This window comes from Lacerta agilis, chromosome 14 (genome assembly GCF_009819535.1).
Source record: "Lacerta agilis isolate rLacAgi1 chromosome 14, rLacAgi1.pri, whole genome shotgun sequence".
Classification (NCBI taxonomy): Eukaryota; Metazoa; Chordata; class Lepidosauria; order Squamata; family Lacertidae; genus Lacerta; species Lacerta agilis.
In genome coordinates, this window is record NC_046325.1 from 11,059,179 (window position 1) to 11,112,329 (window position 53,151).

Below are 53,151 nucleotides of genomic sequence, written 5' to 3' on the forward strand. Positions count from 1 at the left end.
GTATGTTACTGCAACTTCTTCCAGCATCTTCTCATCCCCTAGCAGTTAATCCCAGCTAGCTCACAGATTGCCTGATGAGCAGTTTTCACAACCTGCTAAGTCAAGAAGTTAAAGCTGCCCTGGATTGTACCATGTCAGATGGTTATGTGCAAGACAAATGATATTCTTTTTTTAAAGACATTTTTGCACATTATAAAATATTGTCAAGACTACTAGGAGGACTATGAGGATGGGTCCTGGAGCCACAAAGATGGAGAAAGCTCCAGTGAACTCCTAGGCACTTAGAGACTCCCCCCTTCCTTTCCATAGGATTGGTTCCTTCCTGCTTTTCTGCCCTCCGTTCTCTGGGTTTGGGGCAACCCTAAACCCTTAAAAATTATAATCCCCAATCTATAAATGGAATTTAAATGGGTGAGCTTTCCTTGAGCAAAAGGCCCACAGTATTAGCAACTTAAACAAAAGGCATAGTTCCTCTGGTATGTCTGGACCATGACATTTTGCTGCCTAAGGCAAAGAACATGATGGTGTCTCTTCTCTGCCATGTACTGAAATCAACTAGTCCAGTGGTTGAATCCCATTTTGACATTAGTGATGGGACAGAAATGCAAGGGTGCACGAGACACACAGCTGTTCTCCAGCACCTCACCACTGTTGCTTGCTCCCCAGCATCTGTGGCCCATTGTCGCCCCACCTAATGATAGGGATGGACCTCCCTCCCTCTCACGCACACCAATCTCAATTCCAAATGGCTGAACAGGACTTTACCTTCATGCTTCTCTCTGATTTTCCTCCTCAAGAAAGTGGGCTTCACTTCTCTTTCTAAAGCAGGATACTGAACAGTAAAGCTGCTTTTACTGGTAACTATGCGGGGAGACCTGTGCCATTTTTTCCCAAACGGGCACCAATGATGGAGGTCAGTGAACTCTGTTCTGCTTCCAAAAGATGGCTTGTGGCAGGATCTTGGCAGCCTTGTGCCTAGTGGTTTCCTCCTTCAGCACAGAAATGGGAAGTATCTGCAGCTTCCTACTGAAGACCCACTGGAATTAATTATGGAGATGGGCTGCAGGCTGTTTTTATTTTCTCTCTGACCTTCTTATTGTATGAAGTTTTAGGATTCAGTAAGATAATGAAAGGCAGGGGACCTATGCCATGGGGACTGTTCCAACCCCCTTTGGTGCTTTCCTTTTCATCATTATCAACCTGCTGTTGTTGTTGCCTCTTGTCTCAGGGGGGTCAATGAACACAAAAGAAGGGGGAGAGCAAGCAGAGGTTGCCAGAGCTCTCTTCATCCTGAGCTGCCCAGAAGCAAGGTGCACCCCAGGGTGCTGTACTGGAGGGGAAATATATGGGGATACACCTTTGGGGCTTTCTTCTTCCAGAGCAGGAATGATGATGCATCTAGAGGCATACTGAATCTGATAGCTTCCATCAACCCTAGGCAGCATGGTCATTAAGTCAGGGATCATGGAAGTTGTAGTCCAACATCATACAGAGTGGAAAAAATGGTTACCTGTATATGAAATAGGAATTTCAATCAATGTGTATCTGTTGATCAAAGGAATTTCCCCCCAAACTATAACACAAACAGATTTCTTCTTCTTCAGATTCCTAGTTTTATTATTAACATACATATAAAACCAGAAGCTCTAACATCATTAACACAATTTTAAAAATTCCTAAACCAAAAGGGTAGAGAGAGAAAAGGATTAATTTTTGAAGTGTACATTATATTGCTAAGTGGCAATTTAGAGATTTATGGAGCCTCTTAAAAAGATATAGGAATGGGATATTGGCACAAAGATTTTCCCCAAGGATTGGAATAAAATCTTGGAAACTTGACCCTTACAATCTGCTTCCAGTTTTCTTAGGGAAAATACTCATAAGTGATAGAAGTGGGATTTAAAAAGAGAAACACATAGTAAACAGCAGCTTAATTCATATAATTCAAGAAGTTGAAACTCAACATGAGCACAAAGAAATTCGAATAGTGTATCAAAAACCTTTAAGAAAGTGAGCAGAACTCAGATCTCTTGAGTATCCTCAGATACGTAACACACTCAAATGGGGCTCTACAAATTAATTGATTTTTTAAAATAATCACAAACCTCTTACTATTTCAGAAATTAACTTTATATTGACTGCAATACCCTGTATCTGGCTATAGATATAGTACCAGGTCATGCATGTTCTAAACCAACCAAGTTGGTTATGCAAGTTATTCAATAAATTAATTAATTATGCAAGTTATTCAAGCATTCTGCCTTAATAAGAAAACGAATTGCATTCAAAAATTATATAAAGGGAGGGGGAGGTTCTGCAGTAATCTTCTTAGCTGCTGTGTATGTGTTTTTATGTTTATTTTGAGGTGGCCAAGGAGCATTGAACATATATTTTCTTCCATTTGCATTACATTTACATTTTATTGAGGGAAGAAAAATGCAAAAGTAAAATAGTTCTCATTTCTGATTAAACTATGGCATGATGACTATCAATTGAATGGGATAATACCAAAATGGTTGGAAATACCACATTCCTTTATCACAACTACAGTGGTACCTCGACTTAAGAAATTAATCCGTTCCGAAGGCGCGCTGATAAGTCGAAATCTTCGTAAGTTGAAGGCGCCATCTCGGAATGGGGGAAAAATCCGTATGTTGAAAAAAACCGCATCCAAAACTTCGTAAGTCGAGGTATCGTGCCGCCGCTTTCCCTTCATAAGTCGAAAATTTTGGAAGCGGTGGCCATTTTTTCCCTTCCGGAGGTCATTGGGAAGTCGAAAAATACGGAAGTCGAGTAGCTCGTAAGTCGAGGTACCACTGTAACTTAAGATGGATATGGGCTACAGAATGTGAGATTTGTCAATCCTTTCTTCTTAGTTGCTCCCTACTGTTCAGCTGAGGTCTCATCAGAATAACAAAACATTTTGGGGAAAATATACAACCTAGTAAACCAGCACTGGAGGCTAAGATAGAGAAGATCTCCACAGCCACCATATATTTTCCTCTCGTGCTCAGATAGGTGGGAACAAAGGACAGCCACACACTGCAAAATACCAGCATGCTGAAGGTGATGAACTTGGCTTCATTAAAACTGTCAGGTAACTTCCTGGCTAGGAAGGCTATAGTGAAGCTGGCAATGGCCAGCAAGCCCATAAAGCCCAAGACACAGTAGAACATGGTGACTGAGCCTTCATTACATTCCAAAACAATTTCTTTAGTCACAGAGTGCATATCAATATCTGGAAATGGGGGAGATGTTGCCAGCCATACAGTACAAAGAGCAGCTTGAATCAAGGAACAGGAAAGAACAATGGAGGTGGCCTGTTGTTTCCCCACCCATCTCCTCATCCTGGAACCTGGTTTGGTGACCCTGAAAGCAAGAACCACAATCACTGTCTTGGCCAACACACAAGAAACTGACATAGAAAAGATGATGGCAAAAGCTGTTTGTCGAAGGAGACACGTCACTTTCTCTGGTTGACCAATAAATAGCAAAGCACAAAGGAAGGCAAGAAGGAGGGAGCTGAGGAGAGTGTAGGTGAGGTTCCGGTTGTTGGCTTTGACTATGGGAGTTTCCCGGTGCTTAATGAAGACCCAAAGCACCAAAGCTGTGATGAAAGAAAGGGAAAGAGCTAAAGCAGTCAAAGCGATTCCCAAAGGTTCTCCATAAGACAAGAAACTAATGTCCTTTGGCATGCATGAATCCTGTTCCATGTTTGGGTATTGATCTTGTGGGCACTGAAGGCATTCATCCATGTCTGAAAAAGAAAATTCAAGCTTCTATGCATTGCAGCACAATTTGTTTTCTACTAAAATAATCAAAATTAAAATGACAAAATATTAAATATGAGTTGAAAGGTATAAACCAAAATATTCTTCTGATTCAGTAATGATTTGCTCGCTTCTCACCTCACCCTCCTCAATGCAAGATTTTTGGATGACACTCAGTTTTGGAAACTACGTGTTATCTCTTAACATGAAAATTCTTGAGAATTTTACTTGCTCTTTACTTCTATATAAGTCAGATTTTCATTGACTAGAATTAACTGATTCATTGATCACTAAAAATAATTGTGGAATATGTTGTTTTTCTGTCGAAAAGCGTAATTTGATAGGTATAAACTGGTGAGTACTGTGTTCCATATTCAGAGTAGTGAAGAATTCTACAGTATATTGAGTTATGCTCCCACCCACACATGATTCCAACCACTTCTTTTACTATACAGTACCAATTTGAAAACATCAACTTGACTTCTCACAAGATCATTCTCTGACCACTGAACCTGCTCAGTGCTCTTTAAAAGGGAAGGACCATTATACCTCTAGCTATCTCCAAAAAGTTGTTTTTGTAACTCTGCAATCTTCAGTTTCTCCTTCAAACAAAAATGTAATCTTCTTCTGAGTGATAGTTTTTTCTTTCCTTTTTGGTGCAGATAATAATCTCAATGACTTGGGACTGCTATGGTTAAGTATATCAGACTTTACCTCATATTAAGAACCACATGACTGGGTCATGCTTAGCAATTCAGAAATATTAGACACAGAGGGTTGGAACAACAGATATGGCTGGCATGCCTATTTGGTTTATAACAAAGTAGCAGTCCATAAAGAATTTCTAAACCACATGATAAGAAAACCACTGTATAAAACTTGTCAGCATTGCATTCCGAAAATGACTTGAGCTTTTTCGTTATATGGACCCCCTTGAAATCCTCCTTTAGATCTGTGGATATGCGAAGAATTTTACTGCAGAAGGAATATAAGTTAATTTTTGAATTAAATACCTTACACCCTAAAGGCCTTAACACTGAGTTTGATTTACAATGCTATATTTAAAATGCTGTACCTTTAAGAGCTAATTGATATCTTGGTCTGTTTGTTCTATTTAAGTCTCCATTGTGTTAGTCTCTCCAAGCTGTGCCTACATCATTTGTATGTTTGATTAATCACATATACTTGAAGGTATGTTCAATATTTTGATAATATATGCCATTATATAATTTGTACAGTCTGTTATGATTGTTTATTGTATTGTAATTGACCCATTATCTACACAGAACTGATGAAGCTTCCTTTGCGAAACCTGTTGTAATACGGAAGGCAGGTCTTCTTCCTTCTTCTCAAGTGCCCCTCTGTGAAAGAATTCAAGATGACTACATCCCACTACCGACAGCTTTGTTTTTCTGTCCCAGTGAACTTTTGAAAACTTATGTTGGCACTCAGCTGTTTGAATACATCTCAAGCTGAATGGTTCTCTTGTATTGATTTTGGTCATATACGTTACATGTATATAAGTGTATTTGGTTCCATTGTTTGATTTTTCATTACAGTATCTTTGGTATTATTATTATCATTTTTGTCATTATTATTTCAGCCGATGTGCAGTGGTTTTATTGTTACTTTTGAAATAAAATGGCCTACATATTCCGAGTTAACTGTTATAGAGGGGAATGATATTAAGTTAAAATCATATGAGGAATAAAAAAATGTATGTACCACCTGGATTCAATACCATCAATTGACTTCGAGATTCAGGCAAGATAAAAAGGAAGGCTTTGAATTAGGAACATGTAAACTGCAAACAGTACTAATAATGCCTACAAAACAGACTATCTCCAAAACATACGATCTCCTACTGGAATGGGAGTTAAAAGAGGAAACAACAAAAGAGGTCATGATTAAGTGGGCAAGAGAACTAGGCCAGGTTATTGAACTAGAGAAGTGGGAAAATCTGTGGAGGAGTGCTATGAACTTTACCGCATGCTCCACGATTAATCAGAATATGATCAAAATGTTTTACCGCTGGTATATGACACCCGAGAAGTTATCCAAGATTTATAAGAATCAAACAAAAATATGCTGGAGATATGTAAAAGAGATAGGTACTTTTCTTCATGAATGGTGGGACTGTAAAAGAATAAAGTCCTTCTGGAACGAAATATATGAATGCTTAAAGAAAATTCTAAGAATACATTTTGATAAAAAACCAGATCTGTTTTTGCTGGGATTAATACCAAAGAGTATTCCTAAAAATAAGACAAATATATTATTATATGCAACAGCAGCAGCAAGATTGCTGATTGCTAAGAATTGGAAAGGTAAAAATTTACCGACATTACCAGAATGGAGGGGTAAATTATTAGAGTTTGTTGAAATAGCAAAAAGAACAGCCAATATTAGAGGTCATACAAACAAAGATTTAATTAAAGAATGGGAAGGACTAAAAGAATACATGGAGAAGTACTGTCCAAATTATGAATTATTAATAGACTGAGTGGAGAGAATCGTACTGGAAAACGGATGATAAGAAAATAATTCAATTATAGATAGATAAAGGAAATAAGCTATAGGAAACTAACGCAACTGGAAACGATAGATGAAACTGAAATTAATGGTACACGATCACTCATGGGGGAGGGGAAGTTGAGGTGGTGGGGGGGAGAGAGAGAGGGTAAACAGGATATGTTAAATTAAACTGTTCTGTTCTGTATTGTTTTGAACTGGAATTTGATGGATTTAATGTAAATGTAGAAATCTAAATACGATAAATAAAGCAAAAAAAAAAAAAAAAAGAACCACATTTTTCACTGAATTCTCAACTATTATCTCAACATAATGGAAATGAATGTGTTAATACCTGAGTGAAAGTACATTTGATAGGCTCTAGGCATGATATGTGTTACCTGTTTGGTTGGAAAACATCCCTTTTGGACACAGAATGCAATCATAGCAGCAAAATGGCTCCCCTTCCTTATTTGCTTTATGGTAACCCAAAGGGCATTTATCATTACAAACAGAAAGGGGCTGCACCTGTCCACAAATGAAAGAAGAGAAGGTTTTCTCTTTTGCAAGCTTGTATATCAACATTGGGAACTGTGAATAACTCTGGAAGTAATGGATATGGTTCAAACTATGAATGGACCTCACCTGGTTAAAACTGCTGGGCCACACAAAGGCTTCTTCCCAAATCCTCAACACTTCTTCTTGGGGAGCCATGGATTCTATCTTCCCAACTTTGATTCTCTGAAAGGACTGATTTGGAAATGTGATCCAGTTTATAATATCAAATCCAGCTTCTATCTCTCCATTTTCATTGAAGGAAACCTTTTCCCCTACAGTATTATTAAATACTATTCTCTTAACAAAGTGGTTAAGCTAAAGAAAGCGGGGATGAAGAAAAAACAATCAATGGATATGTCAAAAGCTGTGGATCATTCCCACTTTATTCCAAAACTCTTGAAAAGCTTTATGCCTGGTAATCTTAGATATAGAGAATGGAAGATGTGCATTTGCCACATTGAGTTAGTACTTAATAAAGCAATCCTAACCCTGGCAAGGCAGCAGCAGAATATGACAGGGAGGAATAGCCACCATTGCATCCACAGCTGTGTCACTCACACCTGGTGTGGTGGAAGGCATTGACAGCAAAACCCTACTCCGTGCTCATCATTATGCCCCTTTGAAATTTACAAAGATTATCAATTATTTTTATAATCATTTGAATCTGGTGAGACCTGGGGCTTTGACAAATTCATGGAGGAAGCAGGAAATCTATTGCTAGTATCCAATGCTGCTATATTCATTCTCTGAAAAATAAATACACCATGCCTCTGAAAACCAGGCATTAGGGAAGAACGATGGGAGAAGACTATTGCCAGAATGTCCTGCTTGAAGGTTTCCGAAAGCTGGTAGGCTGCTGCAGGAAGGCCTTGGACTGAGCCAGCAGGATTCCTCCTTTGTTCTTAGTGTATTCGGGACATTACCTTCCACAACTCTTGATTCTGAAGTTTTTCTCCTTCATCCACTATCACTCTGCCTTTGTATCTAGAGGAATGCATGGCCTGCAATGCATGTGCTACAGCAAAGGCAGCTGTGTAGACACTGTAGCTGTGGCCGGTCATGCTCATCTCAATAACAGATGCAGGAAGAGTCCCCAACTTCTCTTCTCCACTGCAGATGTCTTTATCCTGTAGGTCTGCCATAGAGTTGGGGAACTGACACCCAAATGCCTGTTCCCAGAAAACCCTAAGGAAGCCATCTTCTTTCTCTGAAGAAGGGTTTCTCAACAGAAGAAATTTCTGGAATCCTACAACCTCACTGGAGCGAACAGCAAAGTCTATAGCACCATGGAGGAAGCCTATATCCCAATCTCTTTGTAAAGGAAAGGAAGTGAACTCCATCTGGGCTGTCATAATCCAAACTTTACCATTTCTCTTTGTTGAGGGAAGCTCATGCGCTAAAACATGGGAGAATGTCCTCAGGATGAGCATGGTTTCGATTTCACCATGCATGACCAATGCATTGACAGTGCTTCTCATAATGCTTTCTTTCATTTCAAATCCCTCTTCCACCATGTCAACAATATCACTGGTAAAAGACATTTTGGGAATTCTTGCTATGAAATCAAAGCAGATACCTCTCTGGGCAAACTTGTGGATCACATTCTGTTCAAATTTCTCTCCATTGTCATCCTGCCCAGAAATTACTCCAATCCATGTCCACTTGAAATATAGCAGTATGCGGACAATTGCCTCATATTGATGCTCCAAATTTGGGAACATTTGGTGATAGAAAGCAGCTTGGGTTTTCTTATCTATCACTGCCGGAGAGCCATATATGATCTAATGGAAAATTTAGAAGTTATGTGAGGAGAAAAAGACCAATCAGGTGTGTTCAGAGATTCTGTGGTGTTTTGGAAAGGCAAGTAGGAGTGATGGTGGAGAAGTGAGGTCTGTGTAGTGCAAATACACTCTTGATGTTAATATGACAGTCCCAGTATGGCATATGTACCAGGCTGACTTATCTGACACTCCTGCCTCCGGGCAGCCTCCCCATCCAAAACACTGCAATGACACCAGTTCAGGGAGGTTAGGTAAGCACCCCTATCTGACCCTGCTGTTACTGGTTGGTGTTCCACCAGCCCACAGAGCGTGAAAGATATTTTAGAAGATATTTTAAAATTTTCATTTTTATATTAACACTTTCCTTCCAGCTTTTTAAGATCTATTTTGAGGAGTGCATGGTGGTTGGCAGGAAGCAATCAGGTCGGAAGTGGAGCCAGGTCCTAAACTTTCGGGGAGAAGCCATAGCAGGTTGGTTGCATCTGTCACGAGCTCTTGACAGATGTCATAAAGTGGTGCGTAATGATAGAAGCGGGTGGCGCTGTGGGTTAAACCACAGAGCCTAGGGCTTGCTGATCAGAAGGTCGGCAGTTCGAATCCCCGTGATGGGGTGAGCTCCCGTTACTTGGTCCCAGTTCCTGCCCACCTAGCAATTTGAAAACACGTCAAAGTGCAAGTCGATAAATAGGTACCTCTCCGGCGGGAAGGTAAATGGCGTTTCCGTGCACTGCTCTGGTTCGCCAGAAGCGGCTTTGTCATGCTGGCCACATGACCTGGAAGCTTTTCACTGGCTCCCTTGGCCAGTAACATGAGATGAGCGCCGCAACCCCAGAGTCGGATACAACTGGACCTAATGGTCAGGGGTCCCTTTATCTTTAATGATAGAGCAGTGAAGGGAAACTGAGGGTTTGCCTCCTTCACCCCAAAATCTTAGGCTTCAAAAAGCGAGAAAGTATTGCAGACCTGAAATTAAGAGCCAGCATGAACCTCTTGCCTAATTTAGAAAAAGATGGAAAGTTTTATTGTTAGATATCAATTGTCTATTTGATGTATCAATGAGCACTGGCGTCTGTTTACTGTACTGACCAACATTTGTTGTCTTATCTTTGTCGGCAAGGTCCATATAGTTAAAGCTATGGTTTTCCCAGTAGTAATGTAAGGAAGTGAGAGCTGGACCATAAAGAAGACTGATCGCCAAAGAATTGATGCTTTTGAATTATGGTGCTGGAGGAGACTCTTGAGAGTCCCATAGACTGCAAAAAGATCAAACTTATCTATCCTTAATGAAATCAGCCCTGAGTGCTCACTGGAAGGACAGGTCCTGAAGTTGAGGCTCCAGTACTTTGGCCACCTCATGAGAAGAGAAGACTCCCTAGAAAAGATGTTGGGAAAGATGGAGGGCACAAGGAGAAGGGGGCGGCAGAAGATGAGATGGTTGGACAGTGTTCTCGAAGTGACTAGCATGAGTTTGGGCAAACTGCGGGAGGCAGTGAAAAATAGGGGTGCCTGGCGTGCTCTGGTCCATGGGGTCACAAAGAGTCGGACACGACTGAACGACTGAACAACAACAACAACAGCTTTTGGCTAAGCAGCTCTGACCTTTGTCTTTATAACAGATTTGATCAAATTAAACGGAACTTCTGATTCTAAGGATTTATTTGTTCTTGCAAACAGATGCATCAGACAAACTAACTATGCATCTCCTCCTCCTGATTTGCTGTAATCTTACACAGAGAAATAGAGTAAGAGCAATGAACACAGAATGACCATCAACGGAGAGAAATATGAACACAAGAGAGGTCACTTCTGCAACAGCGATGAAGGAAGCAGTTAATGACGAAGCACAAAATCCACACTCCTCCTTATATACATTTGAGGGAAAGCCTTTGACAGTATTAAAAATCACCTGGAGAAAAACAAAAATGAAGCTACGATACTGAGTATGAAAAAGAAAAGAAAATCCTTCTACAAATTAACAAAGAGTTAACTGACCTCCTTGATCACTAAGAAAATAGGAGGAGACATTGGATTTAATATCCTAAGACACTACAGCAGATAAAGCAGGAGATTAAAAAAGATATTAATAACCTGATGAGCAACATAAACTCCAGAAGTCCTCATTACAGTAACAAAAAAAGTGCAATGTTTTCCCATGATATTGTTTTTTGCTTTGACAAATTTCTCATTACAAGCAAACTTATGAAAACTATCAGACTGAAAGGGTGGTTAGTGTATAATTTTAAAAAAGGAAAAGGTGTTGCAAGATCTTAATAGAGAGACACTGAGACAAGGGAAAAATCATAGGCACCTCAAGTACATTATTATTGGGGTTTCCCATTTCATGTCTGAATAAATGGATGGTACTACTTATTCTTCCACCATTACTCAATTTGGAAACACTATGGGATCTGAAAGAGGAGGAGGAGGAGGAGGAGGAGGAGGAGGAGGAGGAGGAGGAGGAGGAGGAGGAGAAGAAGAAGAAGAAGAAGAATTGTTGATCCATTCAGTGTTGCATGTTGAAAGTCTCTTCTAAGAAATGTAAAATAGAAAAGACCCCAGAAATATCATACCATTGCATTAAAACTCATTCTCCTCAGCACTATGTGTTTCCTTATATCTCATCAATCAAAATATTACCTTTGTTAAATTCAGAATCCTAGCAAAGTAAGTGTTCTTCACAACTCTTAGTTAGCAACTTCTGGTTGATTATAGGTTATTTATAACAAAATGTTATTTATATAATACAGTTAATTCATTCTGCAATCCATAGAAATAATATTATTTACTTCCACTATGCAGAGGAGGGCAGTTTCAAATGTTTCATCTATTATTGGCTTTCTCACCTTCAGTTTACTGTTGTTAGGGTTACGGGATTCAATAATTACATTGGAATTCTGCTGAAGATCCTTTGGATATTGTTCCTTGTTAATCTTAATGTTCTATTTTATTTTTTGAACACTTGGAACCCCGACTGGACATAAGTTGACTGAAAGCAATATATATACTGATCATTTGGAGTTTGGTAATCTTTTTTTACTATATGTTGGAATTTGCTATTTATTTGATAGTGTTGCATGAAATATCTCATTTTCAATTATCTATTTTATATGTCTGACGTTATCCAAGTTCATACCTTGAAATGTTAAAGGATTTAGCAATCAAATTGCATGCATCTTATCTGTGGAATCTTATGCCCAATCACACAGCATATTGAATTAGATACTGGATACCAATTGCTGTGAAGTGCGGAGAATGATGTTGTGCTACTTTGAGAAAAGAATGCAGGTCTAGATAGGCTCCTGGCTTGATGCAGAAGGACTTTTTTAATACTCCGACTTCTGGAAGCCTCACAGGACAAAACATTGCAAATAAAACTTTCAGAAGGAAAGCCTTATTAACCTCAGCTACTGCATGCATATACCTTACCTGTGGAATCTTATAGATGCTTGGGATATCTCCCACGTGGTGACAGACTTCAGAGACAGGTCCCCCAATGACTGCTCCTGGATTGTTCTGTCTATCACATTTGTAGTTGGGGGTTAATTTGCCCAGTGTGGAGAAGAGTTCCAGTGTGGCATGATAGGTCCACCTTGCGTCAAAATAGCTATTATAGATATGGAATCCCAGGGTGACATTGGGTGAAACGTGGGGGTTTTCATTGATCTCCTTGACAGCAAATATCAAGGCCAGGATATGTTGGTAAATGTGGGTCATCACCCTGCAATTAGAGTTACTTGCACTTTGAGCATGGATTTGCTGCCGAATATGATACAGTATATGCTTCTCTTAAGTTCCATGCATTTTTATTGAATACATTATAGTAGTGTATAATGGTTCAGATCTAAGTATGCATGAGGAACTATTGTTACATGCAGTTGTGCTTTGATCTTCTGTTCTCACCAGCACAATGCTGATACAACATTCAGAACATCTTGGGAATTCCTCACAGTCCAATAGCTCTGCAGATTTTGAAGGTATTTCATTACATACCATGATATTCGGCATAAATCATACTCCGAGTAAACATACTGAAATAACTGAAATAAGTAACCCAATTCCCTTCATTTCAATGGGTTTATTCTAAATATGAATTTGCTGACTATCACCTTTAGTGTTCTTCTTCAAAACGGGGTCAAATATAAATAAAATCAAACGTAATGAAATATAACTTAGGAACATAGGAAGCTGCGCTCTAGCTCAGCAGTGTCTATACTAGCTGGTCATGGGTCTCTGGCATTTTTCTGCTCTACCTCAACATGTCAGGGATTTGAAACAGTGACCTCCTCTGGACGATGAAGACGCTCTACATTTGAATGACAGCAACTTCCACTTATCAATACTTTCACAGCAAATAAGAAGCAATCCAGAGAAAGCAATAAAGATAGTTGGTCAAAAATAAAAAGGACCAAAATTAAAAATGAATCCTCATCTCCAGTCACTGCTCTCTCACAGTTTCTTCCTTACAACCTGGAAATTCTTATATACTCCTAAGCATAAAATGGTATGATCATCTCAATTCTGAAGGGTAATGTGGAATAGTTAGGACAGATACATGACATTTAGATACATGACATTACAAAGGAACTTAAAAAAAAGCCTTACACAGTGTCTTCAAAGATGTCATTAGAAGGGAGTTTTCTGAAACTGATTGGAATGGAAAATCTATAAATCTGAGCTATAATGCTGGCAATGATGAAGTCTCCAGGTTGGTAGAACTTGTGGAGAATAGGAAGAGAGTTGCTGACACTGCATTGGATGTCAGGCGTCTTATATGCCACCAGAGGCAAAAAGACCAGGACTGCCAATGGCAGTAGCTTCTGTGAAAGAATTCCTTCTCTACTCCCATTCTCTTGCCTCCACATTATACCTTACTGGGTTCCGTGCTGAGTCCCACAGCCTGATTTGAGTGGCCACACACAGGATGATGTCTAAAATGTCTATGATCTGATTTATAAAGCCCTCACACCAAATTGGATGGGGGATAGTTTTTGAATCCTTGTGTCTTGTATTTTTCATCATGGTTACTACAGCAGCCTTGAGAGCAGAAGAAGGAGCATGTAATTACAATTAGGTAGATAATTAGATAATTATAAGGGAGACAATCGCCTATTCAGAATTACAATTTCTGTGAGACATTTCCGAATAAATAATATATCTCCCCCGGGATAGCAAGAGATACTGAGGCTTCTACTGATTCACATCAAAAAAAGGCCTTTTGTGTACGGCCATTCTTTGGATCTTGAATGTCTTGGCTCCCCAAAAAATCGACTCCCTAACAATCGAAAAACGGAAGTGAGTGTTCCGGTTCTCAGATGATTATCAGAAGCCAAACATTTGGCGTGGTTTCCGATTGGCTGCAGGAGCTTCCTGCAGCCAATCAGAAGCCACACTTTGGTTTCCGAATGTTTTGGAATTCGAACGTACTTCCGGAATGGATTCTGTTCAACTTCCAAGGTACGGCTGTAGTGAAATATTCAGAAGAAAAGAGTACCACAGGCATTTGACAAAGTGCAAATTTTATTCATTCATTTAAATTATTCCATTTTTATTTTTGTAGTAATTAAGAAGACACATGGGCATAGAAACAGAACAAGTGGGTAGAAACAAAAAGTATTCAAGTTCTGAGGACACAGATTCCAACCTGAGCTGGGTGGTGTGTCGACCAATCAAGGAGTGGAGATTAAAAATTTAGAACCTTACAGTTAAACTGTCAAAATTGGGAAGACGTTATATAGGGCTTAACTGTCAGATATGGCTCAGACAGAGATTAGATTAGGGCCTGGAAAGGGCTCTATTAGGGGTTAGCTAGGCAGCGCAACCTAGAATAAGAATCAGTTTATATCTGAACATGTTAAAGTGAGAGTTTTAAGTTATTGTCTTAAACATATCTGTAAAGAGTTTTGGCTGAAACAAAGCTTTTCTCTTAGGCATAACAGATGTAAATTTACCAAGGGAGCAAAAATCTCAACTGCAGGAATGGTGTATGCTCAGAGAAGGAGGGAAGATTGGCATGCAAAGTTAATAGATGTACCATGAGTGAGTGGGTGGGTGGGGTCAATATTAAATGTGTATTTCTTTTATTTGAAATGTTATTATTTTACTGGAAAATGAAAATAAAATTTGAAAAATAAAAATAAAAATGCAAAAGTAACATAGTTCCCATTTCTGATTAAAATATGATTAGATGGCTATCATTTGAATGGGATAATAACCAACATGGCTGCAAATATCCCATTGCTTTATCGAAGCTCATCTAAGATGGAAAAGAGCTACTTAAGATGGATATGTTCTACAGAATGTTAGATTTATCAGTCCTTTCTTCTTAGTTGCTCCTTACTGTTCAGCTGAGGTCTCATCAGAATAACAAAACATTTTGGGGAAAATATACAACCTAGTAAACCAGCACTGGAGGCTAAGATAGAGAAGATTTCTACAGCCACCATATATTTTCCTCTCGTGCTCAGATAGGTGGGAACAAAGGACAGCCACACACTGCAAAATACCAGCATGCTGAAGGTGATGAACTTGGCTTCATTAAAACTGTCAGGTAACTTCCTGGCTAGGAAGGCTATAGTGAAGCTGGCAATGGCCAGCAAGCCCATAAAGCCCAAGACACAGTAGAACATGGTGACTGAGCCTTCATTACATTCCAGAACAATTTCTTTAGTCACAGAGTGCATATCAATATCTGGGAATGGAGGAGACATTGCCAGCCACACAGTACAAAGAGCAGCTTGAATCAAGGAACAGGAAAGAACAATGGAGGTGGCCTGCTGTTTCCCCACCCATTTCCTCATCCTGGAACCTGGTTTGGTGACCCTGAAAGCAAGAACCACAATGACTGTCTTGGCCAACACACAAGAAACTGACATAGAAAAGATGATGCCAAAAGCTGTTTGTCGAAGGAGACACCTGACTTTATCTGGTTGACCAATAAATAGCAAAGCACAAAGGAAGGCAAGAAGGAGGGAGGTGAGGAGAGTGTAGGTGAGGTTCCGGTTGTTGGCTTTGACAATGGGAGTTTCCCGCTGCTTAATGAAGACCCAAAGCACCAAAGCTGTGATGAAAGAAAGGGAAAGAGCAAGAACTGCCAAAGCGATCCCCAAAGGTTCTCCATAAGACAAGAAACTGATATCCTTTGGCGTGCATGAATCCCGTTCCATGTTTGGGTAATGATCTTGTGGGCACTGAAGGCATTCATCCATGTCTGAAAAAGAGAATTCAAGTTTCTCTGTGTTGCACCATAATCCTTCACCGAATTCACAAGTATTTTCTCAAAATAATGTAAATGAATGTCTTAATACCCGAGTGAAAGTGCATTTGATAGGCCCTACACATGATATGCCTTACCTGTTTGGTTGGAAAACTTTCCTTGAGGACACAGAATGCAATCATAGCAGCAAAATGGCTCCCCTTCCTTCTTTGTTTTATGGTATCCCAAAGGGCATTCATCATTACAAACAGAAAGGGGCTGCACCTGTCCACAAATGAAAGAAGAGAAGGTTTTCTCTTTTGCAAACTTGTATATCAACTTGTATATCTTTAAGAACTTGCCATAGTTTGCTGTGGTCGACACAGTCAAATGCTTTTGCGTAGTCAATGAAGCAGAAGTAGATGTTTTTCTGGAACTCTCTAGCTTTCTCCATAATCCAGCGCATGTTCACAATTTGGTCTCTGGTTCCTCTGCCCCTTCGTAATCCAGCTTGCACTTCTGTGAGTTCTCGGTCCACATACTGCTTAAGCCTGCCTTGTAGAATTTTAAACATAACCTTGCTAGTGTGAAATGAGCACAATTGTGTGGTAGTTGGAGCATTATGTGGCACTGCCCTTCTTTGGGATTGGGATGTAGACTGATCTTCTCCAGTCCTCTGGCCACTGCTGCGTTTTCCAAACTTGCTGGCATATTGGGTGTAGCACCTTAACAGCATCATCCTTTAAAATTTTGAATAATTCAGATGGAATATCATCACTTCCACTGGCCTTGTTATTAGCAGTGCTTTCTAAGGCCCATTTGACTTCACTCTCCAGGATGTCTGGCTCAAGGTCAGCAACCACATTACCTGGGGTGTATGAGACCTCCATATCTTTCTGGTATAATTCCTCTGTGTATTCTTGCCACCTCTTCTTGCTGTCTTCTGCTTCTGTTAAGTCCTTCCCACTTTTGTCCTTTATTATGGTAATCTTTGGACGAAATGTTCCTTTCATATCTCCAATTTTCTTGAACAGATCTCTGGTTTTTCCCATTCTGTTGTTTTCCTCCATTTCTTTGCATTGCTCATTTAAGAAGGCCCTCTTGTCTCTCCTTGCTATTTTTTGGAAATCTGCATTCAGTTTCCTGTATCTTCCACGATCTCCCTCGCATTTTGCTTGCCTTATCTCCCCCGCTATTTGTAAGGCCTCATTAGACAGCCACTTTGTTTTCTTGCATTTCCTTTTCATTGGGGTGGTTTTCCTTGCTGCCTCCTGTATAATGTTACGAGCCTCCATCCATAGTTCTTCAGGCACTCTATCCACCAAATCTAAATTCTTAAACCTGTTCTTCACTTCCACTGTGTATTCATAAGGGATTTGATTTAGATTGTATCTTACTGGCCCAGTGGTTTTTCCTACTTTCTTCAGTTTAAGCTGGAACTTTGCTATAAGAAATTGATGGTCTGAGCCACAGTCAGCTCCAGGTCTTGTTTTTGCTGACTGTATAGAGCTTCTCCATCTTTGGCTGCAGAGAATATAATCAATCTGATTTCGATGCTGCCCATCTGGTGATGTCCATGTGTAGAGTCATCTCTTGTGTTGTTGGAAAAGAGTGTTTGTGATGACCAGTTTGTTCTCTTGACAGAATTCTATTAGCCTTTGCCCTGCTTTGTTTTGAACTCCAAGGCCAAACTTGCCATTTGTTCCTTTTATCTCTTGACTCCCTACTTTAGCATTCCAATCCCCTATAATGAGAAGAACATCCTTCTTTTGTGTCATTTCTATAAGATGTAAGTCTTCATAGAACTGGTCAATTTCAGTTTCTTCAGCACCGGTAGTTGGAGCATAAACTTGGATTACTGTGATGTTAAAAGGTCTGCCTTGGATTCGTATTGAGATCATTCTATCATTTTTGAGATTGCATCCCAGTACAGCTTTCGCCACTCTTTTGTTGACTATGAGGGCCACTCCATTTCTTTTACGGGATTTTTGCCCACAGTAGTAGATATGATAGCCATCCAAACTGAATTCGCCCATTCCCGTCCATTTTAGTTCACTGATGCCCAGGATGTCAATGTTTATTCTCGCCATCTCATTTTTGACCACATCCAGCTTACCAAGGTTCATGGTTCTTACATTCCAGGTTCCTATGCAATGCTTTTCTTTACAGCATTGGACTTTCCTTTCGCTTCCAGGCATATCCGCAACTGAACGTTCTTTCGGCTTTGGCCCAGCCACTTCATCAGCTCTGAATCTACTTGTACTTGTCCTCCGCTCTTCCCCAGTAGCATGTTGGACGCCTTCCGACCTGAGGGGCTCATCTTCCAGCGTCATAACTTTTATATGCCTGTTGTCTTTGTCCATGGAGTTTTCTTGGCAGGGATACTGGAGTGGCTTGCCAGTTCCTTCTCCAGGTGGATCACATTTAGTCTAAACTCTCCGCTATGACCTGTCCATCTTGGGCGGCCCTGCATGACATAGCTCATAGCTTCCCTGAGTTATTCAAGCCCCTTCGCCATGACAAGGCAGTGATCCATGAAGGAGCACATCAAAGTGCAAGTAGATAAATAGATACCGCTACGGTGGGAAAGTAAACGGCGTTTCTGTGCGCTGCTGTGTTTCGCCAGAAGCGGCTTAGTCATTCTGGCCACATGACCCGGAAGCTGTACGCTGGCTCCCTTGTCCAGTAATGCAACATGAGTGCCACAACCCCAGAATCAGACATGACTGGACCTAATGGTCAGGGGTCCCTTTACCTTTATATCAACATTGGGAACTGTGAATAACTCTGGAAGTAATGGATATGGTTCAAACTATGAATGGACCTCACCTGGTTAAAACTGCTGGGCCACACAATGGCTTCTTCCCAAATCCTCAACACTTCTTCTTGGGGAGCCATGGATTCTATCTTTCCAACTTTGAGTCTCTGAAAGGACTGATTTGGAAATGTGATCCAGTTTATAATATCAAATCCAGCCTCTATCACTCCATTTTCATTGAAGGAAACCTTTTCCCCAACAGTATTATTAAATACTATTCTCTTAATAAAGTGGTTAAGCTAAAGAAAGCAGTGATAAAGGGGGGGGATCAATGGATATGTCAAAGGTTATGGATCATTCCCACTTTATTCCTGAACTCTAGAAAAGCTTTATGTCTGGTAATCTTAGATATAGAGAGTGGAAGTTGTTCATTTGCCACATTGAGTTAGTAATTAATAAAGCAATCTTAACCCTGGCAAGGCAGCAGAAGAATATGACAGGGAGGAACAGCCACCATTGCATCCACAGCTGTATCATTCACACCTGGTGTGGTGGAAGGCAGGGACTGCAAAACCCTACTCCGTGCTCATCATTACGCCTCTTTGGAATATGTACAGTACACATTTTCAATTATTTTTGTAATCATTTGAATCTGGTGAGACCTGGGGCTTCAATAAATTCATGGAGGAAGCAGTAAATCTATTGCTAGTGTTCAATGCTGTTATATACATTCTCAGGAAACAGAGACATTATGAAAAGCAGGCACTGGGGAAGAATGGTGGGAGAAGACTATAGCTGGAAGGTCCTGCTTGAGTGCGTCCCCAAGCTATTTGGTTGGCTGCTACAGGAAGCCCTTGGACTGAACCAGCAGAGCACTTCCTCTACTCTTAGTGTATTCAGGACATACCTTCCATAACTCTTGATTCTGAAGTTTTACTGCTTCATCCACTATTAATCTGCCTTTGAATCTAGATGAATACAAGGCTTGCAAAGCATGTGCGACCACATAGGCTGCTGTGAAGACACTGTAGCTGTGGCCTGTCATGCTCATTTCAAAAACAGAGGCAGGAATAGTCTCCAGCTTCTCCTCTCCACTGCATATGTCTTTATCCTGTAGGTCTGCCATAGAGTTGGGGAACCGACACCCAAATGCCTGTTCCCAGAAAACCCTAAGGAAGCCATCTTTTTTCTCTGAAGAAGGGTTTCTCAACAGAAGAAATTTCTGGAATCCTAACACCTCACTGGAATGGACAGAAAGGGATATAGCACCATGTAGGAAGTCCATGTCCCAATCTCTTTGTAAAGGAAAGGAAGTGAACTCCATCTGGGCTGTCATAATCCAGATTTTAACATTTCTCTTTGTTGATATATGCTCATCTGCTGAAATCATCGGGAATACTCTCAGAGTCATTATGGTCTCGATTTCTCCATGAATAACCAATGCATTCACAGTGCTCCTCATAATAATTTCGTTAATTTCATATACTTCTTCCACCATGTCATCTATATCACTGGAAAAAGACATTTTGGGAATTCTCACTATGAAGTCAAAGCAGATACCTTTCTGGGCAAACATGGGGATCATATTTTGTTCAAACTTCTCCCCTTTGATATCATGTCCAGAAATTACCCCAATCCATGTCCACTTGAAATATAGCAGTATCCGGAGAATTGCCTTATATTGAAGCTTCAGATTTGGGAACATTTGGTAATAGAAAGCAGCTTGGGTTTTCTTATCTATCACCACCGGAGAGCCGTATATGATCTAATGGAAATTTTTAAAAGTTACGTTAGGAGAAAAAGACCAATCCCATATGGTTTCTGTGGGGGAGACATACATTTGCAATCAAAATGATTCAACCTGCATTGCAAATCAGGTTTATTATCAAATATTACAGACAGTTAATTCATCTCAAAATCCATAGAAATAATATTATTTACTTTCAATATTCATAATTTTTTTAAAAATCTATTATTGCCTTTATCCCCTTCAGGTTAGGGTAGTAACTTTACAGCTAACACAAGTCAATTGTTGTGTTACAGCATGAGATTATTATAATGGAATTCTGTTTAAGGTCCTTTGTGTCATGTTCATTGTTAACCTTAATGTTCTCTTTTATTTATTTTTTTGCACACTTGGAAGCTGACTGGAAGCAATATATATGCTGATCAGTTTGAGTTCATTAACCTTTTCTACTTCATGTCAATATTTGTTATTCATTTGATAGTATTGCATGATATATCTTATTTTTAATTATATATATTTATATATCTGATTATGTCCAAGGTCATACCTTGAAATGTTAAAGGTTTTAGCAATCAATTTGGATGCATCTTATCTGTGGAATCTTATGTACAAGCATAGAGTATTTTGAATTAGATACTGAATACCAATTGCTGGGAATGACAAGTGTGGACAATGATGTTGTGCTCATGTCCTGCTTGTGGACTTCCCAAAGGCATTTGGATAGCTTCTTTCAGAACAGAATGCAGGGCTATATAGGCTCCTGGCTTGATCTAGTAGGGTTTAAAAGAATAGTCCCACTTACTAATAATTAAAAATAATAATTTATTATTTATACCCAGCCCATTCACATTGCAAATAAAACTTTGAAAAGGAAAACCTTTAAAAGCAAAGAAATGACCAAATCTCTTATAAACCTTTACTACTGCATTCATACATCTTACCTGTGGAATTTTATAGATGCTTGGGATATCTCCCATGTGGAGACACACTTCAGAGACAGGTCCCCCAATGACTGCTCCTGGATTGTTCTGTCTATCACATTTGTAGTTGGGGGTTAATCTGCCCAGTGTGGAGAAGAGTTCCAGTGAGGCATGATAGGTCCACCTTGCGTCAAAATTGCTATTATAGATATGGAATCCCAGGGTGACATTAGGTAAAATGTGGCGATTTTCATTGATCTCCTTTACAGCAAATATCAAGGCCAGGATATGTTGGTAAATGTGAGTCATCACCCTGCAATTAGAGTTACTTGCACTGTTAGCGTGGATTTGCTGCCAATATGACATATCCTTCTCTCAAGTTCCATACATTAGTACTGTTATCGTATAATGGTTCAGATCTAAGTATCCATGAGGAAATATTGTTACATGCTTTTATCGTCTGTGGTCACCAGAACAATGCTGATACAACCTTCAGAACAACTCTGGAATTCTACACAGTCCAATTGCTCTGCAGATTTTGAAGATACTTAATTACATATCTTGATACTTGGCATTAGTCATACTCCACATCAATACACTGAAATAACTGAACTAAGTAACCCAATTCCCTTTATTTCAATGTGTTTACTCTGAATAAGACTTCGAAGACTATGACCTTTAATATTGCTCTCCAAATGGAATAAAATATAAATCAAATCACTCTGCTTCCTATTTCCGGCGGTGGGAAATGGCTGACTCCCATACGATCGGACCTCAGCTGTGCCAATAATTCAGGGTCGATATGGGGGTAATTGGCCCTGGCAGACTCCCCAGGATGGGGGAGGACTGTCTTGATGACCCGCGGATCACCTGAGATTGCCAACTTGCAACAAGATGCAAGTAGCAGGGTCCTGGGTCCTGGAGCACAACACGGCTGGTGCTCTCCAAAGTCACTCCCATAGCCGGGAATATCTGTTTGATAAAATAATTATATTTGGACAATAAACAGACATAGTCTGGACCGAAGAAGATTGAGGGAAAAACCTGCAGAATTGTACAGTCCCTGGTGTTTAAGCTTGGATTACAAAGAGATTCTCAACATGATGTTTGGATTTACGGAGGAGATTGGTACGTTCTTTGTTTTCTTCTTGATATCTACAATTGTTTTCTATGCCAAGGCTCATTAAGGAACCATTTTTTATTTTTTATTTTGGAAAGTACAGATGGACTTCTATTTAAAATTAAGGATTTAACTGTGCAGCTTTTCGTAGACTTGAAAGACCTGATAAGGACAAAAGAAGCAGCAAGATGGCGATTGTAGATGACACAGCACCGAATAATAAGAATGCCTCCCTTCTTTGAGAGAAGTGGGAAATACTCGTTAGTTGAATTTATAATGATTTGAGATAATAATTTGGGACAACACATAGCGCAGCTGTTTGCAGAATTTCTTCATTATGAGTGAGACAGAAGGCTTAATGGATGTCTAGCAGCCCCTGCTCTAGGGCCCGGGGGGGGGGGCTGTGTGGTCTCCCGAAAGCTGATCGATTGCCCAATGATTTATATTTGTGGAATACAGTTCATTTATATTGCAATCTTAAGGCTTGGATAAAATCCCTGATTGAAATAACCTGGCAGTTGCTGCATCATTAAATTTCAAAGGATAGATTCGGTCCTCAGAGCACAGATTCGGACTACAGCTTGGATTGGAAGAATGGAATGAAGTCAGGAAAAGGTGCGCAGGCAAACAGACAGTGGAATATATACAAATAAAGCTGTACCTGATGGATGAAAGGATTTATGATTTCTGACATGATTGAGAATCGCACACCCAGGAACGGAGAACTATGAACTACAAAGTGTTAAGGTCAGAATGTGGTAAATTTGAGAATAACAACAAAGCAGGAAGAAGATATTAGAGATGCTTCAAGGTCCAGACTAAGGGGAGCCCCAGAAAAATTAATAATTAATAATTTGGTTGTAATTTGGTTTATTTTATTTTATTTTATTGTTTTTTAATTTGATTATTATGATTTGATGGATATGTTAATTGGCTGTTTTTATTGGAAAATCAATAAAATATTAATTTAAAAATATATAAATTAAATCAAATGTAATAAAATACAGTTTAGAAACATAGGAAGCTGCCATCTATCTTCTAAACATAAAACAGTATTATAATCTCAGTGCTGAAGGATAATGTGGCATAGCTAGGGCAGATACAGGAAATTCAGATACATGACATTACAAAGGAATTTCTTTAAAAAAAAACAAACCAAAGCCTTACACAGTGTCTTCAAAGATGTCACTAGAAGGGAGTGTTGTGAAAGTGATTGGAATGGAAAATCTATATATCTGAGCTATAATGCTGGCAATGATGAAGTCTCCAGGTTGGTAGAACTTGTAGAGAATAGGAAGAGAGTTGCTGACACTGCATTTGAAGTCAGGCGTCTTGTGTGCCACCAGAGGCAAAAAGACCAGGACTGCCAATGGCAGTAGCATCTGTGAAAGAATTCCTTCTCTACTCCCATTCTCTTGCCTCCACATTGTACCTTACTGAATTCCGTGCTGAGTCCCACAGCCTGATTTGAGTGGCCACACACAGGATGATGTCTAAAATGTCTATGATCTGATTAACAAAGCCCTCACACCAAATTGGATGGGGGATTGTTTTTGAATCCTTGTGTCTTGTAGTTTTCATCATGGTTACTACAGCAGCCTTGAGAGCAGAAGAAGTAGCATGTAATCACAATTAAGTAGATAATTAGAAGGGAGATAATCACCTATTCAGAATTACAATTTCTGTGAGACATTGCAGAATAAACCATGTATCTCTCCGGGATAGCAAGAGATATTGATGCGTCTACTGATGCACATCAACAAAAGGCCTTCCGTATAATGAGATATTCAGAAGAAGAAAGTACACAAGAGAAGTCAGCATTTGACTTCAAAGTTGACATTTTATTCATTTATTCATTAATGTTATTCCATTTTTATTTTTGTAGTAATTAAGAAGACACATAGGCATAGAAACAAAACAAAGGGGTAGAAACAAAAAGTTTTAAAGCCCTCAGGACACAGATTCAAAGCTGAGCTGGGTGTTGTGTCCACCATTCGAGAAGGAGTGGAGAGTTTAGAGTTAGACCCTTATGGTTAAACTGTTAAATAGGAATTGGGAAGCACTTGGATAGATCTTAAATGTCAGATACGGCTCAGACAGGGATTAGATCAGAACCTCAAAAGGGCTTTATTAGGGGCTAGCTAGGCAGGGTAACCTCGATTATGAAAGTTCCTAGAAGGGGCTGGCATTGGGTTTCTGGCTTAATAAAGCAGAATAGCCATTCTATGAGAAATCAGTTGAATCTTGAACACTTTAAAGTGAGAGTATTAAGTAATGTTCTTCAGCATCTCTGTAAAGAGTTTTGACTGAAACAAAGTGTAGTGCCTTATCAGAATAACAATTAAGTCATAACCCTTATCACGTTTGTTTAAATGAATTTCCAGGTTGGTTTAGATTATTGCAGCCTTAGGATGTAGACTAACTGCTTAAATAACTGTGTCTCCTGACCGTTGCCCTTCTTCACTCCTTAGAGTTTGTCATAGAGGGTTGACTGTGGGTCCAGGCACTGATTTGTATTATTAGTATCAACCACAAGTTTCCTTTCCATCATATTCCTAACCTACCCAGTTTTCCAACTTGAAATATACTCGGAGTCGAGTGTGAATTTCATGCTCTTTATTAGCTCGTAGTAGCAAAGAAATTAATCTTTCCCCAAAACGTCTGCTATATATACATTATTTACACAATGGACCTCGCATGATTGGCTGATTCCGGGCTGCTCCTAAGCCAATCAGGTTGTGGATTCACTTCTTCCAGAAGCCTGGTTGCCTGCTCCTGCAGGCCAATCAGGTTGCTGATTCACTTCATCCAGGAGCCTGATTGGCTCCTCCTGCAGGCCAATCAGGTTGCTGATTCACTTCATCCAGGAGCCTGATTGGCTGCTCCTGCAGGCCAATCAGGTCGCTGATTCAGTTCCACCTGGAGCTGCATTGGGTGGCTCCTGTGGACCAATCAGACTGCTGCATTCTGGATCCCATTGTTCTAGGATTCAGCTCAGTACATAACACAACTCCTCCCTCCCTCAATAGTTATTCCACATTCTGTAATTTTTGCTTTTTTCTGAAAACATCTGTATGTTGTCAAGCTTATACAAACATCTGCTTCCGGATCCCCAGTTGAGCTAGCTGACCAGGTTGAGGAGGTTATACTACGTAGCCCTGACTGATCCGGGATGAGGATATTGTGCTGGCAGAGCTCCGCAAGAGCATTCCAAGGTCCACCTATTCCAAACCCTTTCTTCCCAGCAGATTTTGGGTCAAAAGTAGTGAGAGAGAATGGGGGAACTCAGCAATATTTACTGATAGAAATAACCTGGTCTGGATATTCAGAGAACTACAAAATTCAGTTTCTCTCTAACATTAGCCAAACCCGTAGTAGCTCAACCGAAATGAATAGTAATGATTAAATAAGCTCCGTGCATTTTAGGGAGTTTTACTGAAGCAGTATTTAGTTAGATCCAGCCCTAAATTCCTATTCATACAATACTCAATTCAGTTCATTTTCATATAGGTGGACAGAACGTAATACAAAAGCATATATAACATTTATTTATTGCACTGAGTGTAGAGCTCAACTACTACAAATGTGGCTGAGAAAGCAAAGTACTATCAGGGAGTCAGAAGATTTTTCAGGACTGCAGTTGGATTAGCTATTAGCAGGGATGAGATTAGGGCCTGGAAAAAGCTTTATTAGGGGTTAGTAAGGCAGGACAACCAAGAATATGAATCAGTTTATTCCTGAACGCGTTAAAGTGAGAATTTTAAGTTATTGTCTCTGCAAAGAATTTTGGCAAGCACAAAGTATTTCAGAGTAACAATTAAGCTATAACCCTAATAAAAAAGGCAGAATTCTACCAGAAATTAGAAAACATTTTATTGGATTTTTGTGATCAAAAAATCATCTTAATCGGGGACCTAAATGGAGTTGTATCAACAGAAATGGACAAAATGAGTAAAATTAATGGAAACAATGATGGAACAATGATGGACTCCCAAAGCCATTTTTTTTCAATTGGCAGATAAATTAGACTTACAAGATGTCTGGAGATGTTGACACCCCTCCCAAAAGCTATTCACATTTTATTCCCATGCAAATGATTCGGAAAGTAGATTGGATTCAATATGGACAACTAAAGCTTTATTATTGAGATGCAAAAAATTAGAAATATTACCAAGACGTATCTCCGACCATAACCCAGTCATTATGGAAATAATTGGAAAAAGAAAGGGAGTAAAAAGATGGAAGTTAAATGAGACATTATTAGAGGATGAGAATATAGTCAATAAAGCTGAATTTGTATTGAAAGATTATCTAGAAAGAAATTTAAGCCAAGAAATAAGTATGAATACAGTTTGGGATGTAGGGAAAGCTGTAATTGGGGTGTTCTTCATAGGCCAGAGCCTTTGGCAAAGGAGAGAGAAGGAAAAGAAATTAGAAAACCTTTCTCTCCCTAATGTCTCAACAACCAAAATTGATCTGTAAAAAGGTTACATGGAAAAATGCGAGAGACATTGTACACACTTTTGTAAACCAAGAAAATCTTTAATAATAATAATAATAATAATAATAAGGAGAAGAAATAAGGAAATCTGAAATGGAATTAGGAAAAGTTAAAACTCAAAGGAAAGAGGAATTAAAGGGAAATATTAAATTATTGCAAAATCAATTTCCTAAGATTTTAGATAATGAAATTGAAAATAAAATAAGATATTTGCATCAAAAAAAGCTTTGAATATTCGAATAAAGCTGGGAGATACCTGGCTTGGCAATTAAAAAGAAAGAAAGAAAGAAAGAAAGAAAGAAAGAAAGAAAGAAAGAACAATTGATAAACTAATAGAGGATGGTAAAGTGATTGGAGACCCCAAAGAAATTTCTGATTCCTTTGTAAAATTTTACACAAAATCATATAAATAAAGAGGCACATTTGAATGAGCATGAATATCAGCTGAACTGGGGCTTTATACTTTCAGATTTGTTCATTTTCTTCTTCTTACTAACTGCCCCTTGCTGTTCAGCTCAGGCTTTAGCAGAATGATGTAGCATTTAGGGGAAAAGATGCAGCCCAGTAATCCAGCACCGGAGGCCAAGATGGAGAAGATTTCCACAGCCACCATGTATTTCCCCTTAGCGCTCATGTAGGCTGGGACAAAGGTCACCCAAACACTGCAGAAGACCAACATACTGAATGTGATGAACTTGGCTTCATTGAAACTGTCTGGCAACTTCCTGGCTAGGAAAGCCACAATGAAGCTGACAGTGGCCTGGAAGCCCAGGAAGCCCAGGACACAGCAGAACATGGTGAGTGAACCTTCATTGCATTCCAGAACAATCTCTTTAGCCATTGTGTGCATGTCTACATCTGGGAACGGGGGCGATGTTGCCAGCCACACCATACACAGACTGGTTTGAATCAGGGAGCAAAAAAGAACAACAGAAATGGCCAGTCTATTCCCCACCCATCTTCTCAGGCTGGATCCTGGCTTGGTGGCCATGAAGGCTAAAAGCACTATGGCAGTTTTGGCCAAAATGCAAGAAACTGCCACTGAGAAGATAGTGGCAAAGGAAGTTTGTCGAAGGAGGCACGTCCCCTCCTTGGGTTGGCCTATGAATAGCAGAGCACAGAGAAAGGAGAGCAGGAGTGAGACGAGGAGACTGTAAGTGAGGTTCCTGTTGTTGGCTTTGACTATGGGGGTATTGTTGTGCTTAATGAAGATTCCCAGTATGAAAGCTGTGATGAAAGAAAAGCAAAGAGCAAAAATGGCCATACTGATTCCCAAAGGTTCTCCATTAGACAAGAAGATTATATTTTTTGGAATACATAAATCCTGCGCACGGTTTGCATAGTGATCGCTCGGACATTGTAAACAGTCTGCCATATCTGGGGAGAAAAGGAGACTTTAGTAGAACAAATCTGCTTTTTCCTTGTTGATGACTTGCCTCCTCTACCACTTTTTCATCTCTTTACATTCCTCTGGGCTCTCAATTTAAAATTTGCATCCCTTACCGGTCAGGCTGGAAATCTTCCCTTCTGGGCATGAAACGCAACCATAGCAGCAAAACGGTTTCCCTTCCATCTTAGTCTTCCTAGAACCCGGATGGCAGAATTCATTACACACAGAAAGCGGCTGTGCCTGTACAAACATGAAATCAGTGAAAGTCTGAGACAATTGTATCCACTATGTCAAAGGGGCATTGTGTCGAAAATGCACACGTCCTGTTCAGACTGGCTAAGGCCATTCCTTGAATCTTTTACAAACGCATAAGAAATATTTTTTGGCAAATAGTTAACACTTACTCCAGGATTCAGCCAATATGTTTCCCACTCAACAGAACACTTTGCCACAATCAAACATCATTTTATGAATTTCTCAGTTTTGTGTGGGTTCGTGTTGATTAATCTTTCATTATATTTTTTAAATATCAAATGACATTCAAAACTGGAGGCAAATGGTTTAGTATTAAATGGGTCTAACCACTAAGTAGGTATTCACAGAATGAGAGCCTTACAGTCCAAGATTTTGCAAAGTAATTTTCCTTCCAGTTATTTAGGTATGTACTGACCATACAGGTACCTGGTTAAATGTGGTAGGCCATACAATATCATTAGAAGAAATGTTCAGCGTTTTCTCTTTGGGAGCAATGACATCTATGTTGCCAAGTATGGCTCGAAGAAAGGAGTGGTTTGGGAATGTTACCCAATTGATAATATCAAATCCAGCTGTTAATTCTCCATTTTGATCGAAGGAAACCTTTTCCCCAGCACTGTTGTTAAAGGAGACCCTTTTAAGGAAGTCATGGAGCTAAATTGAAACAACAGGGAAGTCAACAAACTACGTTTTAGAGGCCCCTTAAAAGTTCATCACTCATAATGGTAGTAAAGCACCCTGATAATGCAGTAAATCTGATATACCCTATATAAACACCACCACCACCACCATCATCATCATCATCATTATCACCCATCAGATTTTAATGAGCAATATTCCCATCATCGGGATATTTGCAAAGTCAGAAAAAAATCACATGAGGAAAAGACCTTGCAACATAAGTGTTGAGAAAGCGGTCAGCCGTCTGGAATGAATTCAATTTCCCTGTTCTTGAAGGACCAAGTGCAGAAACTATAGGTGCTCCCTAGATCAAACTGTGTTGCTGGAAAAGCAGGTTTCCTTACTGGCTGGGAGTGGTTTTCAACCATTTTAATATATGAATAAGGATCTAGTGGTGTTTTGCCAAACCTTAGGGATGCACTGTGCACATGAACTCTTTTTGGAGTTGGGTCCAAAATGTTTTTAAAAGTAGCAAGTAGAAACGTACCATTATTTCCCACCAAACAATAGCAAACGTATGCCAGCATCAGCCCTGGTGGCCTCTCTCGCACCACTCCATTTTCCTGAACTTACGATGTGCTGGTGATGGCATGCATGAACTCTCCTGAATCTCTGGGCTCAAGAAATTACCTGCCATGGTTCTTGATTCAGAAGCTCCCCTCTCCCTCCGTCCATCTTTGTTGCGTGTTTCAATTTGAATGACTGCATGGATTGCAAAGCATGTGCTACAGCAAAGACTGCATTGTACACACTGTAGCTGTGGCCAGTCAGGCTCATTTCAAAGACAGACGCAGGAAGCGTCTCCAGCTTCTCCTCCCCCGTGCAGTTTTCCCCAGCCTCCCATTCTACCTCACTTTGGGGGAATAAACAATTAAAAGCCTTTTCCCAGAAGATCCTGAGAAAGACATCTTCTTTTTCAGAGAAAGGATTTCTCATCTGGAGGAATTTCTGGAAACCTAAGACCTCCTTGGCATGAACTGCAATGGATAAAGCACCATGGATGATGTCTATGTCCCAAGTATTTTGGAAGTCAACTGATGTGAATTCCATCTGGGCGGTCATAACCCAGACTTTTGTCTTCCTTGTAATATCCTCTATTTCTAAAACTCGCGGAAGCATTCTCAAGAATATCATAGTATGAATTTCACCATGTAGAACCACGACGTTGGCAGTGCTACCCATAATAATCTTACATGTTTCAACCCACTCAACCATTGTGTCATCAACATCCTTGGTGAGATAGAGTGGTGGTAAAGTTTCTACAAATTCAAAGCAGATGCCACTCTGGGAAAACTCAGGAAGCACAGTCTGTACAAAACTCTGCCCATTGTCATCATCTATAAAAACCACCCCAATCCACGTCCACCTGAAAAACAACAGCAATTGTAGAATCCCTGCATTCTGTCGGTCCACATTTGGGAACATCCTCTGGAAGAAAGCACCTTGGGCATGACCTTTCATCACTGGAGCAGAGCCATAGCCGACCTATAAATAAGCATAAAGAATGTTGATTTACATGAATTCTATTTATTTCCTTCTTGAATAAGAACTTTTGAACAAGTTTCTCTAGCATGATGCTTTTCAGCTCCGAATCAGTAAAGTCCATCTAACAGGCATCAGAAGCATGATTGAATTCTTAAAGTCCAGGGATTCAGGAGCAAATCTTACCTGAGGGATTTTGAAGATATGGAGAATGGTTACCATGAAAGCACACACATCTGAATTAGGTCCCCCAATGACAGCTACAACATTACCCCACACATCACACTTATAGTTTGGGATGAATCTTCCCCATGTGGAGAGGAGTTCCAGTGAAGCCAGATAAGTCCCACTAGCAATAAAATGGCTATTGTAGATGTTGAAGCCCAGGGTGTGGTTGGATAAGATCTGGAGATTTTCATTTATTTCCTTTACAGCAAATACAAAGGCCATGGTGTGCTGGTAGCTCTGAGTAATCAACCTGCAATTAGATTTTTAGGCTGTGTCAGAGTGTTTCACATTTAGAATACAGGACGTGGTGCATCTCTATTCAATGAATCTGTGAATTTTACCCCAGTAAATGCCTCTTATTTAGAAACCAGACGTATGCATTCAAGTGCAATGTTCAAAAGCTAGGGAGTGGGTGGCACTGTGCACTGTTTGACGGGGTGAGGTGTGTCCCAGCTTCTGCCAGTCTATCAGTTTAAAAGCACACCAGTGCAAGTAGATAAATAGGTACCGCTCAGCGGGATGGTAAGCAGGGTTTCCTTGTGCTATGGCTTCTGTCACAGTCCTCCGTGCACCAGTAGTGGTTTAGTCATGCTGGCCACATAACCCAGAAAGCTGTCTGAGGACAAACGCCGGCTCCCTTGGCCTGAAAAGTGAGATGAGCGCTGGACACCATAGTCACCTTTGACTGGGCTTAACCATCCAGGGGTCCTTTACCTTTACCCTTTTTACCTTATTCAGAAACCAGACATATGCATTCATGTTCAAAAGCCAGGTTCATACATGTAAATGCTATTGATATAAAATTTGTTTTGTGCAGATGTGAGCTCCTTTGTGTTGATAAATTCTTATACTTTCTACTAGACTGATCAGCTCTCAAAGGGTGGGGTGACAATGATATAAATGCTTCTAAAATTGATCAAAGACCATAAATAAACTTGAAGACAATGCGGAGTTAAATGGGAAACCATAGAACCTGCAGTGAAGGGGTGGCCCAGTCCAGAAAATCCAACACAATTATGGTGAGACCTAAATCACAAATCCAGTCTCAGTAAACCTCTTGTGAATATACAGGTGAAACTTGAAAAATTAGAATATCGTGGGAAAGTCCATTTATGTAAGCAATTGTTTTCATTAGCTACTGGAGTTTACTATATGAGATAGACTCATGACATGCAAAGAGAGATATGTCAAGCCTTTATTTGTTATAATTGTGATGATTATGGCGTACAGCTGGTGAAAACCCAAAAGCTGAGTTTGTTAATTTGGGGTTTTCATCAGCTGTACGCCATAATCATCACAATTATAACATATAAAGGCTTGACATATCTCACTTTGCATGTCGTGAGTCTATCTCATATATTAGTTTCACCTTTTAAGTTGAATTGCTGAAAGAAATGAACCTTTCCATGATATTCTAATTTTTTGAATTTCACCTGTAGAAGAAAATTATTTACCAGGAGAAAGCTGGTTTAAGATTTGCAATGCCCCATTTAATTGTGAAAAAATGTGCATGCAATTCCATTTACATTTATAATCAGATCACTCTTTTGTGGTGTCTTTCTATATATTAAATAAATTTTGTATGGATTGTACATATGGAAGAAGAAGAAGAAGAAGAAGAAGAAGAAGAAGAAGAAGAAGAAGAAGAAGAAGAAGATTGTTTACACCTGACACTATATAATTTCGAGTGACAAAGGTAACTAAAAACAGCTATAGCGTAAGTTACAATATGTTTGATGCAAAATATTATAAAGGTTGATAATAATCTAGTCACGGCTCTAAAATATGTCTGAAGCTAATAACCAGTCGTTAAGTCTTGGCTGTTCTGACTACAAAAAATCAACACAGGTACTGTATGTCTTCTTGATTCTACTGGAATTAAATCCTTACAAGACATCGTCAAGGAGTTCTTGAGAGGGATGTCTATTGAAGTTTATAGGGTTGGAAAAGGTGTAGATCTGAGAAATGATGGCAGCAATGGTTAAGCTTCCGGAACGAAAATAGTTTTGGTTTACTGTGAAAGGTTCACTCATATTACACTGAGCAACGTTAAGACCCCTCATTTTGCACGAAATCTATCTGAATATCGATATTCCCATTCCCTCATTGCTATTCAATTATATGTCTTTAAGTAACATAGCCTAACTTGAAAGGCCACTCAGTTGACCTATTGGCAGCCAATACTATAATACCAGTTATGGTCCCCCACCTGTCTTAAGCCCTGCTTTGAATAACACACAGGATATTAATCACACCCATCCATATTGGGTCATTGTTTTCATAGTAGCTCCTGGAACTCCCTTGGGACTTACAGAAGAAGTTGAAGTAATCATAGTCAATTGGATAATTCTTGGGTAGATAATCACTGATACAGAATTAGATGTTCTCTGCAAGTTGCAGGTGCAAACAAGCCTATTGTGTTTTTTAAGAAGTTTCCTCTGGTCCTCCTGTGAAGAAACATTTTTGAACTGTTCAGATATGACAGGCACCCACTATTGGTACTTTCCAGGAATAATAGAAGTAATTCTTCTTTCAACGAGCATTTTCAGCCAAATGGTCTCAGCTTTAGATGTTTATTTTGGTTTTTTTTGGTTTTTAAAAACTTTTTTTAAATTTTTACATCATTTAAAGCTGTTTTACTTGTTCACATGTAAAACAAATTGCAATTGATGATGTACCATTACAAATTGATAGACTAAATAATGATCCTTCCACTTGATCCCAAATTTTTATCCAGCATTGTTTTTAAGTATGCCTTCCCATCAGTTTTCTCTCTATGCTTTATTTCGTTACATCTATCAATAACTTGTAATTTTTTCACTAGATCCCAATTGTTTTCATTTTCTACTATTGCTTTTCGCATGTAGACAAGCTGCTTAAATAAGTGTGCTCCTTTGACTCTGGCCCAACTTGGCTTCCTAGAACGTATCATAGAGGGTTGACTGTGTGGGTCCAGGCACTGATTACTATTATTATTAGTACTTGTTGTTCTTAAATGGGCCTTCCCATCACCGTTTTCTCACTATGCTTTATTACATTACATCTATCAATAACTTAAACTTTTTTGACTAGATCCCCATTGTTTTCATTTTTCTATTATTACTTTCCCCACATTGTCTCCAATGTTAAAACAAATACTGAGCCTAATGCTTTCCCCAAAGGAAAAAAACCTTTCCATTTGGGTGGGGGGTGTTTTCAGAGCCAAGCATCCCTGACTGGTCATTGCTCACTAATATTCCTTCTTCCTCTTGCGTTTTCCATGATCATTCAGCCAGCTGTGGCATACTAAAGTAACTCACCCAGATTACAGATGACAGAGCTTTTTGTTAAGCAGGACAATGAAATTATGGTCTTAAATATACTGTATGCTGTAGCTGGCTAGGAAGTGCAGGTCATGCACTTTCTAAACCAACCAGGTATATGCACTCGGGCAGTACATGTCTTAAATAGCTTTGACCAACTTCTTGAAAGATCTAAGACACTGAGTAAGGGTATTATTTCTCAAATATAAAATATTCTCACACAGTGGGCTTCTCCTCCCCTCATCACACTACTGTATTATTAAAGTTGGGAAATCTTTGGTAGAGCAACTAGTTGAACAACTTTGGGGTCAAATTTGAAGGCAGGGCAGCTGAGGAGGCTGCACAGCATTGGGGAAATGTTGAGTAGGATGCAGAATTCACACAAGAACACTCTCATCCACTTCACAGCAAGAAGGCAAGTTAAATGTTGAGCCTACTGAAAGGACAACGAGATTGTCCTGCAAACAAGGCACAACGAAAGTCCAGGAGATAACACAGAAAAATCAAAATAGCACCATAAACCTCAATTCCAATAAACCTATAACATGATGATGATTCCCAGTTGAATACAAGATAATTGTGTCAATTCTTTATTCATCTAAGTTGCTCTCTGTTGTTCCATTCGGGCACAAAAATAAAACATTTTGGGGAACATGTGCAGTCTAATAACCCAGCATTGGAGGCCTGGATCTCTACAGCAACCATGTATTTAACAGAAATATATCACACATTTATGAAGAATTAAAATTTGCATTACATTTACATTTTACTGAGGAGATAAAAATGCAAAATATGACATGATGACTATCAAAGGAATGGGATAATAACCAACATGATTGCAAATATCAAATTACTTTATCAAGGGCTATATAATGTCAGATATGTCAATTCATTCCTCTTCTTAGTTGCTTCTTGTGGTTCAGCTGGGTCCTCAACAAAATAATGTAAAATTTTGGGGAAAATATGCAGCCAAGGACACCAGCACAGAAGGCTAAAATGGAGAAGATCTCCACAGCCACCATATATTTTCCTCTCGTGCTCAGATAAGTGGGAACAAAGGACAGCCACACACTGCAAAAAACCAACATGCTGAAGGTAATGAACTTGGCTTCATTAAAACTGTCAGGTAACTTCCTGGCTAGGAAGGCTACAGAGAAGCTGACAATGGCCAGCAAGCCCATAAAGCCCAAGACACAGTAGAACATGGTGACTGAGCCTTCATTACATTCCAGAGCAATTTCTTTAGTCACAGAGTGCATATCAATATCTGGGAATGGGGGAAACGTTGCCAGCCACACAGTACAAAGAGCAGCTTGTATCAGGGAACAGGAAAGAACAATGGAGGTGGCCTGCTGTTTTCCCACCCATTTCCTCATCCTGGAACCTGGTTTGGTGACCCTGAAAGCAAGGACCACAGTGACTGTCTTGGCCAACACACAAGAAACTGACACAGAAAAGATAATACCAAATGCTGTTTGTCGAAGGAGACACGTTACTTTCTCTGGTTGACCAATAAATAGCAAAGCACAAAGGGAGGCAAGAAGGAGGGAGGCAAGGAGAGTGTAGGAGAGGTTGCGGTTGTTGGCTTTGACTATGGGAGTGTCTCGGTGCTTAATGAAGACACAAAGCACCAAAGCTGTGGTGAAAGAAAGCGAAAGAGCAAGAACTGCCAAAGCGATCCCCAAAGGTTCTCCATAAGACAAGAAACCGATATCCTTTGGCATGCATGAATCCCGTTCCATGTTTGGGTAATGATCTTGTGGGCACTGAAGGCATTCATCCATGTCTGAAAAAGAAAATTCAAGTTTCTATGCAGTGCAGCACAATTTGTTTTCCATTAAAATAATAAATATTAAAATAAAAAAATATTAAATATGAGTTGAAAGTTATTTTTGTATTTCTGTTGACCTTTTCTATGGTAACTGAGCATGCTGGTCCCTCTTTGTGCCTTTGCTTTAAGAGGGAGAGGCTGTTACACGTTTAGCTTTCCCCCAAAAGTTCTTCTTGTAACTCTACAATCTTCAGAAATTCTCTCCAAAAAGTTGAGTGACACTTCATTTGAAAGGCTCTGTGCATGATGTCTCTTACCCATCTGGTTGGAAAACTTCCCTTCAGGACATTGAATGCAGTCATAGCAGCAAAATGGCTCCCCTTCCTTCTTTGTTTTATGGTAACCCAAAGGGCATTTATCATTACAAACAGAGTGGGGCTGCACCTGCCCACAAATTAAAGAAGAGAACGTTTTCTGTTTTGCAAGCTTGTATATCAAAAGTGCACTACATTCTGGAAACTTGAAGAACTGTCTCATACAGTGCCACCATTATGGGAAAGAAGACATAATCTTTAAGACCAGAATCTCCCTGTCATGCTTAGTGTCAAATAGTGGACACCTGGCAACCCTACTGACATTTTCGCTGCCCTACCTCAAGGTGTCAGGGATTGAAAAAGTGACTTACTCTGGACAATGAAGATGCTCTACATTTGAGTGACAGCAACTTCCACTTATCAATACTTTCTCAGAAAATATGACCAGATTGAAGAAACAACTCAGAGAATGCAATAAACATAGTTGCTCAAAAATAAAAAGGACCAAAATTAAAAATTAATCATCAGCTCCAGTCCCTGCTCCCTCACAGTTTCTTTCTTAACAACCAGAAAATTCTTAAATACCTAATGCACCTATGACTAAAACTGTATGATCACCACAGTGCTGATGGGTAATTTGGCATAGCTAGGAAAAATGTATCACGTTGTAAAGGAACTTTAAAAACAACAACACCTTACACAGTGTATTCAAAGATGTCATTAGAAGGCCTTTTTATGAAAGTTGTTCTACTGGCATGTCCAAATATTTGAGATATAATGCTGGCAATGATGAAGTCTCCAGGTTGGTAGAACTTGTGGAGAATAGGAAGAGAGTTGCTGACACTGCATTTGATGTCAGGCGTCTTGTGTGCCACCAGAGGCAAAAAGACCAGGGCTGCCAATGGCAGTAGCTTCTGTGAAAGAATTCCTTCTCTACTCCCATTCTCTTGCCTCCACATTGTACCTTATTGGGTTCTGTGTTGAGCCTGACAGCCTGATTTGAGTGGCCACACAGGATGATGTGTGACTCAGACTGTGCTGTCTAAAATGTTCAAGATCAGATTGACAAAGCCCTCACGCAGAATTGGATCGGGGATAGTTATGGAATCCTTATGTCTTGCAGTTTTAGTCATGGTTACTACAGCTGCCTTGAGACCTGGTGAAGAAGTAGCATATAATCATGATGAAGTAAGGGGAAATAATCACCTATTCAGTTACCGGTACATTCTGACATGAAGGAATACCAAAGAAATGGCAGAATATTTTGTATATGTTCATATTTCACGGGATGAAGCTTAAATTAGTTATAAAATCAAACTATACAAAATCTGGTGGAGTGGGTGAGACTTCTCAGCTGGTCTCTGTCTTGTGGGGCTTTTCAGTTGAAACAACTGTGTTTCATTATATCAGGGGCTAATGAAAAGCTGAATTGACCTGGAAGAGAAGATTGTAAAACTCTGAACCTCTGTAATAGTCCATTCACAGAGCTGCAATTTCCAGAGTGGTTGAACAATCAATCTTTCTTCCTATGGAACTCTGGGAACTGTAGCTCTGTGAGGGGAGAGGGGGTCTCCTAACATCCGTGAGGACACTTAATAAACTGCAGTTTTCAAAAGGGGTGGGGAGGGGAGCAATGACTATTTAAATTAGCATGCTGCTGCTTTAAATGTATAGTACAGATGGTCCTCATGTATGTTTAAATACAGCCTCACTGGTGTTGTTTGTTTGTTTGTTTGTTTTTGTTTTTGTTTTGCTTCAAAGTACATATGGGCTTTTTTATTAGGGCTTTTTCGTCATCCAGAACTCACTGGAACTAAATAAAAAATAAAAAAATAAAAAAATCATTCCAGTAGCTCCTTAGAGACCAACTAAGTTTGTTCTTGGTATGAGCTTTCATGTGCATGCACAAAAAGGATTTTTTTTTTAAAAAAAAATTGTTTTGACTATGGCAGACCAACACGGCTACCTACCTGTAACTGGATCACTGGAACTCAGTTCCTGCACCTCTCAGGTGAGCACCATTGCCATTCTAGAACAAGGGAGACCTTCACGGTGAGTTCCGACACCTCTTTTTCTAGAAAAACAGCACTGCTACCGAGTAATTATCAAATTCACCATGATTACTTCATCTTCTTCTCTGAGTCCCAAGGGAGTTCCATTAGCCACAGCAAAAAACAAAGGCCTCAAGACTGATGGGTGCTCCCTGTAGCATACAAAGCAGGTGCTTAAGACAGACAGGTGATGGCCACTCTGACTGCTGGTACTCTGCAGTATATAGTCTTGGCTGTGAATAAGTCAGAAGAGTGACCGTTCAGTTCTGCTCAGGGGACATGAGAATAAGTGCTAAGACAGATGTGTGTTCAAGATGGTATGTTTCATGCTGTTGTTGCTGCTGCTGCTTCCTTGGGCTGTGTGGAGTCTAACTGTAGCTCAGTGTGGTACCAGTGACCCTCTTCCAGTAAATCACAAGTATTACCAGTCAGGAGACCTCATCATTGCTGGCATCATATCTCAGATCTACACATTTTCCAACCCTATAACTTTCAAAAAACATCCCTCTCATGAGCTCCTTGATGACATTGTGTAAGGAATTGATTTCTTTATCATATCATTTTCCAGACAGTCTAGCTTTTGTTAGTATGTTGCAGCAAAAAAAGAAAGAGAGAAATGGTGGGGGGGACAGGGACTCTTTTTATAGCATAAGCTTTCAAGGGTTAGAGTTTACTTGTGATGAAATGCACTTCAGCACACAAACATTTATGCCATAATACATTTGTTAGTTTTAGGTTTTAACCATTATCTGCCCAGGTAAGATTCTTAGAATAAACTAGGAGTAAAATGACTGGGATTCCATCGCTCTCTACATCTCAGTGTGTTGAGAGCCAGTGTGGTGTAGTGGTTAAGAGCGGTAGACTCGTTATCTGGGGAACCGGGTTCGTGTCTCCACTCCTCCACATGCAGCTGCTGGGTGACCTTGGGCTAGTCACACTTCTCTGAAGTCTCTCAGCCCCACTCACCTCACAGAGTGTTTGTTGTGGGGGAGGAAGGGAAAGGAGAATGTTAGCCGCTTTGAGACTCCTTTGGGTAGTGAAAAGCGGGATATCAAATCCAAACTCTTCTTCTTGTTGTTGTTATTTTGTAGTTCCGGTGCTTATATCCAAACTATCATCCCCCAACTCTCATTCATTTCTAAGAGTGTTGATTAGGATGAATGATGCCTACATTTCAGCCGCTTTCTTAAGGCAGACACGGCTAAGCTATTGTCCTCTAGATGTTGCTGAGCTGCAATTCCCATCTGATTCAGCCCATGGTGGCCTGTGGTCAGAGATGTTGGGAGCTGCAGTTCGGCAGCACCTGGAAGATGTTAGCCACCCCTGCACAGTTTAGATTTGTGGCTAGATTTTGAGATCTATTTGTGTATATATTTATGGATATTGCAACAATAATAGCAGCAGCCACTGCCAAACTTGGGAGGAGGATGAGCCGGCATTTGTCTGAAAAAGGGGGCATCCCAATTGCCTTTCCATGACCTCCACTGCTGGCCTCCTCCCTCAGGCAGCTCCTAGTGGCTGCTGGAGAGTGGGTGAAAAGGAACAGAGGCTGCTGTCGCTGAGGCCCAGTCCGTGTGACACGCTGGCCCTCAGGGGCAGGCAGAGGTCAGGGCCACCCTGGGCTGGAATAAAGGGGAAGTGGAGCAGAGTGCAGGGCCGTCTTAACCATTGGCACTAGGGGTACACAACACCCGGGCGTTGGGCTCTCAGGGGTGCCAGGCTGAGAGTCTGTAGCTGAGCGTTGGAGTCTGGGGAAGAGCGACCGACAGCCAAGCGGAGCAGAGCCTGTCAGAGAGTCGCAGGTTCTTCTGCTGCGGGCAGCTCTTCCAACGCTTGCTCCTGAACTGCGAACTCGCATCAAGCTGCCCGCAGCAGAAGAGCCCGCATTGCTCCGACGGGCTCTGCTCCACTTGGCTGTCAGCTATTGCCCGTGCCGTGCCGTGCCCGGAGCGGTGTGTAATGTGGGTGCTGCGCGATGCATCCTGTTGCATGCGCCGAGATGTGGGTTCTTTGCTGGCTTTTCTGCTGTTGGCGCACGCTCCCAGCGCTGCCCAATGTGGGGTGCCAGCGCAGAACGATGGGGAATGCAAGCAGCAGTGGAGGAAACATTTCTGGATGGGATCCGCCACATGCCAACAGCACCGACGGCAGCAACGAATCCTGACAAATAGGAGCGCACAGCACCCACAATGTTACACACCGCTCCTGGTGCGGCACGTGCAGCCGAAACAGTTAGACACCATGCAACGGGGGGGGGGGAGGCAGCGGGTGGACAGGGCGGCGACTGTGCCACCCGACATTCCCACCCACCCCCCATTGAACCCACAGACACCTTTGTACGCCCCTGTGTGTGGGGCGCTGGCACCCCCGCTGGTTGACGTTGTGAGTCCCTGTGTCCCGCAACTGTTCTAAAGGTAAACAACTATTTCCTTTTTAAAAAGTCTACAACTTTGGTGGTTCTCTTCCTAAAAAAAAAAATGTTGACAACTCTGAGCAACCTAGGGGTGCCCGGTGGATCTTTGCACCCCAGCAGCACATATGCTTAAGGCGGCCCTGGCAGAGTGCAAGGAGTATTGGTTTTAAACGAAAACGAAAACCACCCAATGCTTGCCCCTTTCTAAAATTTATTTATTGGTGTGTGTTTTTCTTTTTGTAAATCTACCAAAGAATGAAATGAAATGAAATCAGGATGAAGGGTTTTTCTCAGGACAGTAAAGAGGGTGTGTGCTGTGTCCCATTGGTGTGGTGGTGGTGCCACTTGCTTCTCCTGATAGAAAATACTCTGCAGGGGCGGGAGAGAGAAATGGGGGGTCAAGGAGGGTCAGTTGGGGGGAGTGAGAAATGTCCCCATTTTCATCTGAGGAATGTTGGAGGGTATGCACTTTTCTTCCAATGTGTGAAAGGCCACACAACTCCCTCACCTGAAGATCTTGTTCACAAGGCAGTACACATCTCCTTTTCAGTCCTCTCCCCAAATCACTATGACTTAGATCAGTGTTTTTCAACCTTTTTTGGGCAAAGGCACACTTGTTTCATGAAAAAAAATCACGAGGCACACCACCATTAGAAAATGTTAAAAAAATTAACTCTGTGCCTATATTGATTATATATAAAGTAATTTTTCAATTTTTCCCACGGCACACCAGGCAACATCTCGCGGCACACTAGTGTGCCACGGAACAGTGGTTGAAAAACACTGACTTAGATTACCTGCCCATCAGAGATCAATTTTCTAAGACATGCAAATTCCTCCAATCAGTTTTGTCGCCACACCCTGTGATAGCAGATCAGTGTAACAGGCATAACTAGAAGAGTATCAGCAGAAGAGATGTACAGATCTGTAAATGAAAGTGGGTATCACTGCACATTTGAAGCAGGGCGAATGTGTATATGTACATTCAAAATAGATTGGGGTAAAATTCAGAGATGCATAAATTCTGAAGCAGAGATGCTCTGACACAGCATGAAAATCTGATTGCAGATATTTGACTCAGACCTACCAGCACATCCTGTCCTTCATATTTGCTGTAAATGAGATCAATGAAAATCTCTGGATCTTATCCAACCTCACCCTGGGCTTCCACATCTATAACAGCCATTTCACTGCAAGAGAGACCTACCTGGCCTCAATGGAACTTCTCTCCACAAGGGGCAGATTCACCCCAAACTACAAGTGTGATGTGCATGATAATGCAATAGCTTTCATTGTGGGTCCTAATTCAAATGTGTGTCTCTTCGTGGCAATGACTCTTTATGTCTACAAGATTTCACAGGTAACATGTATCCATGGAACACAGGACTGAAACAAGCCAGTTATACTACTCTTTCTCCTCAGATAAAAATTTGCTTTTCACATTTTGTATTTATATTTATGAATGAAAAGGATGGTGTAACGGATCTGCCCTTAGGCAGGGTATGGTCAGAAACCCCAGCGTGTGAAGAGTTAAGGTTCCGCCTGTTTGAGTGGCAGTTCACTCGCAGGAGGCGGGACTTTTCGCCCTTTAAAAGGAGGGAGCGGCAGTTGGTCAGGGGGGAGAAAGAGGGAGTGAGTGGTGACTGAGGGAGAGAAGGTTAGAGACCAGGATAGTGGTTAGGCTAGGTCAAAGGTTTAGTATGTTATACTGAATAGAAAACCTTTTATGATGTTATGAAACTATGTTTAATCATTTGATTCTCTGAAACCGTTATGCTCTAAAAAGAAAATAAAGACTAGTTTTGTTGCTATAAGTCAGTCGTCGTCAATTTTTGGGTCCAGCGGGTTATAATCTGCTCATGAAGAGGTGAACCCAGGGAGGAGTCCAAACTGTCCTGCGGGGTGTTAGTTTGTGTCTTAGGGGTTTCACTCAGGAGGGGCTGGCGGGCTGAAACATTGTGTATGCCACTGAGTTGCTAAAAGGGTTTAGCAGGTTGATACAGTGAGGGATCTAGAGAGAGAGACCCTGGGGCTGTAGGCAATAAGGTGTTTAACCCCTGAAGCCCAGAGCAAGGATTATAAACGGCCGCGGCAGCTGGACAAAGAAACTCCAGTTACTAAGATACTCCTATTTTATAACTACAGGGGAGTGAACCTCATTGACGGACCTCCGAGGGACAGGTGGGGTGGCTAATTAGTCTGACCCGGAACACCTGAGAAAATAAAAATAAAAATAAATAAACTTAGTAACAGGGGAGGGGAGTGTGAAAGGGAGGTTCGTTGCAGATGGCATCAGACTTTCCTTGTCTAGGAAATGTCATTATAGAGGGCAAAGAGTAAACAGGGTTTGGGAAATAACTCTTAATATTTCATATCTCTGGATTTTATTTTATTTTTCTTATAGTTTGGATATGGCTCTGCTCCAATAATAAATGACCAAACCCAAGAAGCGTTCTTCCAAAGGATGTTTCCTGCCGAAGAGCATCAGGCTGCAGGAATCCTCCAGCTGTTGCTGTTTTTCAGGTGGATATGGATTGGGGTGGTTTTTATCAATGGCGACAATGGAGAGAGGTTTGTACAGACTGTGCTTCCTGGATTTTCCAAGAGTGGTATTTGCTTTGACTTCATAGAAAATTTGCCAACACTGTATTTTACCACTGGCATGGAAGAAATGGTGACTGAGTGGATCAATACATACAAGGTTATTGTTCGTAGCACTGCCAACGTTGTGGTATTACATGGTGAAATAAATACTATGGTATTTCTGAGAATGTTTCCCCGGCTTTCAGAACTGGAGGACATAACAATGAAGACAAAAGTCTGGATCATGACGGCACAGATGGAATTTGCATCCGTTTCCTTTCAAAGAGATTGGGAAATAGACATCATACACGGTGCCCTATCCATTGCAGTTCATTCAAGGGATATTGTGGGATTCCAGAAATTTATTCAGGGGAGGAATCCTAACTCAGAGAAAGAAGATGCCTTTCTGAGGGTCTTTTGGGAAACAGCTTTTGACTGTTCGCTCCCTAAAACTGATATAGAAAGGGACGGTAGAGACACCTGCAGCGGGGAAGAGCAGCTGGAGGCACTTCCTGGGTCTGTCTTTGAAATGAGTCTGACTGGCCACAGCTATAGTGTGTACAACGCAGTCTCTGCTGTAGCACATGCATTGCAGGCCATGCATCCATCTAGATACAAAGGCAGAGTGATAGTGGATGAAGGAGTAAAACTTCAGAATCAAGAGTTATGGAAGGTAATGTCCTGAATACACTAAGAACAAAGGAAGGATCCTGCTGGCTCAGTCCAAGGGCTTCCTATAGCAGACAACCAGACAGCTTGGGGGAGCCATCAAGCAGGATATCCGGGCAATAATATTCTCCCACTGTTGTTCCCCAGTGCCTGGTTTTCAGAGGCATGATGTATTTATTTTTGGAGAATGTCTATATGTGCCTTGAATATAAGCAATAGCTGTTCCGTTTCCTCCATGAATTTGTAGAAGCTCCAGGTCTCACAAGATTCAAATGAATAGAAAAAGAATTGAATATTCTGTGGAAATTCCAAAAAGACATGATGATGAGCAGGGAGTATTTTTTTTTTTTGCTGTCCCTGCCTTCCACCACAGCAGGTGTGAATGATACAGCTGTGGATGCAATGGTGGCTATTCTTCCCTGTCATATTCTTCTGCTGCCCTGCCAGGGCTAGGATTGCTTTATTAATTTACCTTTAATAATTGCTTTATTAATTTACCTTAAGGTGGTATGTGCACATCTTCTACTCTCTATATCTATGATTACTCAGCATAAAGCTTTGCAAAAATTCTGTAATCAAGCGGGAATTACAGTGGTACCTCGGGTTCCATACGCTCCAGGTTACATACTCCGCTAACCCAGAAATAATGCTTCAGGTTAAGAAGAAGACAACCAGACAGCTTGAGGAAGACTTCAAACAGGACATTCTGGCAATAGTCTTCTCCCACTGTTCTTCCCCATGATACATTTGTTTCTGAAGAATGTCTATATCTGCCTTGAATATTAGCAATAGCTTTCCTGTTCCCACCATGAATTTGCACATGCTTTGCAATCCATGCAGCCATTCATATTCAAACACGGAACTATGGTGCTAGGAAGAGGTCAGCAGTTTCTAAATCAAGAGCCATGGCAGGTAAATGCCTGGATCTGGCAGCCCCAGAGAGAGGCCACAAAGGGCTGGTGCTCAAATGACTTCCTTCTTTGAAACAAAACTAAACTAAACTAAACTTTAATTGCTTTTACTTTAAAAACCATTTTAGACCCAATCCCTAAGAAGAATCATTCTGGGCCTTCTAGGGGTTACCCTATATTTGTTCTTATTTGGAATGAGGTCCTTGGAGGCTTATTGGCATTTTCTGATTTTTGCATTTATTTACAATCCCTCAAACAACCTTGTGTTGCCCTTGCCTCTTGGATCTCATTCTCCTTGGACTCAGCTCTACAGCTGCAAATAAAACGTTTTAAGTGTGTTTTAAGTGCAATATGCAATGTGACACTAGATGGCGATGGTGAGCCTTATGGAAAATTCAATGTGGTTTTTTTTGAACTCTTAAAAAAAGCATTTTCAGAATGGTTTTTATATGTGTGTAGATTCCAGCCTTGTGTTTATCTGACCTGTGTATGTTATTGATGGCAATAGTTTGGTTGCAAAAATTATGACAATGATTGAGGGCATAGGAAATTTGCAACACTGTGAGAAGTATGCACAATGCTTTTGAGACCTCCAGGTATAGAAATATAACATAACATAACATAACATAACATAATAATGGGGCACCAAAAGTAGCTTGTGGAAAATGAAAACCTTTTAGTCTATTTGAAGCATCTTATATATCCATATTATTTGCCTTTTGTTGTTTCAATTTAGCTTCATCGCTACCTTAGGAGAGTCTCATTTAACAACAGTGCTGGAGAAAAGGTTTCCTTTAATCATAACGGGGATATCACTGCTGGATTTGATATTATCAATTGGGTGACATTTCCAAACCGCTCCTTTCTTCGAGCCAAAGTTGGAAGGATAGATCCCTTAGCTCCTGAAGACAAAATCCTGAGCGTTTCTGTGGAAGACATTGTATGGCCAACTGCATTTAAACAGGTACTGTAATTATCTGTACATTGTTATTAGAAGAAGAGTTTGGGTTTGATATCCCGCTTTATCACTACCCGAAGGAGTCTCAAAGCGGCTAACATTCTCCTTTCCTTTTCTCCCCCACAACAAACACACTGTGAGGTGAGTGGGGCTTAGAGACTTCAAAGAAGTGTGACTAGCCCAAGATCACCCAGCAGCTGCATGTGGAGGAGCGGGGACGCGAACCCGGTTCCCCAGATTACGAGTCTACCGCTCTTAACCACTACACCATACTGGTTCTCTTATTAGATCATTTATGCTTTTATGTAGTTTTATTTTTATTAATGTTTAATTGTTTTTATGACCTCCCCCAAGCTGGTTTTTAGCTGTTCCTGTTTCATCTGTTCCCTGAGTCCATGGGGAAAAGGCAGGGTGTAAATAAATATATAAAAATAATGATAAAATAATAATTGTCCATCCATCATTTTGGTAGCACAAATCCTTTTGATAGGAGAACTGGAGAAATATAACTTGTGATGGATAGACCTTGAGCATCCAGACAATGGGTGGGGTGTCATCCAATCAGGAGGGACAGTGGGGAATTTGAAGTTAGAACTTGACAGTTAAATGGTCAAATAGGGCCTGTCTGCCAGTTAGTGGAGATAGGATTGCTTTAGGACTTGGAAAGTACCTAGAAGGGCTTGGATAGAGCCTGGTTAGTTCCTAGATAGGTTAAAACTGTCAGATAGTAGGTCTGAATTAGGAGTCAGCTAGACATGGCAATCCAGTTTGTTTTCCCTGAGGGGGAAATGAAGATCCTAGAAGGGGCTGGGAGTGTTTTACTCGAAGTGTAAGACCAATGGCCATTCTAGAAGAAATCAGTCTATTCTGAAGCATGTTTAAAGTGAGAATTGTAAGAACCTTTCAGCTATCTCTGTACAGTGTGCTTGTTTCCTACAAAGTATTGTGCCTTATCTGAGTAGAGATTAAGCTACAGCCCTCATCAAGTGTACATAAATAAAATTCTAATATTGATCCCAAAAGTGCCTCAACCTTACTTCGACCCACTGTGCAGGGGATAAGTGGCCACAGGTTCTCCTTTCACATAAGTGCAATACTTTACTGCTGGTTGTAAAGAATAATCACCAAATACAGATAATAAGAGACTTCACAGGTATTACTAATAGAGGGAGTCTAAGCTTTAAGACCACCCAAAAATCTGGTCAAATTACCTTAATAATAATAATAATTTATTTATACCCCGCCCATCTGGCTGGGTTTCCCCAGCCACTCTGGGCGGCTTCCAGGAAAATATTGAAATACAATAATTCATTAAATATTAAAAGCTTCCCTAAACAGGGCTGCCTTCAGATGTCTTCTAAAAGTCAGATAGTTGTTTATTTCTTTGACATCTGGTGGGAGGGCGTTCCACAGGCCGGGTGCCACTACTGAGAAGGCCCTCTGCCTGGTTCCCTGTAACTTCACTTCTCGCAGTGAGGGAACTGCCAGAAGACCCTCGGAGCTGGGCCTCAGTGTTTCAACACCCACTAATTTCATTTATGCACAGGTACAGCCACTTTCTGTGTGCAATGATGTTTGCCATCCAGGTTACAGCAAGAGCAAGAAGGAAGAAAAACCTTTCTGCTGCTATGATTGTCTTCCATGTCCAGAAGGGAGGATTTCTAACTTTAGAGGTAAATACATTTTATTCATAGCATTTTCCTCAGGTTATTAACTGCTGAAAATCACTTGTTCAAGACAAGAATTTACTTCTTATTTAAAAGTTCCGAATTTAGTGCTGGCAGTGATACCCACAGCATTCCTTTGTTGTTTAGCATAGTGTTCAGCTTCCTAGAAGAAAAGAAAAGAAAATTTAAAAGTAAACAGGATTTGAGCATACCAGGACAAGAAAAATATGAAGTTCACAATAACTCTTGCTTTGTGATGTTCAGGGAATTAAGATACCATCAGTGATGGGATCTGCTGTGCACATATTCATGCAAAAGTACCAGTAACTGAGATTGTGCACACTGATTTTGAGCTAGGTGCCATCATAAAGGGTTTTGTAAATAGGCCTGAGCTAAAAGAATTTCCTAACAAATCTTTGAGAGATCAATGAGTTTTTACTTCACTTTTGGATCCAGTTTTAAGATGAATATTATTTTAAATCATTTTATTCATGAAAGAAAAAATGGGCGAGGCCTCCACTACTTCCAACTCTTCATCCAACAATAAAAACTAAAAATAGAATTTTATTTAGTATTCAGTGAGTCAAAGTTTCTGAATTATTATTTTTTTGTTCAGGGAAAGAAAAACTGTTGGATAATTTTATCTCACTAAAGAATATATGACAAAATCCACTCCGCTCCGTTTCCCAGCACAGAAAAATTCACTCAGTTGCATTGAATTCAGTAATGTACTGTGTGTAGAAGTACATCCATGTATAAAACAAAATCTGTTTCCTTTTTTAGACGCAGAATACTGCATTCAGTGTCCAGAAGATCATTATGCAAACAAAGAACAAGATTTGTGTGTTCCAAAGAAGATCAGCTTCTTGTCATACAAAGAGCCGTTGGGGGTAATCTTAGCTAATTTTTCTCTTTCCTTTTGTTTTATCACAGCTTTGGTGCATGGGATATTCATTAAGCACAAGGACACTCCCATAGTCAAAGCCAACAACCGGAACATCACCTACACTCTCCTCACTTCCCTCTTGCTCTCCTTTGTTTCTGCTTTGCTGTTCATTGGCCAACCGCATAAAGTTATGTGTCTCTTTCAACAAGCTGCTTTTATAATGATATTCTCTGTGGCAGTTTCTTGCATTTTGGCCAAAACGACTACAGTCATTTTAGCTTTCATGGCCACCAAGCCAGGGTCCAGTATGAGGAGATGGATGGGGAAAAGTCTAGATATTTCTGTTGTTGTTTCCTGCTCCCTAGTTCAAGCTATTCTTTGTACTCTATGGCTGGCAATCTCTCCCCCTTTCCCTGATTTAGATGCACATACAATGGCTGAAGAGATTGTTCTGGAATGTAATGAAGGATCGGTCACCATGTTTTACTCTGTCCTGGGCTATATGGGCTTCCTGGCCATTATCAGCTTCACTGTGGCCTTCTTAGCCAGAAAGTTGCCTGACAGTTTCAACGAAGCCAAGTTCATCACCTTCAGCATGGTGGTGTTTTGCAGTGTGTGGCTGGCATTTGTCCCAACCTACCTTAGCACAAAAGGGAAATACATGGTGGCTGTGGAGATCTTCTCCATCTTGGCCTCTGGCGCTGGGTTACTGGGCTGCATCTTTGCCCCTAAATGCTATATCATTTTGATTAAACCTGAGTTGAACAACAGGGGGCAGCTAATGAGAGGAAAGAACAAATCACAAATTGGAAAGTCCCAGACTAGTTAAAGTTGGATTCGATGAGAGCCAACAATCTCAAGCTCATTCCAAATGAGACTGAGGCACCCTTAGTGAGCAGTTCCCTAGACTGTATGGATGGGAGGTTGCCTGCTCTTGATGGGGTTACACTCCCTCTGAAGCAGTAGGGAAATAGTTGGGGGATACTTCTTGATCCTTTGCTCTTGCTTGAGGCACAGGTAGTCTCCATGGCATGGAGTGACTTTTATCAGCTTCAGCTGGTGGCCCAGCAGTGCCGCTATCTCAACAGGGAAAACCTAACTTCTGTTGTCTATGCTTTGGTAACTTCTAGGTTAGATTACAGCAACACGTTATACATGGGGTTGTTTCTGAAGATTCTTAGGAAATTTCAGCTGCTGCAGAATTTGGCGGCCAGGTGGCTCGTTTTTTATAATGTTTTATGGATTTTTAAAATTGTTGTGTTGTATTCTGCATTCTTGTTTCTTATTAAATGTGGCTTATAAATTTGTGAACAAATATAATAAAAAGACCATTAAGAACCTTCGTTTATTCAGCTAAGTGAATAAAGTAACCTTCTTTTATTCGTACATAGAGGCATGCATAAGATTTGCCATGGCGCAGAGTGTTCCTTCTCTACTGGGCCAGTTGTTGTTCAATGTCTCTATAAGCCACTTGGACAAAGGAATTGAGAGGAAGCTCATCAAATCTGCAGATGACACAAAACTGGGAGTGGTAGCTAATGGTGCAGAAGACAGAATCAGGATTCAAAATGGTCTTAACAGATGGGAGAACTGGGCGCAAGCTAACAAAATAAATTTCAATACGGACAAATGTAAGGTCCTGCACTTAGGCAAGAAGAACCAGATGCACAAATATTTTACGGGGGAACACCTGGCTTGCATGTGAAAAGGTTCTAGGGGTCTTGGTGGACCACAAGCTTAACATGAATCAAAAGTGTGATGCAGCAGCAAAAAAGCTAATGCTATTCTAGGATGATTCAACAAAAGTCTAGTGTCCTGATCAAGGGAAGTCAAAGTACTATTCTGTTCAGCCTTGGTCAGACCACACCTGTTATATTGTGTCCACTTCTGGGCACCACAGTTTAAGAAGAATATTGACAAGCTGGAATGTGTGCAGAAGAGGGCGACCAAGATGATCAAGGGTTTGGAAACCAAGCCTTATGAGGAGAGGTTGAGGGAGTTGAATATATTTAGCCTGGAAAAAGAGGAGACTGAGAGGAGATCATAGTAGCCAACTCCTAGGGCCAAGGGGTCTTTGCCCCGCCCCAATAAAATATTTGAGGAGGCTAAATGCCCCTAAATGCTATATTGTTTTGGTTAAACCTGAGTTGAACAACAGAGAGCAACTGGTGAGAAGAAATAATTCAGGCATTAGAAACTAATAACCCCTAATTGTGATATTAGTTATTGCTGGGCTTGAAATGTCTCCTGAACATTTATAGAGACCCCTATTCTGTTGGTGTGAAAGGTTTTGAGGGAAACCCCCTTCTTCTTTTCATCATGTACACAGTAAAGATAAAGATAGGTTGTGTTAGCTATGTTTTATTGAATCTACATGCAATCTTTAAATTTTGGTAATGCACCCCATTTTTTTCAATCCAGTTCAAATCATTGTTTCACATTATCATTTACGGCTTACAATTAGTCCTTTTTTTAAAAAAAAATCATTTTTATTAGATTTTACAAAGATGAGTTTATAACAATACCAAATATGTATCCATATAAAGAGATTTCTCTGAATCTCACGGCTTCCCCCCATCCCTTCCATGGGTCCTAATGTGAACATTTTCAACTACATATTGTTACATAATCTTTATTTTATATTCATCCATATTGTCCACATTACCAGCTTCAAATTAGTCCTGATCTGCTGATAGGCACTGACTTCAAGCTTGCTGGTATTGGCTGAACAGCTGAGTTTTTGGTGGGGAGTTCTGCATTGCGATCGACCCCTGCTGAAAGCAAAACTAACACTGAGAAATAGAGCAGGTGTCACCATATGTATTAAGGACACCTCGGACCCAAGGTCTTGGATGCATGATTACCACTTTCAAGGTGCCTAGCACCACTCGCTATGATGAGTAGGAAGCACACCCTGATTTTATTCAGCCAGTCTCCTGTGGTTTATTGTAGGAAAGGATCAAGAGGGCCAAAATTCCTCCAGGCACCTTATCCTTGTTTTCACACTACATAAGCTGAAATCAGTTTCTCCAGCAGTGCAGTTTTTTCAGGGATTATCTACTAATACTTTCCCCGTGTGCCATTGGAGGTACTGGTGGGCACATTTGTACTAACAGGCACCACACTTGGAGGTTCCTTTTGTCCCTCTCAGCCCTGGGTGAGAGTCAAGTGCTTCAAAGAAGAAGAAGAAGAAGAGTTTGGATTTGATATCCCGCTTTTCACTACCCGAAGGAGTCTCAAAACGGCTAACATTCTCCTTTCCCTTCCTCCCCCACAACAAACACTCTGTGAGGTGAGTGGGGCTGAGAGACTTCAAAGAAGTGTGACTAGCCCAAGGCCACCCAGCAGCTGCATGTGGAGGAGCGGAGACACGAACCCGGTTCCCCAGATTACAAGTCTGCTGCTCTTAACCACTACACCACACTGGCTCTGTGTAGGTGCTACTGAACACACGGGCCTGCATTATAGACGGTTTTCAAAAAAAGCAAGACATGGTTTAACATGACATCTTCGTGAAGACCCTGTTTTGGCCTTTCCCTGTAAAAGTACTATGGCGTGCAGTTTGCCAAGATAGTTGGCTACCCACCAGGAAGGATACCAACTTACAACTTTATTCCACAAAGCTGAAGAAAAGCATGCCACCTTTTTCAGTTGGCAATACAAGATGGGGAAAACGTTGACTACTCTGTGGAACTGGAAGCGTCTGTCTGCTTTTTGAACCTCCTTCTTTTGACAACAGCCTGATTTAGAAATTCTGCCCAGTTTCATGCCATGTATAGAAATAGAAACTATGCGAAACTTTTCTTCTTTTATGCCAGTGTCCTCCCCTACTTTAAGGCCTCCTTGACTTGATGGCCTCTTCTTGATGGCCATTAAATAAGAGGCTGCCCTATACCAGGCCAGGACATTGGTTCATCAGACTCTATACTGTATACACTAACTGGTAATGGCTCTCCATTGTTTCAGATGGGAGTCCTTCATAGCCCAGCTTTGAGGTAAAGGTGTTGGAATCAAGGACATTGTGCACCCCTCCCTCTAAGTCTCTTGTTATTACAAATAATTTGCTAGAAAAAAAACTTTTGATGCAATGTTATAAAACTTTTTTTTCTTATTCCACCAAGTCTGATCATTTATCTATCTATCTGTCATCTGCACAAGGTTTCCCAAACCTGATATTCTCCAGATGTTTTGGACTTAAACTGCTATCATTCCTAATCATCAGCCATGTTGGCTGAGGCTGATGGGAGTTGGATTCCCAAACACCATTGGGGAAGGTTTTCTACATGATACTGGCAGTAGCAATCCATGGTTCCAGACAGGAATCCAGCTGTAACTGGAAATACCAGAGACTGAATCTGGAACCTTGTGTTTGTAAAACATGAGCTACTATCTTTCCCTTCTTTGCCCAACAGACCACTAATTGGATTTCAAGGCTGCACAGAGAATTGATATGACATGTGAATGCCAGATGTAAAAATCAATCCATCTCAGCCCTTGGATAACATCCAAGTCAAATAAGTAGGATGGCAACATTCATCCTTTCTTCTTCCAAGACACTCTTTGTAGCAATTTGGCCACTGCCCCATGGACGTCCTTGTTCCTCAAGGTATAAATGATAGGGTTGAGAAGTGGGGTGACCACAATGTAGAAAAAAGCAATTTTCTTGTCACTGTCTGGAGTTGTCCCTGACCTGGGTCTCATATACATAGAAATAACCGTGCCGTAGAACAAA

General features: G+C 40.6%; 5 protein-coding genes across 5 annotated transcripts in view; 1 reads left to right on the top strand and 4 right to left on the bottom strand.

Annotated features, from left to right (window-relative positions):
• Positions 1 to 2,858: 2,858 nt before the first annotated feature.
• LOC117057270 (vomeronasal type-2 receptor 26-like) lies at positions 2,859 to 8,560 on the bottom strand. The gene is made up of 4 exons (XM_033168113.1): positions 7,763 to 8,560; positions 6,927 to 7,154; positions 6,683 to 6,809; positions 2,859 to 3,757 (listed from the first exon to the last, which is right to left on the bottom strand). Exons 1-4 carry the CDS (start codon positions 8,558 to 8,560, stop codon positions 2,859 to 2,861), a joined length of 2,052 nt encoding a protein of 683 aa, XP_033024004.1.
• A 6,368-nt stretch (positions 8,561 to 14,928) lies between these two features.
• On the bottom strand, positions 14,929 to 20,275 carry LOC117057413 (vomeronasal type-2 receptor 26-like). The gene is made up of 4 exons (XM_033168254.1): positions 19,478 to 20,275; positions 18,642 to 18,869; positions 15,971 to 16,097; positions 14,929 to 15,827 (listed from the first exon to the last, which is right to left on the bottom strand). The coding sequence occupies exons 1-4, from the start codon at positions 20,273 to 20,275 to the stop codon at positions 14,929 to 14,931; spliced, it is 2,052 nt and encodes a 683-aa protein (XP_033024145.1).
• Positions 20,276 to 27,333: 7,058 nt separating this feature from the next.
• LOC117057414 (vomeronasal type-2 receptor 26-like) lies at positions 27,334 to 32,927 on the bottom strand. Its single transcript, XM_033168255.1, has 6 exons — positions 32,785 to 32,927; positions 30,853 to 31,030; positions 29,815 to 30,669; positions 28,930 to 29,157; positions 28,362 to 28,488; positions 27,334 to 28,235 (listed from the first exon to the last, which is right to left on the bottom strand). The coding sequence occupies exons 1-6, from the start codon at positions 32,925 to 32,927 to the stop codon at positions 27,334 to 27,336; spliced, it is 2,433 nt and encodes an 810-aa protein (XP_033024146.1).
• A 5,719-nt stretch (positions 32,928 to 38,646) lies between these two features.
• On the top strand, positions 38,647 to 49,248 carry LOC117057415 (vomeronasal type-2 receptor 26-like). The gene is made up of 5 exons (XM_033168256.1): positions 38,647 to 38,864; positions 41,814 to 42,105; positions 43,150 to 44,001; positions 47,413 to 47,539; positions 48,317 to 49,248. The coding sequence occupies exons 1-5, from the start codon at positions 38,647 to 38,649 to the stop codon at positions 49,246 to 49,248; spliced, it is 2,421 nt and encodes an 806-aa protein (XP_033024147.1).
• A 3,629-nt stretch (positions 49,249 to 52,877) lies between these two features.
• LOC117058436 (olfactory receptor 2D3-like) overlaps positions 52,878 to 53,151 on the bottom strand; it is a 1,020-nt gene continuing 746 nt past the window's right edge. The window contains exon 1 of the mRNA XM_033169603.1: positions 52,878 to 53,151. This exon is cut by the window's right edge and continues 746 nt beyond it. Within this exon, the coding sequence (XP_033025494.1) occupies positions 52,953 to 53,151 (199 nt within the window). The 3' untranslated portion in view covers positions 52,878 to 52,952.

What these genes read in the sequence shown, in the direction of transcription:
- LOC117057270 (XM_033168113.1), bottom strand. Translation starts at nt 8,560, where the DNA reads ATGTTCCCAAATTTGGAGCATCAATATGAGGCAATTGTCCGCATACTG. An exon ending in AGAATCAAGAGTTGTGGAAG is followed by an intron (nt 7,155 to 7,762) that starts GTAATGTCCCGA and finishes CGCTTTCTTTAG; the next exon opens with CTTAACCACTTTGTTAAGAG. An exon ending in GGCCCAGCAGTTTTAACCAG is followed by an intron (nt 6,810 to 6,926) that starts GTGAGGTCCATT and finishes ATTTGTGGACAG; the next exon opens with GTGCAGCCCCTTTCTGTTTG.
- LOC117057413 (XM_033168254.1), bottom strand. Translation starts at nt 20,275, where the DNA reads ATGTTCCCAAATCTGAAGCTTCAATATAAGGCAATTCTCCGGATACTG. An exon ending in AGAATCAAGAGTTATGGAAG is followed by an intron (nt 18,870 to 19,477) that starts GTATGTCCTGAA and finishes TGCTTTCTTTAG; the next exon opens with CTTAACCACTTTATTAAGAG. An exon ending in GGCCCAGCAGTTTTAACCAG is followed by an intron (nt 16,098 to 18,641) that starts GTGAGGTCCATT and finishes ATTTGTGGACAG; the next exon opens with GTGCAGCCCCTTTCTGTTTG.
- LOC117057414 (XM_033168255.1), bottom strand. Translation starts at nt 32,927, where the DNA reads ATGAGTGAACCTTTCACAGTAAACCAAAACTATTTTCGTTCCGGAAGC. An exon ending in ATATCTTCAAAATCCCTCAG is followed by an intron (nt 30,670 to 30,852) that starts GTAAGATTTGCT and finishes GCTTATTTATAG; the next exon opens with GTCGGCTATGGCTCTGCTCC. An exon ending in GAAGATTTCCAGCCTGACCG is followed by an intron (nt 28,236 to 28,361) that starts GTAAGGGATGCA and finishes TTTTCTCCCCAG; the next exon opens with ATATGGCAGACTGTTTACAA.
- LOC117057415 (XM_033168256.1), top strand. Translation starts at nt 38,647, where the DNA reads ATGGTATGTTTCATGCTGTTGTTGCTGCTGCTGCTTCCTTGGGCTGTG. An exon ending in ATGTCTACAAGATTTCACAG is followed by an intron (nt 42,106 to 43,149) that starts GTAACATGTATC and finishes TTTTTCTTATAG; the next exon opens with TTTGGATATGGCTCTGCTCC. An exon ending in AGAATCAAGAGTTATGGAAG is followed by an intron (nt 44,002 to 47,412) that starts GTAATGTCCTGA and finishes ATTTATGCACAG; the next exon opens with GTACAGCCACTTTCTGTGTG.